Raw genomic sequence first — 69,010 nt, 5'->3', positions numbered from 1 at the left:
GGTCCTGCCAGGTAAGGAGAGCTTGTCCTGCACTGGTGTCCTGCTAGGGCACCAGCAGGCTGCCTCCTGCCCAGGAACACATTGTGCTCCACTTTGGGTCTCTGTGGACGGTGGGCTCTCTCTAGTCTGCCCAGCTGGTACTCAGCAAAGCACCAGTGGCCATATATGCAAAAGGGCAAGCAGTGGCCCTGCCATTGAAGTCTTCATAGGCCATGGGGAGGCAGAAAAGTAACCCAGGGTCAGAGGGGCACCCATGAGAGAGGAGCTTCCGGGCAGAGGAATCAGCCAGTGAGACACACAGTCACAAACGTGGTGCCTATCGGCAAAGTCAGGGACTCCTGTGGCCTGGTGGGCTGGAAGGGCGGATCTGTGCTTTCCACCTCCCTCCACCCCTTGGCTCCTCGGCCCTCTGCACAGGGGCCTGGGTCCTTCAGGAACAGACCCCAGCCTGGGGCAGTGAACTCCAATCTAATCCACACCTTGTCTCACTCTTGCTGTGTGACTTTGGGCAAGTGATCTAACCTTGCTGAGCCATGATAGGCCTATAGATGGTTCTAGAATATTCTCCTCCATCTCACCTGTGGTTGCCATTTCAATCCGGAAAGTGGGTACACACAGCCCTTTTTCTTTGTAGGCTCCAAACCCTGGGCCCATACACCTGGCCTCTTGGTCTGTCCTGGTTTCCAACCAGGCTTCACTGTGGACAGTGACAATCCCACATGGTCCCTTTCCCTGCAGGCCACTGTCCCTTTGGGTGGCAAGGCCCTCTCTCTCTCCCCTGGCATCTGGGCTGGCAGTGATACACATTTACCTCAAATGTGGTGAGTGGCTCTGTGTGACCAGGGACCTGGGTCCCTGCTGGACAGAGGTGTGTGGGGGACATGGAGTCACAACAGAGGAGCCAGGACAGTCGCTGGGACCTCTGGCCAGCCTGGCTCCTGGGCATGGAAGTCATGTGTAGGAGCCGGGCAGAAGGAGCAGACCCTCTGCTGGGTCCTTGGTTCCTGGACACAGAACGGTCAGCAGCCACTGCATTGGGAAGGTGTGTTGTGTACTTATCTGTTTTTATGTGGTTCTTCTCTGCAGGAGGGCAGGGGCTTGGTTTGGTGCCCTGCTGAGTCCCAGCCCTTGGAAGGTAGAGTGGAAATGGGGGAGCAGGTTGCAGTGTGCTTCGATCCTAGCGAACCTCAGGAAGACTGCCATCCAGACTCTGGGGGTCCTCAGGGCTCCTGCCGGTGTTAGCATGACAGGTTGTGGCTTCCTGATGGCAAGACAGGAGGCAGCCACCCCAGGACTGCTGACGGTGTGGGGACAGAGGCCACCACCTCTCATCTGTCCCTTCGGCTCACCTTCTGCTTCTCTGCCTCTCAAATGGTCCCTTAATTGGCCATTTGGCCCCTAAATTGGGGGTGATTAGGATCAGCCCCCAAGCAGCCTCTCAGATGGCGGCTGGGGGTCTGGAGCCCCTTGTCAGGGTCCAGAGGTCCTTTGGCTTGGTCACATAAAGGTCATCCCTTTAGCTGGGTATGGGTGCCTGGCTGACCTCCAACCCTGGAAATTCAGATCCGGAGGACTCTGCATAAGGAAGGGGCACGGTATGCAGATACCCTGCGTGTACCAGGTATACACCAGAGCTCCCACAGCCAGTGCCCCATTTCTGCAGTTTCCAGGCACAGGGATCCCCATGGATGCGGTACCTCAGCCAGAGGCTACTGGGGTCAGAATGCAGAGCGGGTGCCACTTCCTCCTGGCTGCCCAGGACAAGGCAAGTTTCAGTCCACATCTGCAGAAGGGAGCAGGTGGTGGCATTGTCCCAAGGGCTACATGGCACCACGACCGAACTCCTCTTTCTGCACACAGGGAAGAGTGAATCCCTGTTCTCAGGAGAGCTGCTGTCCCCCAAACTCGCAGGCCAGCCTGACATGCCAAACTGGAAAGGCCTTGGGGGGCTTCGCTGGCCAGGAAGCTTCTGGACACCCCTGTTCATGCATCCTTCCCCTGGACTTGCTTGTGAGAGCATGTGTATGCAGGGGTGCCCTCTTTCTGGGCACCTGTGCCCCTGTGTGCCCCTGTGTACAAGCTTCTGGGTGTCTGGGCGAGTGGGCTAGCACACAGTTACTCAGGCTGTAGCCTACACTGGAGCGCCTTCTGGCTGATGACCAGCCTTCTGGCTGCCTGCTCTGCTGCATGTCCAGAGCAAAGGGCACCTTTTCCTCTGCTGCACAAAGATTCTTCTGGTAGCAGCCAGGACCACAAGCACCGGGCTGCCCAGAGTTCCTTCCTTGCCTGCCCTTTAGACCAACGCCCACCACTCTCACAGGTTTGACCTTGCCTATCTCCTCCCACCGGTCACCACGGGCACGGAGCCCCCTTCTTGACCTCTCTCTCTGATTGGCAGGGTTGATGTTACCTTGAAGCAGGCAGGGCCACCCAGCATTGCCATGTCCCCATGTCCTGGCCTGGCCAACAAGGTTGGCCCAGTCCAAGATCCAGCTCAAAGCCAATAATCCCAGGTTTTCCTGCCATGAGAGCATTGGCGACACAGCAGAGGAAGTGAACCCTATGACCCCTGAGCTGGCATGGGGGTACATCTGTCTTGATGTCTGTACGCTAGACTGATACTATGGGGCAGAGTGTGTCCCAGGGCCATGTGACCTGGAGCCCCTGCCCAGTGCGTGTCCCCTTGAGGGAACAGTTAAGGGTCTCTGAATGAACCAGGGGCACCTGCTGCAGTGGGAGGAGGCAACTTGGGTCCCAGCCCTGTTTGGTCACATCACAGAAGCACCCTCCTGAGGGCTCGCTTTGCACTGGGCCTCAGTTTCCCTTCATAAACAGAGGGTCCTCCACCTCTGCTGGCAGGTGGTCCTGGGAGGCTTCCCCTGTTCCTGGATCACGGAAGTTGCACACAGTAGGTACTCAACCCCCGAAACCAGAGCTGGGGCTCCCTGCAGGTTGGGACGGCGTTGGGCGTCTGTGTAGCTGACAGGTGCAGCGGGCAGGTGTTACCCAGCACCCGCTCGGTCACCTCAGAATCTCACAGCTCTTGGCCCCCGCCTTGTGCTGACGTCCCCCAGTGGCTTCTAACACCTGGACGGTGTGCAGGCTTGATGTGGCCTCTCTGATGTGCACACTCTGAAATGCAAATCTCTTGGCTGTAGGCCTACAGGCCGGCCCAGCTCCACGGAGAGGCCCTGAAGGCCTGCTGGGCCTGGTCACCCTGCAGGCAGCGTGGCACCCGCTGCCCGGGTGGCTCTGCAAGGGGTCTCTCCCCAAAACCACCTTTAGATCAGGTCCTTCCCCGAAGCTGAGGGCTATGACCCTGTGGAATGCTGCACCTCTGAAAAGTCACAGCCCCCCATGAACTGGGCTCGGTGTCCTCCAGCTGCCTCCCACCTCTGGGCAGTTTATGGGGTCATTCCTTGTCCTGGTGCCAATTGGCCTCCGGAGTGCTTTACAACCTGCTTGGAGGGTGGAGGAGGGAGCAGGCCCCCGGGACAGCCCCAGAGCCCTGGTGGCCCTGCCATTTGGCACCCAGGTCGGGGCAGGCCAGGGAGCTGCGTGGAGCCCTCCTGGTCTCTGTGGTAGTGGGCTCCTCCCTGCTGCCCAGACACTCTGTGTGCTGTGGTCATTCTTAGAATAAAGCCGTCTACGCCCAGGACCCTCCAGACCCCACCTTCTAGGGCACCAGGCCCTGAGGTGTGAAAAGGGGCCAATAAAAGCTACTCTTCAACGTTGCCCCGAGGACATGAGATGACAGCTGCCTGGTGGTGGCATCTCAAGGCTTGATGTGGCTGCGACTGTCTTAACATCAAAGTGGAAATGGCCCGCGATCTCACCTTCCCATCATCCCTCCTGCGGACCCTCCCTTTGGCCCCCTTGGTGGTGGTCTCTGTACACCCTGCAAAATGTGTGTGGGGCTCATGCAGTTTCTTAAGTGGTTCTAAAGCAAACACCCACAGGACCACATCTACCTGGGGCACACACCTGGCAGGTCCCCAGGAGCCCCTCGAGCCTTTGCTGAGCCAGCCCAGCCTACCCTGCCTGGGGTGTTGCTTGTCTTCTGCGCAGTTTCACAACCTAGGGACAGCTCTCTGCAGCATGTCCTATGGGCCCCCCGGGGGTGTGCATCTCAGGACATTCATTAGATTTAGATGTGGATAGGGGAACTGGAGCCCCCATAGTATTTATCTGTGCTGTATAATATTCCGCGGTGTGAATAGGCTGCAGACTGTTCCCCTGTCAGGAGGCAGGGGAGGAGACACCGGCAGGCCCTTGGAAAGGGGGCTGCTTGTCTATCATTTCACGCTGTTTCTGTATACTGGTAGACGACACTTGGAAATCAGACACAGAGTCAAGGAAAAAAGGCCCGTAGCCACCTCCCAGACCTAGTTTGAGGTGCTGCATGAGTGCCAGGGCTGCGGCCAGGGTCTCGCGCTCTCCCAGCCACAGATGCCAGGCAGCTGTCTGACCTTTGACCTCCGCTCGCGCCTGCGCCCAAAGCTCACATCAGCCCATCTCGCCTCTCGCTCCTGCAGCACGCACACACTGTTTCATTGCACACTTACGAGGGGATGAGCGTTGCGGTAGGTGCTGGAGAGACCGCAGAATTGGGGGCAGCTGGAACTGCCTGAGAGGTAGCAGTTGAAACGAACGGTATGTGTGGCCAGTGAGCACACGTTAAAAAGGTCACGCTGTGCAGAGCTGGGCTAAAAGCCAGAACCCTGGCATCTGTTTTTTCCCCTCCAAACTCATCAGCTGAGTCCCTGGCTACCTATGCGGGGCCTCAGTTACACCATCCTCCACCTGTCCACTGACTGTGGAACTGTGCAGTGCACAGCTGTGTGGTGCGCCCAGGACCGTGCTGGGTATTTATGCGTCTCCATCCTTTGCCCTTCGGGGTAGCCCCCGATCAGGTGAGGAAACCGAGGCTCAGAGGGGAAAGGGGTGCCACAGAGCAGGTCAATGTCAGGCCCCGGAGGAACACAGCACACTGCAGACCCTGAGGACACCAGCCCTGAGCTGTAAAGTGTGTGTGTGTGTGTGGGGGGGTCCCCACCCCTCTGGTTGAATCACAGGTGGCAGTTCCCAATTTGTCCCCTGCCCATTAACAGCCCCCGACCTCTGAACCACACTGGGCGTTAAGGAATTAGAGCAGAGATATGCCACCTTTTGGGCGCTGACACCCCTATTCGTATTTAATTCCACCCCGCCCCCCTCGGTTCCTCCAAGTGTCAGCTGGCAAACATCTGTCCTGTAAATCAAAGCGCTGAGGGGCTCGCCAGGTTTGACGGGTCTCTGAGAATTTCAGGGAGCCCTTCAGTGTAGAAGACACCATTGTGAGCGGCGAAAACATCGCAAAAAGTTAAAAGCGTCCTCCTCCAGCACAAAGTGGCCAAGAAGAGCCCAGCTTGGTGGCGAGGTCACAGCCCTGGGCAGGCGAGGCAGCCAGCCGGGGAGCGTGGATTCCGTCCCGGAGGGCGGCGCCTCTGACCCTCTAAGGAAAACACCGCCTGGGTTCCGGCTGGAGGAGCCTGAGTAGAAGCCATTGTGTGCATGGGCCGATTTGTTTGGGAGGAAGGTGCCATTTGGGGACCTGCGAGCCCGTGCTGGCTGAGCGCCTTTGACCACTGGAGCTGCACCGACGTCCCCCCCATCCCATGCTGATGGATGAGAGGTCGCTGTTCCAGGCCCGGGCTCCTTTGTCTTTAAAAATATCTTTGCTGGTCTAATAGCTTCGCGTTGGAATGATAAAAGCGATCCGTTTTCACAGTGTAAGAGGCAGGAAAAGAGTCATGTGAAAGGGAGTAAAAGATGGGTGAATTCTCTGGTTTTGAAATGGACTTCTATTCAAATGTTTGTTCTTTTATAATTTTTGCCCTTGCATGTGTGTGTGTGCTGGGGCGGGGGGCGGTGACTGGGAGTTGAACGCAGGGCCTTCACTCTGAGCTACCATCTCCAGCCTTTTTTATTTCTTTATTTTGAGACGGGTTCTCACCAAGTCCCTCAGTTGCCCAGGTTGGGCTCAAATTTGGGATCTTCCTGCCTCAGCTTCCCAGAGTACCATGATTACAGACATGCACCACTACCCTTAGCTCCCAGTTTATACTATTCTTTTGAGACAAAGTCTCCTTTTGTATACCAGGATTGGCTTGAGCTTACTACATAGCCCAAACTGACCCAAACTCAATGATTCTCTGGTCTCAGCCTTCTGGGATTACAGGTGTGTGCCATCATGCCTGGCTCTAATTTATACTTCTACAAAATCGAAAAAAATTTTTACATTAAATTAAATAATATTCTATTTTATTTATTTATTTAATGCTATTTGAGACAGTCTTACTATATAGCACAGGCTAGCTTGGAACTGACTATGTAGCTTTAGCTGGCCTAAAACTCACTGCAATCCTCCTGCCTCAGGCTCCTGAGAGCTGACAGTATCAAAATTTTATTGAATAGCTGGGTGCTCTGCTTTCTTCATTCTTTCTCCCGTGTGACAATGTTCCCTCAGGGCACAGTTTAACCTACAGTTAAAGATTTAGGGGCTGGGGATTTAGCTCAGTGACATAAGCACCTGCCTTGCAAGGGCGTGGTCGTGAGTTCAATCCCTGGTACCGATAAAAAAAATAAAAATAAAAAATAAAGATTTAGATTTACCTGGTCCTTTGCTCTACTTGAAACCCAGGGTGGAAATCTGAGGCCTAGAGATGGAACCCAACCCACCACCTGTTTGGGTACAGCCCATGAGCTGAGGATGCTTTTGGTATTTGTAAATTTGTGTTTTACAAAAAAAGGTCAAAAGAGGAATAACATTTCGTGACATGTGAAATGTATGCAGTATAAATTTCAGTGCCACAAAAACAGTTTTGTGGACATGGAACACGCACACTGGTGCTTGTGCCCTCTGAGGCTGCGTTCAGAACTGCAAGCTTGAAGCAGGTGTAATCTAAACCCAACACTAGAGCCTATGTCAAAATAAAAAGGGCTGATGAGGCAAAGACCCTGGGTTCAGTCCCTTAGTATCACAAAATAGACAAACAAACAACAACAAAAAGCATAATTGCAAAGCTAACATGTTCTGAGGGAGACCTTGTGTTCCTCTGAGCTAAAAATATGTATCATCTGCCTGTTGAGAGCCAGTTGACCCACTGGGTCCTAAAAGGGCTTCTGGCCAGCACCCCTGCAAGTCCTTCGAAGAACTTCCCTTAAGATAGGTTCCTGGCCATGTACAGACAGTTCAAAGCTGAATCCATCTTTGAGTATGGCAACCAGCAGACCCTGTGGCAAGCGCCATGTCCCGGCAGGTGCAGCCGAGGGACCCACAAGCCAGGCCCTGCTCGCTGACATGCGCTCCTTCTGAGAAAGCCGAGCCCTGGATGTTGAGGTTCACGGGTTAGGCCTGGCCTCCTCTGTTCTCTCAAGGACTCCTTGTGCGACCCTAAGGACTCTGTGGCTTCGGCAGAAGCAGGATGCTGATGGGCATTGCTGGAGCCATCCCACGGTCATACCATCCCCTCGTTGTCCTAGGAGAGGCTGCTGCTCACACCTGACCTCTCAGCTAAAGTCTTCCAGTTTCATTTCCGTTCTGCTTCGACCTTCAGATGCTTATTGGCCATTTGCACATCTTCTGTGTAAACAGCTCCTGCATCTTCCCAGCCAAACTCAGGAAGGGACAGAATGGTGTAGTGAAAAACAGGAGCCAGCTTGATGGCCATGGGCCAGAGTGGCACTGGGGCAATGGCACGATGGCCATGCCAGGGAGTGGAGGGCCGTTTTTCAAGTCGGACAGGTTGGTGGAGACCAAGTCAAAAAGCCCATTGGCCCCTACGGAGCCTAGAGGGGAGCCCCTCAGTGAACCAACATCCAGGAGTACCCCTGGCTCTCTGCTGGGGTAGCCTGCCATCTCCCTCCAGACCACCTCTGTCCAGCCTGGGCCACATCTCATCACAGGTGTGCGTCCTTTGCTCTCTGCCCAAGGACACTCAAGAGACCCGCCAAGCTATTACCACTATTCCGGGCAAAGGACGATGTACCTGGGCTGAAATCAGCATGCTGGGGGTGGGTGCAAGCATTGAGGGATGGTGTCTGGAGGGGCTGCATGCGGCTCTGCAAGAGGCTGTGAAGGTAACCTCATTAGGGAAAAAGTTCTTTACACGCATGACTAAGCAAAGGATCTCAGAGTGAGAATGTCCTTGCTGGGGCGGGGGTTAAATCCAACATTCTACAAGAGAGATGAGAAGGTGCATCAGTGTTGCAGCTCGAGCAGCTAGAGAGGCAGGAAGTGTCCACCCCCAGCGCCCAGAAAGAGCCAAGCCTGCCATACCACACGAATTTCTGACCTCCTGCCCCCAGGATTGCGATAACATTGATTTCTAGTTGCCAGTCTGTGCTGAGTAGTCCCTCCCTGGCCCAGGGACTGGTATAGAGCCCAGGGCTCCACTTGGAACACCAGTCCTGTCATGTAGATATGGTCGGGCGGGAAACTGAACTGCTGGGGTCAGTGTGAGGTCCAGCAGATGCACAGCAGGTGTCATAAATGGCCATGGCTGTGCCCCGGGTGCTGCTGATCCTGGGTGGGGTGAGTCACAGCCAAAGAGAGCCGAAAGCTAGTGCTACCTCGCCACTTCTGGGGAGAATCCATTCACAGTGCCCGGCACATGGGCATGGAGTGGGTCCTCTGGGGTCTTCACACTGCAGGAGGGGCCTCAGCTGGCACCATTACCCACAGTGACCCAGTATCAGGAAGGGGACAGATGGACCAGCTGTGGTTCCAGGCAAATGTCCCCAGGGACAGCGGGTATCCAGTCATAAACACGCTCAGGGCCACCAGGTTGAGCGCAGGAGGAGTGGAGGCCATGAGGGGAAGCTCGTGGACGGGACCTTTAGCAGCAGGAGAAACTGTGGGACTGGGACGCTGAGGCCAGGAGAAGCAGTGCTCATCAGGACTGGGTTTTCCGCCCTGGTGACATCCTCCATCTTGCAGGTCTCCACCAGGCAGCATTTCCACGGGAGACACCTCTGCCCACATAATAATAAGCGGCCGCTGCTGGACTGCGTTAAATGAAGTCTGACTGTGTTTCTACCCTGGCTGCTGGACGCAAGATCAAGGCTTGAATCCCTGTCAAAGGGTCCAGCAGTGCCATTGCTGGGCAGTGACTGAGAGGAGACAGGAGGAGTGGGGAGGCTCCCGTCCTGCCTTCAGTCACCCCATCAGAGCAACAGGGCTGAGATAAGGCACCGCTCATAGCCTGACCGGGGTGCTTCTGCCACGCACGGTCCTGGAGACCCCGGCGAAGGGCTGGCAGCTACAACCGGGCGGAGAAGGGAGCCCCTAGCGGCGAGGCCGAGGATGGCAGGCCTTGGAGCCGGCGGCAAGTCCCCAGAGACTTGGGAATCAGTACCCTCTTGCAAAAGAGTAAGCAGAGCTAGAGGTCGGGGGTCGCGATACCTCTGCAGCCCCGGCTCTGCTCTTTCCTAGATGGGGAAGCGGGTCAGCGGGTGCCTCGGTAGGAATTCTCCAGCCCCTTGATCTGTGGAATGCGCGGTCAGAAACCCAAGCCGGAACTTTGCCTGCAGCATCTGTTTAAATGCCTCAAAGCAGAAATGCCTCTGGCCTGGCTGGCCTGCCAGAGTGCAGCGCTGGAGGTCCTGGGGCTGAAGACCTCCCTCTACCCTCCACCGTCTTGTCCTGCCTCGTTTCTCCTTCGTTTAACAGAGATTGGTCGCCCCTTCCATGCCTGGGCCGGGGCTATGGGAGGGACAGCCATGACCAGGACACACACCTGTGGACACACAACTCCACTCAGTTCACAGACGTGAAGCGGAGGCACACGGAGGGCAGTAACTGGTAGACTAATTTCTCGGCCATTACAGAGAGTGCTGCAAAGGAGATGGGGTCCCCTCTCAGGGCCGCCCCCTCGATCACCTGCAGCGGCAGAGGAAGAAGATGCAGCTCGGCTGCACCAACCACAGATCACACACGATGTGCTCGTGAGCACACACATCCATGCATGAGTACACACTCACGTGTATGTACACTCACATCATATGCATGTGCACATGACACACTTGCACACACACACTCCCACATATACACACTTACTCAAACGCTTGTCCACTTATATCCAAATGTATAAGCATATGTACACACACAATGTGACCCAGTACAAGACTTCAACTAAACAGTGATGATCATCAGTAACAAAACAGTGCCGAATGTTCTGGAACACTGGACGTGGGATTGATCTTCCCTAGATCTCTGTCCTAAAGGCTCTGTTCTTCATAGCCTGGCCATGAATGCCACCCTTTTAGAGAGAACACAGGCTCCCAGGACCTGAACAAGACACAACAACCAAAGTCTGTAAAAATTTCACATAGGAAAACTCCACACATTATATTACACCGGACCAGAAGGGATGTGGCCAAGCCAGAAGACTGAATGGCCATGCAACGTGGAGAGCAGGATGGGGGAGGGAGAGTGTTCTGAGGAGCAACAAGAGTTTAGTGTCCTTCCCAGGGAAGGTGGCCTTGGAAAGTGTGTTCCTGTGCATGACACCAGGGTGCAGCATTGCAACACCGCTCCATGTACTGAGGAGCTACGCCCCCAAAGAGACCCAAAATAGCCAGGCTTTTCCTCCCCACCCTTCTCGGGGCTGTGTCTTGCCACGATGTAGGTCCCTGTCACCTCCTCGGCCTCAGTTTCCTGCTCTGGAAGCTGGGTTGTTGACCATGATGAATGTATTTCCTGGCAGCTGGGACACTGTTCCCGGAGTAGCGTGGCCACTGCTCTGCTGGATAAGCCACAAGCTGGGGCCAGGAGATAGGCTGTGGTTTTTAAATTTTGGGACGCATCAAACCTATTGAGAAGCCTCAAATATAGTATGAGCAGCTCCTATATGCCCCTCACCTGTATGCACCAACATCTGACCATGTGTCACACTGCACACACACACACACACACACACACACACACAAAGGTTCTCATCCTAACCTCAAGGTTAGGATGCTTTCTCTAAAGCCTTTGGCATGTGTCCTAAGCCCTGGCTCACAGCCTACCTACCGCCCAATACAAGCATCAAACTTGAGAAAGTCACCCATTGCAAGGATGGGAACCAATGCACAGTCCATATGCAAATTCCCCAAGGTTCCCAGGCATGTCTGTTCTAATTGTGTCTTCCTTTTACATGACTTGTTTTGAGGTGAAGCTCACACCACAAAGTGAACTGTCAAAGTGTTCGATTCCCTGTGACACCTTGGTACGTTCACAGCCACCAGCTTTATCAAATTTCAAAACATGTTTTGTCCCCAAATGCAAACTCTTTCCTCTCTAAGGAGCCAGTCCTCAGGCTCCCCTCCCCCAGCGCAGCTGTGTCGGCAGGTGTTCACTGCAAGGAATCGTATCAGGTGGGCTTTTTCTTCAAAGATTTTATTATAAGTCAGACGTACAACCAGACCATTCATGTGTTTATTTGGGGGAGGTAGGGGATGCTACCCCCTGGCTGGGCATCTTTGGACAAATCCTTTCCCTCTCTGCTCTTACTTTGTTTATTTGGGGACAAGGAGCTTTGAGGAAACCTCCCTGGACCTACTCAACCCTCAAATTGTGAGTGGACCTTTGTCAAATGACCCGGACAGCACAGTGAGTACTCACTCAAGCCTGGCTTTTGGGGCATCTGTCCCACCTGACAGGTTCCACCCAGGCATGGGGCCGCTGGGCAAGTGGCGATATCCCTGACCAGGGGACCAAGATCCCTGGGGGGCAACAAGTGTTTCATGCAATTCTCATCCATCAACTGCTCCAGGCTTTGTGGCTCAGCCTCTCATCTGTGAAATGTGTGCCAGACACTGCCATGGAGACTCAGGCAACTGCAGGCCACTCCAGAGTGAGGGCTTAGAGAGGAGCAGTGGCCACCTCGTGCCAAGAGCAAGTCTGCCTTTGCATCCCAGTGCTGGCTTGCTCCCCCTTTGTTTCTCGCTGGGCTTGTGAGGCTGTATCTCAGCATCTGACAGCATCCCCTGGAATGGGGCTGGAACGGGGGCAGTCCTGGGGGATTGCACTGCTTTGTCTTTGAAGACAGGTCTTATTCAAGCTGCCTGTTGGCTGAGATCATCCTTCAGTAGCAATGCAAACATCAACCAGGGCAGGGCCTCCCTACCTGCATGGCTGGCTGCCCCAGACACAGCCCTCTGGCCCGGAGTTCCCTAAAGGCTAGAAAAAGGGAGGAGTGATCCATTAGTGCCCAGAAAGGGTTAGCAGATCAGATCAGACAAATGATTGTATAATCAATACAGCAATGGAAGACAAGGAAGAGAGGCAGGAACAGATGGAATGAACAAGAAGTATGGACAAACACAGAAAACAGTGGGTCCTGGTGACCACGATCACTTCCTGATTTATCCATTATTTCCAGACTACTGACTGTGCCCTGTCCTGGGCAAGCAGCGGGAATAGGGCTACACACTGTTGCATTTATCCTACCTCCAAAGAGTTGTATCTGGGAAGGTAACAACCGTGAGGGCAGCATCCACTCGGGAAGTAAAAGCTGGGGCTACTGAGCAGAATGGGCACTCACACGGTGGTGGGGCTCTGTCACTGGGAATTGACCTACGATCTGTGATGACCACTCTGGGACCTGGTCCTCCTGTGTGGGTCCTGGGGCTGAGCAATAGGAAGAAGTCAGGGTCCTGCAAAGAGCCAAGGCTGCTAACTTTCCAAAAAGGACTGATTTGGTAGGAACTTTGTGACTTCATTTTGGCCAGAACTGAGTTCAAACCCCAAGTGTATTGCTCCCAAGCTCTGTGCTTCTGGAAAAGCTGCATTTTCTTTCATCTTTGAAGTAGGTGCAGTGAAAACGTAAAGGGAGGAAGCTGGCCAGCACCATCACCATCAGGGGGGTCCACCTCGGTGACACTCTCCAGAGATCACGATGGACAAGCCCATCTCAGGACCTCACAGCGCCCTGGGAGAAGAAACAGGAAATGGTGGCAGGTGCCTTAGAGCGAAAACAAAATCACTTGGTGTGAAGTTTGAAGAAGAGAGAATTTGTGGACGCTGGGGAACCTTTTGTCTTCCCAGGAGGGTTGTGTAGCCCACAGAGTCCAGAGCTGGTGACTTTTCAAGGTCATTATTTGAATTGGATTTTTGACATGGTCACTATCAGTTTCTCATTAAGTTAGTCTCTGTTAATACAGACATGGGGGGCTGGGGATTTAGCTCAGCGGCATAAGCGCCTGCCTTGCAAGCAGGTGGTCGTGAGTTCGATCCCTGGTACCGATTTAAAAAAAGGAAAAGACAAAAAAATACAGACACGGAAGATGCTGCTTTAGGTTTCATGGTCATGTGAGATCTCTGCTCTGGTCAAACATTTCTCCAGGAACTCATTCTGTTTTGATGATGGAGTCACTGGGAATAGAGGCCAGATGCTGGAGGTTGGCTTTGCAGCCACTGACTCCTGTGGTCCTGAGGGTGACAGTGAGGCTCGAACCACATCCAGTTCCTACGCGGAGGACAAAGTGGGGCTCAGGCCTGCGTGTCTGAGCTGGCAGCAGATGAGACCATCCCAGCTTCTCTGGCCCCTGGGTGGCTGTCAGTGGCTGTTGCTAAGCACCGTCCCTTCCCTGCAGACATCTGGAGGGAGGTATGTTGCCCCGAGTGTCCATACATCATACAGCAAAAGCCTCATCCCATGGACACAGCATCTACACTGGGGGACAGGGCCTAGCTGGGGATAAAGACACCACGGGACACAGAAATTCCCCTTCCAAAAGCAGACACGCGTAAGACAGCTCCATCTCCCAGGATGTCCTTCCCTGCGTGGTCCGGAAAGGAAATTAGCAGACATGGCCAGATGGCACCCTCAAGGTGCCTGGCTGGGATCTGCTGCTGTGATGGATACCAGCAGATACCAGACAGGTGGTTAATGCTAAGGGAAATGTTTATGGGGGCACGGGGCAGGGATTACAATTCATGGGCTTTTTTTTTTTTCAAGACACACACATACTTTAAACAAAAATCTAAGGGAAAAAATTCTACTTACATAGAAACAGTAGTTGGGAATAATGCTCTAGGTTTTAAAATGGGCTGCACTGGGCCAGGGATTTTACTCAGTGGCTTAAGCTCCTGCCTGGCAAGCTCGAGGTCCTGAGTTTGATTCCTGGTACCAAAAAAACAAAACAAAAAAATAAAATAAAATGGGCTGCATTGCGCTTTTCTGGATTTTCCAAATTTTCAACCATAACCAACTGGTACATTTGCAATTAAAAAGTTTAAAGTCCACCTTGTTTTTTAAGATATAATTTAAAATAAAATGCTTCGTAGGTAGTGTTTCATTTTATGAGATTAAAGGGCCGTGGAGGTGGGGGGGGTGGTTACACACGAAGACAACATTAATCCCACTGAGTGGCACACTTGAAACCCTCAAGAGGGCAAATTCCATGTTGTGTGACTTTAATTCAACTTTACAAATGGAAAAAGCAAAAATATTCACCGTGCCTATATTCGTGCATGCCTGAAATTCAGATGGTTGCACTCTAACTGTAAAATTTAATAATAGAATTTATTTAGAAACCATGAAAATGCAACCTAATTCGAAGGGCACAATTTGATGAGTTTGGACAAACATCAGCCCTGGTTTGTTTACCACCAGTCACCCTAAAGAATATTTCTATCACCCCAGAACAGCCTTCTTCCACCCTGGAAGGCAGTTCATCTCCATCCCAGGCAATGACTGGTCAGCATTTTGTTAGCATGGATTTGTCGTTTCCTGGAGTAGACGTTAAATTTTAAAATTAATAATAAGTGTTGCAAGAATGGCCAGAGAATGGCATTTAAGTAAATACACTGCATGGGCCAGGCAATCTCCACATGGACATAGACCCATCCGTAGCTAGAGGGACACAGTATGATCAACATACACAGTAAATATTTTAAGAATGTATTACAGCAAAAGACACACCGCCCCTAATCCACCTCAAAATCTTCTCCCTTGACTCAAACACATTTATCCCATCATCCTTCCCACCTTCTGATGTAATTCTGGAAGTCCTCTCTCCAGAGTGTCTTTATGATCAAAAATATGATGATGGACGCTACCAAATGTCAGGCTTGTGTCCTCCTCATCCATCTTCTTCACCAGTTCTGACACCGTGCAACTTCCAGCCCTTCCCCAAAGTTGAAATGACCATGAAAGGTAAATATCTGAATCAGTTCAGGACATCAAGGCAGCCATGACAGTACAACTGAAGACGCTCACAAAAGATGCCCAGAACTGCTTCAGAAAGAGGCGAGATGATGGGAGAAATGTGTTTGAAATGAGGGTGAGTCTGTTGAGGGGGACTCATGGCAAAGTGTCTTTTACTGCCATAATTTTTCCAAACTTAAGTATTCAGCATATTTTTCAAATTATTTCCTAATTCCCCTATGAAATGAGGATTATTTCTTTTGCTGTCTCACAGACGAGGAGAGTGAACTGCAGAGAAGTCTTTCATTTTTTACTTGGCTATGACCAGGTCAATTTCCAGGCCAGCCGAATGAACCCTGTTTGGGACAACAGTCCCGATGGTGGGGAGTTTCCGTGAATTAGAAGGTCTTGGGGGGTGGGAACAATGCATTTCTAGAAGATTCTAAATTCTGACTTGGTGTGGCCGGTCTAGTTCAATGCTTAGGCTTTTTTTTTTTTTTTTTTGTCCCAAACCCTACTGTTTTCTAATAAAGACTTTTTAAGCCAATGCTCAGACCTCTTCAGTTATGAAATGATTTTCAGTTACAAGGGGCAGGGGGCTTGGAAAGGATGGGTGGTGTGTATGTAGGGGGGACTCTTAGATACTTAGAAAAAACCAGAAAAAAACCCAGGTTCCTAACTGCAAACTAAAAGAAAAACAATTGCCTTCATAACAAAGGCTGTGCGTAGAGCTGAGCAGGCTTACAAATGATGACAACCTCACATTTGCCTCCCCAAGCTCAGTGGAAGGAGGGGAATCCCAGAAAAAGAATTAAAAAAAAAATTTTTTTTTAACCTTTTTATCAGTACTGGGGATCGAACTCATGACCGCCTGCTTGCAAGGCAGGTGCTTATGCCACTGAGCTAAATCCCCAGCCCTCCAGAAAAAGAATTTAAGGTTCAATGTGACACCTAAAAAATTCTCAGGTGGGGTTAAAGACTTACGTAGCTCAGTGGCTGAGAGCTTGCCTAGCCTGGGCGAGACTGTGGGTTCTGTCTCCAGCACTGCAAAGAACAAGACAAAAAACCAAAAACAACAACAAAGACAGAAAACAGAAAACAAAACAAAAAGCCCTTTGAAGCCATTCATGGTGGCACAAGTCTGTAATTCCAGCATTCTAGGAGGTTGAGGCAGGAGGACAAGTTGGAGACCAGCCTGGGCAACTAAATCTAGCAAAACCTTGACTCAAAATTAAAAAACAAAAAAACCAAACAACAACAACAAAATCCAGGCTGAGGCCGTTGCTAGGTGTGAAGGCGCTGGGTTCAATCTCTAGTTTCGTAAAAAAAAAAAAGAAGAAGAAGAAAAAAAAAAAAAAAGTCCAAAAAACACTTCTCTAGGCTAACATGAGACCTAGAGCAAAGGCACCAAACCAAGCCCTTCTGGCCCCGTGGGCCTTGGACCTCGCTAGGAGCGGGGGCAGTGACCAGGATGCATGGACCGCTAGCTGCACGGCTCAGTGAATGAAATGCACTCACGCGGAGAATCAGCCCACTGAGCTATGTGGAGTAAATGCAACCCGAAAAATCAGCGCCAGGAGACACCACTGTTGGGGCTCTGAAAACCCTCTCAGTCCTCACCTGATGCATGGCCCAACTCAGCTAGAGAGCTGATGGGTGACCACAGCGCCCCCTGCTGGCCAATGTGATATTCCCGCTGTGACCCACGCAGGAAGGCACCGACAGATGCTCCAGCCTGGGCACTGCCACCAGCCATCCCTGCATGCAGCATCCCTCACTGTCCATCTCTGCAAGCCTCACTTTGCGCACACGTGGCAGGATTCACCGCCACAAGGCACATAGCACTGCTGGGACTATGGCACACCAGGTACCCAGCTGGTCCTCAGGACTGCAGGCATCGCCTTCATCAATTACTCCCGGGCACTTCCGTCCACTCATCTCCGTGACCCGCAGGACTGCACGCAGGCCGCGGTCACAGCCCCACAGGTTCCCAGCCTGCCCAGGGAGTGGTCAGGTGAGGAACCCCATCATGCAGCATGTCTGACCCGGGAGCCCCAAGACAAGGCCATGTTCACTGCCCGGGAAGCAGGACAGCCGGGTTTACGAGCAGACTGTCCCGGCTCAAAGTCCAACTCCACTACATGCAGATTGTACGGACTTGGGTCACTCTCCTACTGTTCTGGGGCCCCTATTTTCCACCCATTCAATGCAGGCAATGGAATACTGGGGGGATCGAGTGGAGATGTATACTGAAAGCATAGCCCCGGGGCTTAGACCACCCTTGCGGCATTGCCCGGGGCTCCCTGGACGCCACTCTCAATCCTTTTCCGGCGCTCCACCAGAAGGGGGAGAGGGCTGGGTGCGGAAAGGGGGGACCTGGATGCTCCCGTCTCGCCTCCCCCAGCCCGATTTGGGGAGCGTCCGCCAGTGCAGCCGCTGCCATCCTCCTCGGCACCCCTCATTTATCACGGACTTTAAAACGAAAGCTGCAGGGGAGGGTAATTAAGTTTAATAGGAGCCGCCGTCGATTGAAAGCCACAGGGGGGAAGTAATTAGATTTAACAGAAGCCACGGCTTTCTGAACCAAGACGCACAGCGTGGGAGTCCCCGGTCCAGAAAGCCTAGGGGATGATGTCTTTTTCTAAAGGCTTTCCCGGTGACATTTTCTGCGCGCTCCGTCATTAACGCCAGTCACCGACGGGGTATGAATGTGGCCTTTGCTCATTGAAATTCATTAGGCCTGGCATCTCCGCGGCGTCTCCGCTTTGCCCTCCCCACCGCCTGTGCGCGGGCCCGTGCGCTCTCCCCCCACACCCAGGAGCCCGGGGTTGAAGGCACAATGGGCAAGGCCCCGAGTTAAGCCCAAGCCCCCTTTTTGCCCCGCCAGGGCATTCTCCTTCTCTGCAGGCGCCGCTTCCCCCAGGCCCCCCTCTCCCCGCCCGCCGGGGCAGGCGCGCCCGACCTCCCAGACCGCGCCGCTCACGGACCCCGCGCACAGGGCCTCCAGGGCCGAGCCTCCGACGCACTGCACCTCGAAAACAAAGGAGCTGCGGCCGGAGTTGGGAAACGGAGTTCACCGACGCCGCAGCTGGGCCAGCCCACCCAGCCCGAGAGCCGCTCTCTCAAGCCACCGCCCCTCCACCCTCCATCCACTGGGGAAGGCGCGCGGGACGCCGAGGGCGCGCGTTGCGCCGGCGCCGAAACAGAGGCTAAAGCGCCACCTCGCGGCCGCCCCGCGCGCTGCGCGCTCATTGTGTGTGCGCGTCTGGCGAGCAAATGTGCGTGTGCGCGTGTGTGTTGGGGGGTTTAGCAGGATAAAGGGGCGCGGGTTGGGGGGCGGTAATATTGGGATCGCCAGAAGATAAAACTCAGAGAACGTGAGAAAGTCTGAGCTGCAGGAGGAAATGGTAACAGACAACAGGAGATAGAACTCAGGCTGGGACCCTTGGAGGAGGCAGGGAATGTGGTCTTTAAGAAAGGCACCAAAGCCCGGCCCAGGATGAAGGAGGCCAAGCTGCACATCCCCTAGTCTCTGGGTTCCCGTCATTCGCCCCAGCTAAGGCCGCACACCAAGCGCATCCTCAGGGGAACCAGGGAGGAGCTTCCGTTGTCTACTGCTTTGTGGAATTAAACTCACACAACCCAGAGCCCCCGGTTGCCGTGCCTTGGGGAGCTGTTCTCCGGGGCGGGTCGTACATCGGGGCAGCCCCTTCCCCCCCAACAGGACAGCGTGGGCGGTGTCAAAAGGGCGGGGACTAGGAGCCACCGCCCACCTGCCGGGGCCAGGTCAGGAGGCGGGATGAGAGAGGGTGTGTGCGGGGGGCGGAGGCTTGATGCAATTCTGATCAGAAATGCTCGGGGATCCCAGGCACCTACCCGCGGGGCTGGCCGGGCAAGCTATATAAGGCTGTAGCCCTGCGCTACGGCGCCGTCGGAGTGTGCGTGCAGTGCGCCCAGGCGCTCTTAGCTCACGGTCAGCTCGAGGGCATCGCGCACAGGTGCCACAGCCCTGCCGCGCATCGCAGTCGCCGTGAGCCCCCGGAGGTGCCATGTGGAGTGCGCCGAGCGGATGTGTGGTGATCCGCGCCCTGGTCCTGGCTGGCCTGTGGCTGGCGGTGGCGGGGCGCCCCCTGGCCCGGCGGTCTCTCGCGCTATCTGACCAGGGGCCGCACTTGTACTACGGCTGGGACCAGCCGATCCGCCTTCGGCACCTGTACGCCGCGGGCCCCTACGGCCGCTCGCGCTGCTTCCTGCGCATTCACACGGACGGCGCGGTGGACTGCGTCGAGGAACAGAGCGAGCACTGTGAGTGCCCGCAGGTCCCGGCACGCTCCCCGCCGCACCCCCCCCCTTTATCCTTCCTCGGCACCCGCGGAACCCCGGGATCTCCTAAGAACCCCAGCTTTTGGCACCCTCACTTTACCATCCCCGCCTCGGTGCCCAGACGGGGCGGGGGTGGGGTGGGGCACAGGTGTGCAAGGTGCGCGCCCACGTGTTAGGAGTCCCTATCCAGGCCGCGGCTTCTTGCTTCCCTTGTACTTAGGTTTGCTGGAGATCAGAGCAGTCGCTCTGGAGACCGTGGCCATCAAGGACATAAACAGCGTCCGGTACCTGTGCATGGGCCCCGACGGCAGGATGCGGGGCCTGGTAAGTGTCCGCACCGGGCAAGGGGACATCCACGGGCAAGGATGCACCCAACGTGAGTTTTCTCTCACCTCCCTGGAATGCAGCTTCCAGGGAAAGCTTTCAAGGCCCAATTAATCAATCCAATGTTCGGGTGCCTCCCCCAACACGGAAATTTGCGGTCCGAGAATGGGTGAAGGCAGCCATGCATTCGAAATTGAGCTAAAGGCTGCGGGCGGGCGGAGAAGACCCACTGTGAGGCTCCCTTTGATATTAAACAGGAAAACTCGGGTCACCCTTCTCAGCCTGGGCTTCGCGTGTGGTCCTCTCTGACTCTCAAGTCTAAGAAGGAAAAGCTATAAATTGTATCTTCTAAGAAAATTGGCAGATTTGAAGGCAAAAAAACCCACTGAGATTGGCTAGATTCCTTTTCTTTTTTTTTCTTTTGTTGGTTTGGGTTTGGGTACTGGGAATAGAACCCAGGGTCTTTGCACTGAGCTACATCTCCAGTCCCGATTTTAAATTTTGAGGCAGGTATCTCTATCAGTACCCAGGCTGGACTTGAACTGTCTTTCCATCTTCCTGGCTCAGCCTCTTTTTATATATCAGGTAATCAGTGTGGGGTAAGATGCAGATGTATCAGAATAATACTTCATTGCTGTGCAACCCCCAGCTCACCTGCACGGAAAATACCTTGGTTTGTGGGTTGGTGGGGCTGGGGGATGGGCTGGGAAGGCCCAGGTAACCGCAGAAGGCTCAGGCTGGACGCAAATGGATGCTGGGGTTGGTGAACAAAGGCTGTGAGCTCAAAGCAACTGTGCTTGGAGGAGCCTGTGTGAGGTCCGCAGAGGCCAGGCCTCCCACACAGCCTGGGGCTCCTGGGAGGAAGGGGGGAAGGGCTGGGGCGTATGTGTGGGCACCTGCAGGGACCCCCACCCCCATTTGCAGATGGCCCCAGAGCACTGCCTCTTAGTCTCAAATTGTTCAGTGCCTGTGCCATCCACTTACTCCGCTTATCTGCTTAAAAAGATGGTCCAAAAATGCTGACCCTCCAAAGTGCTCCAAACCTGCCATTGTCACTTTTGTTATGTTGACATTTACTAGGACGTTCTCGGTGGGAGGGCCCTGCAGGGGCTTTGGGTGTAAATCCACCCCCATGCAGATCTAACCCAAACTGGGGAGCCTGGAGGAAGAGCTTTTCACTAAAGTCCTTTTCTGCCTCTTGGTATCTTGGCCATAGCCTAGCACAATTTGAGACCTTTATGCTTTTTAATTTTTAAAATAGAAGTGATACTTTTGTTTCTAGAAATTCAAAATTGATTGCATTTTCTGTAGGGAGAAATGATGATACTAATTTCTCTGCCCCCCCCTTCCAAAAAAACACTATAGCATTGAAATATTTCACAATTTGCATTTTTCAGAAATTCAAAAGAAACTGCCCCTGATGGCCTGGTGTGCCATTGGCCTGGGCCGCAGCAGTGGGTTCTTGCAGTTAGACTTATCAGTCCCTTATCAGCACACAACTCACCCACCTGCAGTTCAGTGACCTTTGTAGACTCGGGCAGACATGGGGCCTGTGTTTACTGAGCAGCTTCCCAGCTCCCCGCTTAGGCTTTCCCCTTGTCCCTGCCGGGTAATAACACCAGTGTGAGGCAGGACTCACCCATGGTCACCTCTCAAGCCTGGGGACTAGGAATGTTCTGGGGGAGAAGGGAGATTTCCCGCCCCACACATTTCTGGCCCCCCGCTGGTGCAGGCGCTGCCTTGGGTTGGGGGGAGGAGGCTCTGGATTAGCTCTGTTCCTGCTGAGCTGCCCTTCGAGCGGGGAGGTGGGGGGGAGAGTTCCTCCAGTGAATGAAGGGGGCCCATGCTTAGAAAGCCTCTCAATTACTGCCGGTCTAGATGCTGGCAAATAGACGCCCTCATCTGGACCCCAGATGGGGAGGGGTGTGATTCTGAATCAAAAGACGGATCCTAAAATGATCCTGTGTTTGGTCAGTTTCCCAGAGCGTCAGTGGGATGCGATGAACTTTTTAAATGTAAATAGTGAAAGAGTTTTATGCTGTGCCTATGGCTTTTATTGCTGAGGCCAGGGCGAAGTTGAAAAAGGGAGACAATGGATTTAGGGGGAAATATGAAGGAGCGGTATTAAGGGTATACAGGTATTAAGTAGCTATGCAAAAGGAATATATGGATGTAAAAACTAGAAAACATTTATAAAGACAAAATACACTTACTATATTCATATACTATTGGGCTTTAATATGATTATGGATTCTACATATAATAAAGCTTGCAAGCTATGTACTTACATTATTTGCATATTTATAAAGCGAGTGCAAGTGGTGGAAATCACCAGTGGTGGCCTCCACGGATGCTTGGTGGCTCAGAGGGTGCAGCGATTTCTGCTGTCTGGGCTGTCACCAAGGGTGCTCACGTCCCCTGTCCCCCACAGCCCTGGTATTCGGAGGAGGACTGTGCCTTCAAGGAAGAGATCAGCTACCCGGGCTACAGCGTGTACCGCTCCCAGAAGCACCACCTCCCCATCGTGCTGAGCAGTGTCAAGCAGAGGCAGCAGTACCAGAGCAAGGGGGTGGTGCCCCTGTCCTACTTCCTGCCCATGCTGCCCAAGGCCTCTGTGGAGCCCAGCGACGAGGAGGAATCCAGCGTGTTCTCGTTGCCCCTGAAGACGGACAGCATGGACCCCTTTGGGATGGCCAGTGAGATCGGGCTGGTGAAGAGTCCCAGCTTTCAGAAGTAACCGAGGCTTTTCGGATGCTTCCTCGGGAATGGTCCCGAGACCCCATTGGGTGTAGCTTTAGAAGGAAACCTTAGAAGTTGTATATATTGCAGGTTTTATATTGGCTGTGCCAGTCTCTAGCAGATAGCCTTGTCTGATCATAAAATTGTAAGCCTCCACCTGCCTGGCTGCTATCCAAACCCCCCCACACACACCCGTACCTTGATTGCTGGACACACTGCTGTGCTACTGTGGTTCTGCTTGAATACCTCCATTGGTGGGGAACTCATTCCCTTTGGGAAAATTCCTAATGCTGAACCAAACCTCTGTAATTCTTTCCGTCATTTGCAGCACAGGCCGCTAGATGGTAAGCAGTTGTTTTTACATTCCCGTTCAGCTGATTAGGTCTGTGAAACCTTAGGTATTTTGACCACATGAAGACCTGATGCAAGTCGCAACTCCGAACAGGACTGTGAACCTCCAAATGCTCCTGACCAGAGGGACAGCCAGGCTTTGGGAGCAAGGGAAGCCTGGAGCTCTGCTCCAGCTGGGGACCTCTTGAATTGTCCCTGGGGCTGGCTCTGAGTGGGTATGTTCAGGAGGACACCTGTGTGGCCATCTGCCCCGAGGAGATAAGAGGGTCACCTGCTTCCATCCTTCTAGATGGCCATGGCCAGGCTTGAGTCTAGTGACCTTGGGCTGATGACACTAAGAGGGATGGGCGGCGAGGACAGTCAGTTTCAGGAGTGCAACCTGGCCATGTGACCCGGGTTCCCAAAGAGTCAGGCCTGCCTGGGTCATGCTAATAGCACATGTGAGCCCCTCGCTCCTTCCTGATCCAGCCACGTCAAAGTGCTGTCCTCAAAGAAAGCTGTGGCTCGCTAATTAGCAACTCAAGAAGGACAAGTCACCAGCCACCTGCTCTTTGTCCAGCCTTCACCCATCCCAGTCACCACAAGCTGGGACTCCCCATGTACCATACCGCATTTTATCAGCCCCAGCCCTGCCCCGCCTCACCCCCATTTGAAGCCAGAAAAGAAAAATAATACTCCAGAGCCCCAAGTCTTGCCAACAACTTGTGGACGCGGCAGGGGAAGAAGGGTCAGAATTCTTTCCCCAGCACTTAAGTTTCCAACAGGATATTTATGAGTAATTTATTTTGATATGTACATCTCTTTTTATTTTCTTACTTTATTTATACCCCGAAATTGTATTTATGTACATGAGGTTTGTTTTCTACATTAAAATGGAGTTGGTTTGTATCAAAGTTTGTGCATTTGGGTATCGTGGTAAAAGGCTCCTGACCAATGGAGCCGCAGGAGGGGCGGGGCTGGCATTGCTGTCCGGGGCAGGGGTCCCTGTGCTCTCAACAGCCCTGTTACATCTCATTCCTTAGCCTCACTCTGCTTCTGTGCAGGGGGTCTCCTGTGGTGGCACATGCCTGGCCTGTAATCCCAGCATTTAGGAGGCTGAGGCAAGACAGTCTCCCCCGACCCCGAGAAAGAGAGAATTCAAAGCCAGCCTGGATTACATAGTTGTAGTTAGCTAGAACCTGTCTCCAAACACGAACAATACCACTGGTATAAGCGAGGATGGCTCGCCTTTAGCAGGTCTGGGACCGACTTCATAATGCTGTGCAAGTCCCCTCCCTCCACATGTGCCGGGCATTGGCAACATCCCCAGTGGATACCCACAAGATGACAGCAGCCACCCGCTGACAGTCAGAAATACCTCCACACCTGAGTGGTGGTGGTCCCTGTATACAATCCCAGCGCTCCGGAAGGCAGAGGCAGAAGGATGGCAGGTTTGAGCCCAGCCTGGGCAGTTTAATGCCTCTATAAAACATTAAAAGGACTGGGACTGCAGCTCAATGAGAAGACTCTGGGTTCAATCTACTAATGCAGGAAAAAAAATCTAAAATCAAAAGTTTGCAGTTCTGCTGCATGAGCCCTCCCTGAGTAACTGATTTCTTTTTGTTCATTAACAAATCCTGAGAGATCCAGGTCATCCCAGCCTGTGTTGCCCATCTGTGCTGTGCTCCAATGCCTTGGTGGGGGGAGGGGCCTCTCTCACTCCTGGCTTCTGTCAGGCCCAATCTAGAGGGGGATCCCATCAGGAAAGTCAGCTCTTCCTTAAACCTGACAAGTTCCGCCAGGGCTGGGACTGAATCCTGGGGCCACTGGCCAGCTGCACGGCAGGCTGGGGAAGCAAAATGAAGCAGGCCATGTGGCTTTCCTGAGCAGAGAGGGCTCTGCTGGCCAGGAAGGAACAGGAGTGACAGTGAGAGGTGAAGTGTGACCCCACAACCTTGCTGCAAGCACAGGTCAGTCCTGAAGTCCAGGTCCAGGACGGTGCCCCAGAGATCACGGATCACAGAGGTCTCTGCCAGATCTTTGTGCTGGGGTTGATTCTTTCTGCCTGTGACCACAGTGACAATCACCACTGGTGATGAGAGCCACGCCCATCATAAGGTGTTGCCATTGTGGGGGTCCAGGAGAAGGGGACCAGGACAGTCTGGACTGCCTTGGGTTTTTGTTTTTGCTGTTTTTGCGATGGGGTCTCAATATGTGGTCCAGGCTGGCTTGGAAAACTATGTAACCCCAGCTGGCCTCCAACCTCTGGTAACCTCCTGCCTCTGCCTTCCAAATGCGGGGATTACAGGGATGAGCCTTCAACTGCCTAGGAATCTAGCATTATTTCAAATAATAGGATGTGGCCTGGATACAGGGACCTTTATAGGCCCGCTGGGGTTCTGACAAGCAGTCCAAAGTGACATTAACTAGTTCGAGAGAAGGAACTCGGGAGGAGGGTTAGTTATCAGGGCCTCCTCTGGGACCTCTGCCTCCAGAGTGGCTGACAGAAATAAATGAATGAATATGTGACTGTAAACTAATTCATGCTGCAGTGTTGATGTCTGATATATCTTCTCTCCAGACCACATTTGGACTGGACCTTAGAGTGACCACTTGTTCAGTGGATGGTGTGGGACTTCAGACAGGTCTATGCTGCAGGATTTGCATCTGAACACCACTTCCTCTGCCCACTGCCCACCCCAGCTTCCGCATGGACTGCCTCTGATATGTGCCAAATTTCATGAATCAAAATGCAGCAAGGGGGGGCTGGGGATTTAGCTCAGCAGCATAAGCACCTGCCTTGCAAGCAGGCGGTCATGAGCTCTATCCCTGTTACCAATAAAAGAAAAAAAAAAATGCAGCACCCCCACTACATTTGAATTTGAAATAAATAATGCTTTCTTTTCCTAAACTCCTAAGTATGTTCCATATGCTATTTGGGATATACGCCTGCTAAAAAATGATTTATGATCTAAAATTCAGATGTAGCCAAGTGTCCTGTTTTGCTAGTCCCTCTAACCTTAGGTATGCGTCACTGACACGGTGGTCAGTCATGAGGTCTGGGCTCAAAGCAGAGTCCAGCTGGGCGGGGAGGGGACAGGGGGGAGGCAGAGGGGCACAGGTCTAGGAAGGGCTTGCTTTCCTCTTCCCCAGTGGTGAAGAGAGGGGCTCCAGCTGGGCAACTTGCCCTGTGACGGCCCTGCCAAGGAGAGCTGGACCCTGAGACCCCAGTATTAGGACTCCCGCAGCTCCAAGTGGCAGAAAACGCTGCTCAAACTGGCTTAAAGGAAAAAAGCACAAAGGGAAGTATGGCTCACCTCAGGAAGCGGCTCATCCCAGCACTCTGGAAGGCTGAGACAGGAGGATCCAGAATCCAAGCCCCGCCTGGGCCAGTGTGGTGAATTAGTGAGACCTGTGTCAAAGCAAAAAAGAAAAAGGCCTGGGGAGGTCACTCAGTGTAGAGGCCCTGGGTTCAACCCCCAGGGCCAAAGGAAGAATGGAGAGGAAAGAGAAGGGAAGGGGAGGGGAGGGGAGGGGAGGAAGGGGAGGGGAGGGGAGGGAAGAGAGGGGAGGGGAGGGAAGAGGGGAGGGGAGGAGGCACAGGCGAGGCCGGGCCCCGGAAGTACCCTACCGGTCTCTGTTTTTAGGCACTGGCTCCTCTGGTGACAAGATGGCCCCAGCAGCTGCCAGTTAATCTTGTACCTTCTGGCAGCTCTGTCCAGGTAACAGGCACCCTGGCCCTCTCACCCCCAGCTTCGGGCAGGACGCGGGGTGGGGTGTCCTTTCTCATCCCAGCAGAGGTCAGGATGCCATCACTTCCTTCAGCCTGGAGGAAATCCCAGGGCAATGGTGGTCCCCCTGAGTCACCTCACCATTGTGGGATCAACTCACCTCTGCAGTCTGGGAAGCGACAGCCAGAAAGTTCTGAAGGACCGAAGAGCAGTTCTGAAGGGAGGGTGGGAAGGAGCACTGTCTGGCATTCTGCAAAGTGTAATCCCTATTTCCTGGCACGCAGCTCCCAAAGTCCCTGAAGTTGGGATTCCTTTGGTATGCTAATGAGTTGACCCTTGGCTGGCAGCCCCGGGGGACTTCTGGGTGGGTTGGTTACCCAGAAGAAAGCCTGGAATTAGCCCCACCCACCTCCACCCCGGAGGGTGGAGATGGGACTGAAGGTTGAGCTGATTTCTGGAGGCCGAGGCAGTGCAGTCTTTGGGAACTCAAACTTCCCATTTTGCTAAAGAGTGAGGGGTCCGGAAGGGGAGGTGCAGAGCGAGGGCTCCCCTACACCGTGCACCTCCCCATCAGCATCCTTGGTGCTGAACAATTCAGGAAGTGCATCCTGGTGCTGTGAGCCACTGGACCTCGCAAGGAATGGAGTTCAAGTGGGGGCCTGTGGGAGCTTCAGAGTACAGCAGCTCAGGCAGAAGCCCTCGGGCTGTGACAGGCATCCTAGGGGGAGGGGCAGTCATGGGGGCAGGCACCCTCTGAGGGAGGCAGCACAGAAATAAATCCGGTTAGAGGGCGCCCCACCAACGCCCCTAGGGGTGATCTTCCTTGTGAGTGGACACCAGGAGAAACTGAGGCTGTTTGTGTTTTTCTGTCACAGATTTGCCCCCCAGTCCTGTGTCTTTTGGTGGGGGGAAGAGTGGGCCTTTTGCCCCCAAAGGTTGGGAGGGAGGAATTGTTGTATTTTTCAATTCCATCTTTTCTACCTGGTTCTTTTTCATAACTTCCTTTAATGGCAAAGAAGTTTCCGTGGGTTCATTTCAGTTCAAGAGAATTCCTTACCCAGCACGGCAGCCCATGTCTGTAAACCCAGCACCCTGGGAGGCTGAGGCAGGAGGAGTCCGACATTTGAGCGCTGCCTGGACAACCTGGTGACTTGGCCAAAACCTTGTCTCACAAATAAAACATAAGAAAAGGGATGGAAAGTAGCTCAGTGCAAAGGCCCTGGGCTCGGTCCCGCAGAGGAGGGCGTGGGACGGAGAAAGGGACAAGCGCCCCTTCTTATGCTTGGTGAAGCGTTTAATGGTGGCCGCCTTCAAATCTGTGTCAGACGCTGCGGCCCCACGGTGATTCGGTGATTCGTCCTGGCGGGAATTGTTCTTACTCACTGAGGCCGCACGCTGGCCCCCGCCCCCGCCGGCACCCCGCTTTCCTCGGTGTGGTGTCTCTTTCGCTGCTCGCCCTCCCTTCCCGGTTCTTCTTTCCCTCCCTGCCTTCCTCCCCTTCCTTCTTTGCTTATTTCTCCTTCCTCCCCCCAGCCCCCCCCCCCAGCTGCCCAGCCTCCCCCGCCCTGCCCGCCCCCCCAGCTGCCCAGCCCCCCCCCCCGCCCTGCCCGCTCCCCCCCAGCCCCCCCCCAGCTGCCCAGCCTCCCCCGCCCTGCCCGCCCCCCCAGCTGCCCAGCCCCCCCCCCCGCCCTGCCCGCTCCCCCCCAGCCCCCCCCCAGCTGCCCAGCCCCCCACTTGGTCCCGGCCCCCTCCCTGCCTGTTTTCTCTTCTCATCTCTAGCTCAGGGGACTTCATGGTCACTAATTCTTCCCATCCCTGCAGCCCCCGAACGCAGCCCTCTTCCTGTTCTCACCCATGAGGCTGGAAAACCAGGAGCTCAGAGACACTGCAAACATGGCCAGGCATGGGTGCCTTCCAGGGGCCACCCTGCTGCTGGGCACTGGGTCCTATTAGCCATTTTCATGTTTATTTCTTTTTACCCTTTTGTTTTTTGGGACAGGGTCTTGCTATGTAGTTCAGGCCGGCCTTGAAATCATTATGTAGCCCAGGCTGGCTTCCTGCCTCAGCCTCCTGAGTGTTGGGATAACAGACATGCACCATCACACCCGGAAGTATTGTTAATTTTAAAGCATAATATTTAGCTATGCTTGAAAGGAAAATCTAAAGTTGGTGTGGTGGTGCATACCTATAATCCCAGGACTGCAGGAGGCCGAGGTAGGAGGATCTCAAGTTTAGTCTGATTTGGACAACTTAGTGATTTATTCTCAAATAAAAAATAAAGAGGCCTGAGAATAGTTTCAATGTAAAAAGCCGTGGATTTAGTTCCCTGTATCACTGAATTAGTAAGTAGAAATATAACAAAGTCTCTATCTAGCTGACCATGCTAGTACATGACTATGATCTCAGCACATTGGAGGCCGAGCCAGGAAGACTGGACGTTTGAGCCCAGCCTGGGTTTCGAGTTCAGAGTCAGCCTGGACTGCACAAGGAGAGCCTGTCTCCAAATACCCAAATGAAATAAAAGTCCGTATCTGTTCGAAATGCACAGCCAAGTAGTCACAGGTGAAGTAATTGGGCAAAAAGAAGGATGGCTGCCAGCCACAGAAAGCTGACGGGGTGGAAGCTGGGTGAGGGCTCTGCGGTCGCTTATATCATCTGCCCTGGTGCATGTTTGGAGTGGACCGTGCTGTCTGTCTGGGAACAAGCAGCTGGGTCCCTGTGTGACTACAAGAAGCAGAGGAACAGAAACCCAGGACAGTTTGGGCCCAGGGAACAGGGAAGATGAAGAGGAGGAGACTTTCATTCACAAGAGTCTCAGAGGTCTCAGGTTGCTCTGTGGCTGCAGTTGCCCCTGCCTGGAATACAGTCTCCACTGGGAGGAGGATGTGAATCAGGAACCGCCCACAGCATGGCAGGTGTGAAGCAGGTTGAATTGTGTACTCCAGGAACATTCCTGGAAGGACTCAAAGCAGGTAACCAGCTGCCTTGGGGAAGAAGGGGGACGAGGGAGGATGAGGAGGTGACACAGGGAGGCCTTTTGCCATAATCCTTTACTGTAGTTTGAGTTTCTATTTTCTGAAATCCATGTCCAGGGGCTGAGGGAAAAGGTGCAGGCTCTGGAGTCCACCCTCAGCACCCTCCAAAAAACTCCCGTACATACGATGGGCTGGATTGAGTTCCCCCAGGACAGCGTTGCTGCCCTCACCCCCACAGCTCAGCATGGCTCTACCAGGGGACAGGGCTCTCCAGTTAGGTAAAGCCGCGCACAGGCATGTGGCAGGCAGAAATTCAGCATGACTGGTGTCCCTGTGTGAAGACACAGAGATGACACTGGCTGCAAGCCCAGGAGAGGCTCAGGGGGCCCAGCCCTGCCCACACTGACCTCAGACTCCAGGCCACTGTGGGAGCATCACTTTCTGATTCTCAGCCACCTGCCCTGGGCTTTAGCGATGGCAGCTCCAGCACACACAGGTACGTGGTCAAATCCAGTCTCCTGTCAGCCAGGCGGGATGGCAGTGGCCAGGGCTTGGAACAGAACGGGCCGGAAGTCCAAGGCTGGTGGGTTGCAAGGGAGGGAAGCAGGGCAACCTGGGTGGCCAGTGTGGGCCAGCTTGGACTCCTGCTCTTAGGAGGCCTGCAGGTCCGTAGTCTTGCCCTGATGGAGGCCAATAAGGCCCATCACCAGGGTGTGGTTTTAGGAGTCACATTGCAAACTGGGCACGGTGGTGCACACCAGTAATCCCAGCAGCCTGGGAAGCTGAGGCAGGAGAATCACATGTTTACTTTTAGTGGGGCATAGAGACCTTAGTAAGATCCTGTTCAAAATAGAAATAAATATATAGGTAAGCAAATAAATAGACAAAGACAAGGGGAGAGAAAGAAAGGAGAAGGGTAAGGACAAGCAGGCAAGCGGGTTCATAGCTTAGTGCAAAGGACCTGGGTTCATTCCCGGTACCTGAAAAGGTAATTACAGTATGAAAGTGCGTCTAACACATCATAGGTCCATATAATCCTTTTTAGGGTCGGGCTGGGGGAAACAGAGGCTTGTAAGTCCCAGCAGCAGAAGCCAACATCACAGCCTGTCTTGGGGTAGCTCCGTCGGCGGCGCACGGGCGCCCTCCAGCGGCGGTGCTCAGAACAGATCGCGCGAAGCCTAAGGTGCGGGCCGGGGCTCGCATCCAACAGGTGCAGAGCCTCGCTCCTTGGGCTCCCTCCGGTCTCCGGGCTGGGAAGCTTGGTGCTGTCCGCAGGGATTCTAGGAGCTGCGCCCTCACACGTGACGCTTTGAGCGCTCTGATTGGTGGTAGCCAATGGCCCCAGTCTGCCTAGGCTGCAAATAAGACCCCAGGAAGCAAAAGCGGAACGGTGCACCGGGTGCTATCTGGTATCCGCTGCTGTTCACACTTGCACCTTAAATCCTCGAAAGTCACGGTGTTGGAGGAATTGTGTTTTGTTATTCTAGGGAGAACATGGTTATGATGCCTCTCAGTGTGGGTGACGTCTTCCTTTCTTTCAGTCCTGGATATTGAATCCAGGGCCTTTGTGCTGCACTACAAAGGCCCCCAGCCAGTCCTGGGTTAATTTTTTATTTTCAGACAGTGTCAAGTTGCCTAGGCTGGGTAAAAGCTTGCAACCCTCCTGCCTCAGCCTCCCAGAGTGCAAGGGAGTCTGGGAAACAGAGAAGCAGGTGTGACACTGGGCCAGTTGTCTGCACCATGTTTCCCAGATTCCCTTGCGTTTGAGGAGAGCCATGTGACCAGGTTTGCTGATGGGGTGTAAGCAGGGTGTTCTGGGGAGGACAGATAGGAGCGAGAGTGTCCCTACCTCACTAGTCCCCTACTCAGTTCCTGCACAGCAAGGAGAGCTACCCACCCCATATGGGGTTTGCCTGATGGGGAAAGGCTTTCCTGACTCCCGAGGATGCCAGGGTTTTGGTTCTATAGCACGCCAACCTCACCTGACTAATTCAAGGCTGTGGTGACCTGAGGGTCTCCCCTAAGACTCCTGTCTTCCCAACTCCCCCTGCTTCTATGAGAGCTTGCAAAGTATCCACTTAATTCCTGGGACAGCTGGGCTGAGGGAATCCTGGTGGCCTTGCTGTCCAGATCTTCCATGAAGGAAAGAAAGTGGAAGTTGTCCTGGTTTATTCTTCCCGTAGTTGGAAGCCACGGCTCTGTCCCTGCTCGTCAGAGCAGAGACAAGAAAACAGAGTGATCCGGGTACCAGGGTCACACAGCTGGCCCAATCTCAGCTCTTGGCTCCAGGCCCCTGGCTCTCAGGCTGGGCAAGGTGTAGCTGAGGCCTGCCAGCCAGGGCCCTCTGGGCTGGGCAGCTGCTCAAGGAGCCTGGCTTTCACTCACTGGTCACAGTGACAGCGTCCAGCCCCCATCCCAGGCCTCCTGCGCTGTGGCAAGCAGGGTTCCCCAGCAGACAGGTAGAAAATGGTACTGTGCTTCCTTCCTGGCAGGCTTCTTTAGGGAGAGAACAGGAAAGAAAGCAAGCTGGAAAGTGTGTGGGGGGTCACCCTTTGGATTCTCCTCCCCACCAAACTTGGATTTAAAGCATCCCCAAATTGACTGTTTTTTTCCAGCTGTGTTGTCCTTTACTTTTGATGAATATAGAAACGTGAAGATTTTCCTTAAAGTGAATTTTTACCTAATGAGGTCCTTTTATGAGTTACAAATAGCTTATCCCCATTACATAAGTTACATGTGCTTCTTACAAAAACATGAAACACACACACAACCCAAATCACAAGATATAGAAAAAAATAAAAGTTGTCTCGTAATCCTGTCACTCAAACATGAGCGCTGGGACCCGCATCTCAGCAGACTGCTTTTGTACATGTATAAAACATGTTGATGTGTTTGAGTCTTATCTTGGAGACAGATAAGGACAAATGAAATAGTCTGATGTTAGCTTGCTTTTCTTTCAAAAGAAAACAACATAACCTACTATACTGGATATGTTTCTAGGTTAACAACCATAGACCTCCATAATCAGATTTGGCTTGGTTTGATTTGATTTCGTTAATTTTGGAAATCACCCAGTACGGTGATAGAGATATTTAAAAAATTATAAAAATCAATTCCTGTGAGTGAACACTTTTCCACATTAAATCTTGATCTTTTTCCATTTTAGTTATATTGAACTTGAACAAAGGATACATGAAAATAAGTACTTTATTTCTTAGTGTGATGGGCTTCCAACAATTGGTTATCTCTTAGTCTTTGTATCTTTTTTTAAAAAAAATTGTTTGATAATCTCTCTCTCTCTTTCTTTTTTTCCAGAACCGGGGATTGAACCCAGACCACACACATGCTAGACAAAAGGCTTTGCCACTAGGCTATAGCCTCAACTTAGCAGTTTCTTGAAACCACAAGAATAAAAACAGTCACAGCAACTTTCAGGAAAATTAAAAACGGAAGCTTAGAGAGGTCTGCATCTTTATTTTATTTTTTTTGAGAGGACTGCATCTTTAATAACTGTCTTCCTGTTGTTTTCATTGTACAGGCAAGTTTGTCATTTGTACTGTGAATTTGTCACACTCAACCAGCGAGAAAATTTCAGTTTGTAAAAGACACACAAGCAAAGATTATCAACGTTTTCTCAAATACTGACATAACAAGGGGAGGGGTTCGGATTTTTCCTGTTTGTAATGTGTTAAGTTGCTAAAATATCAAAACTTAAATTTACGGGAGGATTTTGAAATAAATAATATTTACCTTTTTTCTTTCAAAGAGCTGAGGATTGAACCCAGGCCTCCAATATGCAAGGCAAACAGCTATACCCCTGAGCCACATCTCCAGGTTCCCCTTTATCCTTCAGAGCTCAATTCTTAAATTCTGCTCCTCATTTGAAAAATCAACTGTAAGTGTAATATTGAAAACCCAAGATAACATAATTAGTCGTTTCTCTTTTAATATTTAAGACACATTTGGGTTCAAAAACATATTTTAGTGACAAAACCACTTAGGGTTGCAGGAATGTCTCCAAATCTGTATTCCTAGGTAAATATTGTTGATTGTAGGTGTATAATCTTTCCAAACTTTGCAGAAGTTTTAAAAAATTTGACATTAAGACTTGTAGTCATTTTTTTCCAAATCCATTTTATTTCAAGGATAAAAAGGAAAAAGAAGAAAAAAAACTACAACAAAATTTCCAAGCACATCAACTGGGGGGACTTGTACTCTTCTATGTAAGTTTCTATGATCATAAGCTTTATAAGTGGCCCCCCTTATCTGTTATTTTATTTCAACTAACAAACTTCATGCAGAAAAAATGTATTTTAAATAGGTAATAAGAAGAGGACAGTTCCTTTTGTTAGGAAATGTTTGAAATGTAATCTTGTCTACGGCCCATACCATCCTGAACATGCCTGATCTGGTCTGAAATATAATGTTAAGTGGGCAGGAGAAGATATACAGTTGTACAAACAGAAAGCTTATGTGCAAATTCAAGGGAAGAAATTAACAAAATTAACAAAAATCAACTGGTCAGAGTTGTAGGAATTTTTTTTCCCCGCTTGCTTGTTTTTTCCATGTTTGTATATTTCAAGTCTTTTGTGATTTCATTTGCTTAGGAAAAGAAGTAAAAAGTAAAATTTTAAAACAAAATAATGTAAATTCTATTTAATTTTATGTTCTGAAAGATATTGTACTGAATTGTTCATGCTTATGAAACTACCTTACATTGATTGTACAAACACAGAATGCTCTAAAAATATATAAACAAGGTAAAAGTACTATAATTTCAAAATCTAGATACAGCCATCAGTAATACTTTATTGTACTGTCTTTGAATAACTGTCTGACATAATGGGAACATGAGTATCTGCAGAGTTTTCTTTTTCTTCAAATTTTGTGAGCATTTTCCGCACACTTTTCAGTGTAGTTGCTTAAGAATGTTCAGTGTGAATTATCCGGCCACAGGAGTCACCATCAGTCTGCCATTTGGTCACTTTAAGCTGCTTTTCTAGTTGATTTTACAAAGCCCACTGCCCTGTACATCATTGTGCATAAAATTCACACATTTCTCTGATGGTTTCCTTGAGTTGAAAACACTAGAAATAAAATGACCAGGTCAAAGTGTATAATATAAAGTATCTTTCCTGACTTTTTGAACCACGCGATCGAAAGTTAGCTTGAATGTATGCACCTTTTAATGAAAACCTCTTTTAATCCTAAGAGAAAGAAAAAAATAATTTTGACATATTTTAAAGATAAAAGAAAAGCATTTCATTGCCTGTTTGGGGGTCCCTGTGGCTGCCAATGAGGGTGCCTGCATGTCCTTGGTCAGCCCCCTGTTGCTCTCCTGAATTATGTTTGTTCCCATCTTTGGTCCTTTCCATGTCACTGTTAAGATACACATACTTATTTATCCACTTTAATAAATTCTTTATAGGCAAAAAATACGACTCCTTCATAATGTTTATGACAAGCATTTCTCCATATTGCTCTTTGGTTTTTAATTTTATTTGTCTTTTGTTCCCACTTGTGGCATGCAGAAATTTGTATTTTCATATGTTCAAATCAATTTTTTCAGTTGTGATTTCCTCCATGTCTTGTGTTCAAAAGCACACCTCTTATGCACCTGAGTGTTCCATCTAGATTTTAATGTCTTTTTTTTTTTTTTACAATTGACTCTTTAATTCACCTGGATTTTTTTTTTGAGACAGGATCTCACTGTGTAATCCAAAATGGTTTTGAACTTGAGGTGATCCTCCTGCCTCAGTTGACCCACTGCTGGGATCACAGACATCGGCTACCACACCTGGCATCTGGAATTATTTTTGATGAACGGTGTAAGCTATAAACGGAATTTGACCTTTGTTATTGTTAACAGCTTAGTCGTGCCAATGAAACTTAGAGTTTAGGCAAAATTTTCCCAGATCGCCGGATTATTGCATGGTGCTGACTTGTACAATCTTCTCACCCAGGATCCTGGTGTATTTATCTCTAGCTTGTTTCACATGAGTCCTGTTAGAAATCGTTACTTCTAAGGAATTTCTGACTACTGTAAAGCAATACCCCATCACCTTCCTGCACAGGGAACTGCTAATCATTGTTGGAACAGCAGAAAGCAAGCAGTTTTATCTTAGTACACATGTGTGTTGCTATTTGCTGGACTCTTAGGAATTCTGAGGCTTCAAATAATTTTTTGTGGGTGGCATGACACTTGGAAATAGTGATACTTTTTCTCTTTCTAATGCTTACACTTCTTGTGTGTCATGTTACTGCATGATCTGGGTCTAGCAGAAAAATATCCGGTTAGCATATATGTGATAAAGGCATTTTTGTTTTATTCTTCATTTGAAAGGAAGTATTTCTAGTGTTTCACATGTATGTTTTGTGGTTGGTAGTTTCAAATAGCTTGTTAAAAATCTTGTTCAGAAATTATCTCTCATGAAGATGACCTAGGAGAGCTAAAACCCAATCCTGTGGAATTTTTGTTGTTGTTTTCATAGGAACGGAGGCCTCCAGTTGGAATACCTGGGAAGGGGGAGGGGGTCAAACTTCTCTAAAGTTTCTTATGCAACATGAATCATCTTGTATTGGCTTTAAATTCACAGAGCAACAGCCAACATTCGGGGTTGGGGATTTGGCTCAGTGGTAGAACGCTTGCCTAGCAAGCTGGAAACCCTGGGTTCGGTCCTCAGCTCCAAACCTGAAAAACAAAAAATCCCTATAAAAAAACACAAAATATAAAAAAGACCAAAAACAAACAAGGTAACTGCGCACACAAACAACCTTTTGTATTTTACCTTCCAAAGAACTTCTAACATACCAAGAGCAGATGGCCACATTTAATATTTATTATGTTTTGGATGTCCCTGTGCTAATCGGCCCTTCCTCCTTGGTCACATCCAGCCGCTTGCTGCAGTCCGGCGGTGTGGCCGCGGACCCTCACGCTGCTTGCACCGCGCCCAGCCCTCTGCACCCCGCCGCGGGCTCTCCAGGACTGCGCGACCCGACCCGCAGCCCCAAATCCCACGGGCAGAGCTTCCGGGCCCGGAGCATCCTGAGCAGCCGGTTCTTTGATAACTTTTTCATTTCAATTCACTCACATCGGCCTGTCTTTTCAAAAACTAAAATCGGGGTCGGCAGCCCCCAACCTCAGACAACTGGAAAGTCTGGGCGGTGACAGACCCACCAGTGGTGGAGCAGAGGGGGAGGAGAAGCGGAAAATGGGCGGGGCTGCATTGAAGCCCTGACCCGCCCACTGCCGCAGTTGTGCTTGGATCCTGGATTCTTTCTGGACCATCTTGCGTACCGTCCTTTCCCGGCGGGCCCCGCGCGGCTGCTTCCGGAAGTAGACTTCACCCCCTCGGAGGCGAGACGTTTGTTCTCACGCTCACGAGCTGGGGACTGTACCCCTACGAGCTAGGACACTCGAAAGGTAGCGGGGAGGACCTGGATCCGCAATGGCCGAGAGCCAGGACATATTTGACGCCATCGTGATGGCGGATGAGAGGTGGGTGGCGCGGCTGAGCTGCGGCCGCCGGGAGTTCCAGCCTTGGTCTTCTGAGTTGATGGGCTGCGGGCTAGAGTACTCGCTTGAGTCTGGCGCCCTGCGGGCTTGTGCGTTGAGTACGCGCTGTATGGTCCTGAAAACAAGTGTGGGGCCGAGATGCTAATGATTTTGGCTTGCTCCTCGCACTCCCAGACCCGCCACGCGCCCAGCTGCTCGGGACCCGCCTCTCTCGTCACTCGCTGCCTCCAGCATCTGCTCGGCCCGAGGACTGCGTTCCTCCAGGAACGCCCCTTCCTCTAGTGGCACAGGCCTTTGCCATCTGGGAGCTGCTACTTTTCTTGTCTCTTAATTGCCAGGCATACGGCAGTATTCATGGACCTGTTGATCAATATGGCAGGCGGCATCGCTTTGTCTCCAGAGCCTCTGGGGAGCTCCCAGGGATGCAACAGGGTGGAGCTGTGAGTTTTGGCCTTTTGGCTGTCTTCAGGCCCGGTCCACTGGTGACATCGGTAGTATGTCAGTTAACGCAGCCAGTGAACATTGAACACTCTGTCCCTGACATTTGTTCGGGATTTAATTTGAAAGAAAACCCAGCTGAGTAGTTTTTCTCAGCTGTTTTAGCCCAGTCTAGACAATGGATCTTGTTTTTGTTTTGCAGATGAGAGGGCAAGGTCACTCCAGGGCCGTATGATGAGTAAGCGCGGAACTGTACACTCTGTCCCACGGTTGCCCCAAAACACCATATTTCTGACTGTTAGTTAAAGCAGTATCAGTGCCACTATTGAACGATTAAAGTCAATCCCTTTGTTACATTCCAGTTATCTCATTTTGTGATGATGTAATGGCATTCCTCCCTGTTATTCTACTGCGTTTTGATGAAAAGACCAGAATGTATTTCAGAGATTTTTGGAGACAACTGGTGCAAGTTAGGAGATTTGAAAAGTTGATTCTCGAACTTTACTCCAGATTTCTCCCTCTCTCTCTCTCCCTCTCTCTCTCTCCCTCTCTCTCTCTCCCTCTCTGTCTCTCCCTCTTTCTCTCTCCCTCTCTCTCTCTATCTCTCTCGCTCTCTCTCTGAGGGTACTAGGGAACTAATTCACGTCTTTGCACTTAATCAGACAAGCATTGAGGCACGGATCTAAATCCCCGGCCCTACTCCAGATTTCTGTGCTATTAGGTTTTGGTGTTTTTTTTCCTCTTTTTCCTTTTTATCGGTACCAGGGATGGAACTCACGACTGCCTGCTTGCAAGGCAGGCGCTTATGCCGCTGAGCTAAATCCCCAGCCCCGGCTTTGGTGTTTATAACTTAAAATTTCCACTGTGTATTTCTGACTCCTTACCAGTTTGGAAAATCACTCATTTAGCTCATCTTCCTCCTGCAGATGAAGGAAAAAAAACAAAAAAGCTGGTCTCATACAGCACTATAACTGGCCAGAAAAGACACTCAGAGCAAGAGAGAGCTGACCAGAGCTGACCCCAGAACCCGCACCAATGGACCTTCATTTTAGACTTTTTCTGCTCTATTTTGTCTTATTCTGGGTGTGTGTGTGTGGGGGGGGTCTAGATAATACAAGACAGGAAAGTTACCTTCAGAAAAAGCTGTTTCCTGTTTGATAAAGTGTGCTTCTCCATCTCAGGTTCCATGGGGAAGGTTACCAGGAAGGCTATGAAGAAGGCAGTAGTTTGGGTATAATTGAAGGAAGACAATATGGTACCTTACATGGAGCCAAAATTGGATCTGAGGTATGTGATAACCCTCATTCATAAACACTCTGTTCCTTTACAGTTTGTGGTTTACTTTGAGGTTCAGTGAGCTCAATCCAGAGCATCAGGCCTAGGAGCATAGCAAGGCTTTTTGTTGGAATTACTGGACTGGACAGAATGCTGATGGAGAAGTATTAGTACAGAACTGATTGCACCTTGCTGTGTGGAGATAATTAAATTACACAGCTGGGGGATGAAAGAACAAGTCCTTGATCACCTCAACTTACACTGGTGTGTCATGGTACTTTCTAGTATCTTCAACCTCAGAGTGGGTGCCTGGGTTTACAGAGAAATTCTACTCGAGAGGCTAAGGCAGGAGGATTGTTATGAGTCCAAGGACAGCCTGGGCTACATAGTGAGTTTAAAGCCAACCTGAACGGCATAACAAGGCCCTATCGCACAAAACAAGCAAAAACAGAAATTCCATACAATTCCTACTTCTTTTTCTCTTGTCCTTTGTCCTAGATTGGCCCTCTCTTACAGCTAGATACCTGGCCCTAAATGACAGAGCCCGAGGTGAGGCAGTCAGGGCAACATCAGATATTTCATGGCACAAAGCAGGTACCCACAGCACAGGGGCTTAGAGCACACACCTGTGTTTCCCCTGTAGCGTTTCTGATGAGGAGAGGGAATTCAGCAGCCTCCTGGCTGAGGGGTTCTGGTTCAGGGTCTCAGGAAGCTGCAGCCAGGGTGTCAGCCAGAGCTATGATCTGCTCCAAAGGCCCAGGGGCTGGAGGCTCTGGCCCCGCATTCCTCACTCAGGTGACAGAGGGCCTGGACCTTCCTTTTGTGTGCTCAGTGGTCCTGACACAAGAGTGTGATCCCCAAGAGCAAGCAGAAGTGACATTGGTCTTTTAAGTGAGGCCTCAGAAGTCAGCACTCCTTTCTCTGGGTTCTGTTGGTGACCCAGGCCACCTCCATGGCAGCCAAGGGGATAGCTCAGGGCATGGAGACAGGAGTAAGCATTGTGGAGGCCATCTCGGTCGCTGATGCCTTAACCATATAACTTCCGTTGTCCAAAGTTCAGTATGTCCTTCCAGAACAGTAACAGAAAAGAAGGTTGGCTGTTGGGGCTGGGGATTTAGCTCAGCGGCATAAGCGCCTGCCTTGTAAGCAGGCAGTCGTGAGTTCGATCCCTGGTATCAATAAAAAGGAAAAAGACAAAAAAAAAGCTTGGCTGTCCTTGCTTGTGCCTTGCATTTTGTTATTAGAAAGTGTAACTAGTTGCTTGCTAACCTCACTGTTCAATCTTTTTTAATTGGCAGATCGGGTGCTATCAAGGTTTTGCTCTCGTGTGGAAGTGCCTGCTGCATAGTTGTGCCAGTGAGAAAGACAGGTGACCTTGGAGCTGTCCTTTTTCCTTCTCCTCAATGCATGGGCCAAGGGGAGCTCTGGCTTTCCAGCTTCTCCCAGTGACCTTACTCATTATTCTGTTTCAGTTTCCTCATCTATAAAATGCAGAAAATAATGATGTCTAATTTGGATATTGTTAGGAAAGTTAAAGGAAATACCAGACAGTGCTGGCACATTTTGGACATCTGGTCAGCACTGGTCACTGTTACTTCTCAAGGAGTTCTTGTTTTCCCTGCCTTGTCCCTAGAATTATTTATTACAGCACCGAGGGGCTTTTGGACACTGTGGCAGTAAAGTGATACTGAGTGACTTCTGGCTTACTCATCCCTCCCCTGAGCTGCTGATGAACAGATTGCAGGGGTCTGTGAGGTTTAGGAAGTGCTGACCCGATTGTCGGCAGCTTTTTGCTGACCAGCCAGGAAGCCTTCCAGTGTGCGTGACTCATTTTTGAGTCCTTGGAAGCTCTACGCAATGTTAGCTGCCGTTTGAATTATTTTTCTGCCTTCATGAAACATCCTGCCATGTTCTGCCTGCCCGCCTGCCTTCAGTCCATAGGAGCCTGTCTCACTGGTTTTCATCCTTAGGCTGGAAACAAACCCTTAAGTAGCCGGTGTGTGCAGTTGGGCAACTCTGCTGGTCACAGGAGAAGCTGGATTTAAGGCTGGCCCTGTGTAGCATTCTGGTACCTGGTGCCTGGCGCAGCATGGCAGGGGAGATGGCATGATTTGCTCTTTTATTTGAGATATTTTGAATTTCTACAGTCCGAGTCGCACCCATATTCAAAAGTAAGGATGAGGATACTCGTGACAGTGTGATGCTGCCAGTGTTACCTGCAGTCTGGCTTGTCCATGTGACCTGCCTGCTCTGTCTATCTGCTTAGGTTAACCTAGGGTGTACTGTAAAGGGTTTTCCTGGGGCCTGGGCAGGGACTGGGCTGCTGGTGGTGAGGTACCTGTGCTGCCACCGGGGGGCAGTCATAGCTGAGCTTGGCTCTCCAGTGGGTCCAGAAAGGATAGAAGCCTGAAGGGCACTGTTGGGGAACTCTCCAGTAGTCTCCCCTTCTCCCCACTATCAGTCTGTGGTGCAGGGCAGGCAGTGACCAGCCCTACCCCAGAGCAAGGGTCTCCTAATATCTTCAAGTGGCACATGCAGTCTGTCAGAAAGAGAAGGAGCCCCTTCAAGATGGCCCACTTCTGTGCCACCTGCCACCTGGCAGGGCCCAGAGGTGTCTGGAATCTAAAGCCTCCATGTTTGTAGATGTTTGGATTTTCTAAGTCAGTACAGTTTTTTTTTTAGATCAAACCCAGGACCTCACGTATGCTAAGCATGTACCCTGCCACTGAGCTCTGCCCCTAACCTAGTAGGATTAGTTGTGAAAGGTGAAGGGTGAAGAATTTTTAGATAAGGGTATTAAAGGGAAAACAGCTGCCACATATGTGGTCTGCCCAAACGGAGTGGGCATTTCGGCACCTAAGGAGCCACAAAGAGCTGTCACCAAGCAAAGGTGGCACTTTCAGCCGAGTACTGGGCTTCTTGGTAAACTCTTGACATGCTGCTACTGCTTCTCAGCAGTGATGGTGCTGTTTGCACACAATGCAGCCCTCACCTCGGCATCTGCTAGGAGCTGGGCACTTGCACGACTTCCTTAGACGGTTTCCGAAGAGAGGACAGGGAGAGCATGGAGGCCTGACAGCCCATCTTGCCATAGGCAAATTTACTCATCTGTGTGTTTAACTATACCCTGTGGGGAGCGCTCGGGAGATCATGGTTGCTTTGAATTGCCATCAATCAAATACCTACCATACCTCTTTGATGTGCCTTTGAGGGACAGGTGGTCCAGGGCAAGTGTGCTCCCTTAGTCACCTGTACCTTGAAAAGCCCCAGGCCACACAAATAGGATATTTTTAAGGCTCCTAGGTGAGATCCCTATCACCAGGATCCATGGTAGCAAGGAGAATCGCAGTTTTTTTTTTTTTTTTTGTCTTTTTCGTTTTTATCGGTACCAGGGATTGAACTCACGACCGCCTGCTTGCAAGGCAGGTGCTTATGCCGCTGAGCTAAATCCCCAGCCCCAGAATCGCAGTTTTGAGTGGCTGCTTGCTCCTAGAGTTTAGATTTCCCGTGGATCGAAGTACGCAGAGTCTCTGCTTCCTGGTTTTGCAGATGAGGACATTGAGGTTCAGAGGAGTGAAGTGACTGAGTGTCCTGGATACATGCCCAGAGCCACCCACATCCTAAGCGGGCACCTTTCTTCAGCCTCCCTCAAGCCCCTGGGCTTCCTGGCAAGGGGAATGGAGCTGTGACACCAGGGAGTGGTGCTACCCTCACAGGGAGGGGCCAGGTTACCTGCAGCTGAACCCCTAAAGGCTGTGAGTCCATGCTGCCCTCCTGGAAAATTCCCAGAGCAGAGCAGGCTTGTTCGTGCCCCAGCTGCTGGCTTTCTCGCCTGGTTCTGTCTGTTTCGGTGTCTGTGACCAAGAGAGCCTTGCAGGTCGCCCCAGCCACTTGCTCCGCACATCTGGGTGCCACGTGTCTATCTGCTGTGAAGCTCGAGGTGTGGGCAAAAGCCTGTTGCTAGGAAAATAAATATTATGTAGCTTAATGAGAACATTAATCCTCGGGCTCCAAACTGGGGCATTCTTAGCACACCCATTGCTTTTAAGTGATCATCACGGTTATTGCATAAGCCAAGCTCGTTGTGTACAAAGGACTAAGGGCCTTTATTCTGTGCTTTGCAGCAGGAAGATGAAGGTCTTGGAGTCACTGATTGGAATGATTCAGAGGTTCCCCTATGATGACCCTACTTACGACAAGCTCCACGAAGACTTAGACAGAATTAGAGGAAAGTTTAGACAGGTTTGTTCTCTGCGTGTCTCTTTCTGCCTTCCACGGGGCGGCTGCGCAGGTCCTGGGAGTGTGCTTTGTGCCTGTGAATAGTCCTAGGAGCAAATCGTTTCTGTCTCTGCAGGACAACCGAGGATGGTTGGGGGACAGGTGTTGGGACTTAACTAAGGTCTGGTGACAAGAAAAGCTGCAGTCACAAGAGGGTTATGTTCTCATTAGTGAGCAGAAATGAGCAAGATTTTAAAACGCTGTGTTTTTCCTTTTGTGTTTTCAGTTTTGTTCGTTACTCAATGTTCAGCCGGACTTTAAAATTAGTGCGGAAGGTCCTGGACTTTCATTCTGAGGATGACAGATGAACAAAGACGAAACATTAAGGAACAGATGTCTGCATATTAAGTGTTCAAAAATGTCATTAAAGGCAAAACAATGACAGGGTATTCATTGTTCCGGAGGGAGGGTCCCGTTTGGCCTCCTTCCCCGAGGTTTTCTGCCTGGGTTGCTCCAGTGCGCTGGGCCCTGTCTGCTGTGCTGTCTGAGGGAGCCTGCAGATCCCTCGAGAGGCTGCCCACTGCTTGCAGTTCTAGAGTTGGCAGCTTCACGGATGCTTTAGCCAAGCAGGCCAGTTAGGTGCTGCCCTGGGTAGGACTGACCCAGGCCTGGGCACACAAAAGTTGTTTTTGTTGTTGTTTAATAGGGTTGAGCCAGGTGTGGACCTGCAGTCTCAGCACGGGGGAGGCAGAAGCAAGAGGATTGCTGTGAGCTCGGGGCCAGCCTGAACTACACAGTGAGACCCTGTCTTAAGAAAAAGAAAAAAGAGTGTTCAGTGGATATAGTGATGCACACCTGTGATCCTAGCATTCTTCAGGGGGGAGGCAGGAGGATTGGAAATTTGCCTGGACAATTTAGCAACTTAGCAAAAATTCAAGAAGGCTTAGAGAGGAAGATAGCTCAGTGCAAAGGCCCCATGTTCAGTCCCAAGTAGCGCAGGGGAGAAGAGACAGGGTTGATGTGAAGTAGGTCAGTGGGAAGACTTGACTGGTACTTTGACATTTGTTGAGCCTTCTGTGCACCATGTAGAACGTCAGTCCTTCCTAGGTTTTGTTCATTGCTTTGGTGGCCCAGGTGGTAGATGGTTTTCCCTTTAGAGATGAGCAGACAGACTGGACAGGGATTGCATGGTCTGAGAGCCCAGCAACCGAGCAAGGGCTTCCACAGCACCACAGAGCACCAGGAACTCTGCCTTCAGCACTGCTGCTGCAGGTGGCACAGGGCCTACTGCCCCTGCGGAGCTCTGGGGCTTCCTGGGCCCCCTTTGCCTGGACATCTGAGGGAGAGGAAGAGATGCCAGTGCCAGCCCAGAGGAGCCTGATATGCCCTTCCCACCATCCCCAGAGGCGGGATGAACTTGGCAGCATTAGGAGTGCTGGGCCAGAGGGCCTTGGCTGTTTCCCTCACGGGAGTTTTATATTTTCTAAGTTACCTGTTTTCATAATGTATTGTTTCTCTTAATTGGAAAAATAAATAAATGGCATATATTGTCTGGCACCATTTCTGCTGGTCTGCAGTCCTCTGCTCTCCTAGCTGAGCTGTGGAAGGGGGCAGGGTCTGGTGCCGTGTCCAATACCCTGCCAGCCACTGGGTGCCTCGTGTGGAGTGTTGGGGTCCAGGTTCGGAGAAGCAGTGGTCTGGCTGACCAAGGTCGGCTGCCGTCACATCCTGGCCACGTGTCTAGTAACCAAGGAGAAGTAGTCACTGTGAGAGGGGAAATGTCCACCCTGCTGGCCACCTCACCTCTCCCACTCCAGGGGTCTGAGCAGCAGGATGCTTCTTCCTTCCTCTTCTGTCAGACAGAGCCACGACAACTTCTAATCATCTTCCTCAGGTTTCTGTGTGCTGACCAGGATCTTTGTCCTCCTGGTTCTTGTTTTTTTTTTTAGTCAGTACTGGGGATCAAACAGCCACCTGCTTGCAAGGCAGGTACTTATGCCACTGAGCTAAATCCCAGCCCCTGTCTGCCTGGTTCTTCCTAGAGCACTGACCCAGGTCCCAGGATCCCTTTGGAACTTGTGGACCTGGGATCCATACACACAGCTGCTGAACTGTCCCTTGGCCCTGGTGGCACCACTTCCAGTGCTTGGGTCAGGAACTGGTGCCCATCCTCTTGTGCCTGATGAGACAGGAGTGGCATCTGCTGGGAAAGGACCTCATTCCTGAGAGCTGCTGCCTCTTGCACGTCATCCCACCGGGATGCAATCCCATCAGGATGTGACAAACTGCCAGGGGCAACTTACAGGCAGATCCTACATAAGCCAACCTGAGTGCACAGCAGGACACTGGGAGGAACTGGGGAGGTTCCAGGGTCCTTGCTGTCACCACTGAGCTGCTGAGTGGACCAGCCATGCTGCAGACCTTGTGTGTCCCAGCTGTCCAAGGCTGTTGAGTTCGTTATCATTGTCTGCAGACAGAAGTATTCTGCCTGCTCTCTCCTTATCCCGCCCAAACCCATCCCACCCAGCTGGTTCCTTGGACAAAGACCTTTGTCCGCCCTGCCAGGATTTGTGAGCCTCTGGTGGGATTTCATCCCTCCTTGCAGGTTCCTAAGGTGTGACCTATTCCTTCCTCTCAGAGCTTTGGCAGCTTTTGTGCACTGTTAGTTTCCTGGGGCCACCATGGCAGAGTCCGCAGGTGGGCAGCTTAGATATCAGACATTCATAGCTCACATCCTGGGGGCTGGAAGTTGAAGATTTAGGTGTCCCCTCTTGAGGTCTCTCCCCTTGGCTTACACATGGTGTTTCCCTGTGTCCTTGTGGGGTCATCCCTGATGTGTCTATGAACCCAGCTCTTCCCATAAGGGCCCTAGTCAGATTGGATCAGGGTCCACCCTAAAGGCCTCTAATGTAAACACCTCTACAAGGCCCCACTATGGTTGCATTCTAAGGTGCTAGGATTTAGGGCTTCAGCATATAAATTTGGGGGGACAGCCTGTTAGCCTGGGACTTCATAAGAACAAAAAGCATAGGGGCTGGGGATTTAGCTCAGCGGCATAAGCGCCTGCCTTGCAAACAGGCAGTCGTGAGTTCGATCCCTGGTACCGATAAAAACGAAAAAGACAAAAACAAAAAAAAACAAAAAGCATTTTGTGTAGACAGTGAAATCAGTTCATTTGGATTTTCTGGTCTATTAGCAGTTAGATGGAAGCATGATGGATCAAACCTGCACGAAAGCTTCCCCTCAGAACTACTCTCCAGTCACCATCTAGTATTAATGACCAAATTGCCATCCTAAATCAAGGCCACATTACATTGCACTTTTTCTTTATTTCACATTCACACCTTAACACTTTTCTTTCACCCAGTGGTCAGATGTGGCTACTGATGGCTTAGGCTTCCTCCCATCGCTGGACCATCCACTGATGCCATGGAGTAGGGCCACTTTCTTCACAGGTGGTGGTGGGGGACATAAGCCCAGAGGTCGAAGCAAGTGGCTAAGCTCCGGCTGGAGCAGTATGTTGGGAGGTATGTTGGGACTTGGGCAGTTTGCTTAAACTAGGTATGTCTTCTCTGCAAGGGTGGTGCCTCTTTTTTTTTTTGGTCTCTTTGAGACAGGGTCTCGCCATGTAGTTCCGGCTGGCTTTGAGCTCACTTTGTAGCCCAGGCTGGTCTTGAACTTGCAAACAGCTCTCCTGCCTCAGCCTCCCAAGTGCTGGGATTATGGGAGTGTACCACCACGCCCGGCTGGTGATGCCTGTTTTTCATGCTAATTCTCATCCTGCACTGAGAGCAAAAACAGATGCATTTATGGAAAAGATCTGGCCAAGCAGCAACTAAATGGGCCCGTAGCTGCCCAGACCCCGTGAGCAGGTCTTTCGCAGGGATGTGTGGCACTCTGGAGCCCAGGGGTGAGGTGGGTGGTCAGCTCAGTCCAGGGATTGAAGAAATGTGTGGAGGTGGATGACTGTCACACTAAGCCTTGGAGAATTCTCTCCTTACCCGGAAACACCTGTGTGACCTGAAGAAGACAAAAACTGTAACAAACACGTGAGTTCACCCCAATGCCCACAGTCCATTCTGACCTTCACAGGCGAAGTGAAGAGCAGGCCTGGTTTGGAACTCAGGAAACTGAGGTCACTGAGCCTTGGTGGTTTATGAGACGAAAGAGGTGCTATATGTCACCAGACACGGGAGTTGTAGTGATGGGGAGCCTGCCCCCAGAGGCTCGGTGACTCCTGGCTCATCTGGGAAAGTCACTCTTTCCTGTAGACTTCCCTATGACTTTCTTTTTTTTTTTTTTTTTTTAATTTAAGGAGAAAAGAAAAAAAAAGTGAAAGGGTACAAGTTATACAGATTTACAGAAGAAAAAAATGAACAGTAGGAAATCACTAGTTAATGGATTACATATTGCCATCTTAAAAATAATTGTTCAAGTCACAAAATTAAAGCTTGTAGAGTGGACATTCCAACAATGATACTGCAAACAGTTCTGTTCAATGATCCAATAAAACTCTGTGATATCATCTTCTATCTTATACACTTAAATATACATGCAGTTATATAGTTTAGAGCACTTTCTTTTCCTCTCTTTTGTACAATGACTATTACACATTTTGGGTTTCATTCCTTCCCTATGACTTTCCACAGGGCTAGTGACTCCCACAGCCATCCCAGCCCTTGCTTCCTGTCCTGGCCCCATCAGGACATTGTCCTGGCTGTCCCTTGTGCTATCACTGGGCCAGCTGGCCATAGGGTCACAGGGGCCAGGGTCTCTATCCTCTGTCCTTTTCGCCCACTGGAAAGATTGCACCAGGGAACCAAAGCGTCCTGCATGTGCTTGGTCAACTAAAGACCTGGTGAGGAGCTGACTCGCTCTGAGCAGGGATGTATGGAATGTAGTTGTTTCCTGTGGGAGTCTGTCCCTGAGCCAGCAGGGGCTCATGAGCCTGCCAACTGGCATCCAGAGCTCGGGCATATCTGTTACTTATTGAATCTTATCCCCCAGAGACAAATGCACTGAAGTCTGAGCCCTGTGCTTGTAAAGGCGACCCTATTTGGAAATGGAATCTTTGCAGATTCTGTGAAGCTGTGAGTTAAGAAGAGGTAGTAGGGGAGGACAGAACCTCAGTCCTGTGTGCCTGGGTCCTTTTAAGGAGGAGGAGACACAAGAAACAGATGGTCCTGTGAAGATGGAGGCAGAGACCCTACAGCTAGCTGCACTGAGGCGGAAGGGAGCTACCAAGAAGCTGGGAGAGACAAAAGCCATCCCTCCAGACTCCAGAACTGTAAAAGAATAAATTCTTATTGTTTCCAGCCACATCGTTTGTCATATGTTATGGCCGCCCCCGGGATCTGACACAAGTGGCCTCTCCTGCTGGGTGAGGGAGCTGGACACACACAGTCCTGACCACTCCCTGCCTGGCATTGCGGGGCCTCCTCAGGGACTGTATTCAGCTCCTAGTCTCTGCCACCTCTGAGGGCCCGCTGTCACCCGCCCCAGGAACTCCTCTCTTCCCACCATGGGACACAGGCATGATGCCCAAGGGCTCCAGCTCACCTTGCTCTCAGCCAGTTAAGGCCATCGAGCTGTCCTAGGTGGGAGGAGATGGATCCCTAGGACACTTTCAAATCTGTTCGTCCCAAGTGAGCTCCAGGACACACAGTGCACCCAGAAGAGTGAGCTGGCCCAGGACTATCAGGTAAGGTGGTTCCCCACATGTCTCCTGAGCTTGCTCTGGGCCAGCCAGCTGGTCAGGATGTCATTCCCTGACCCCAAGGGGCTCCCAGCCAACAATACAGAACTTGGCCAGTGGCTCCCACTGCTCATACGTGTTACATCTCAGCAAGGCAGAAAGCACATGTAAGCTGTAAGAGTTAATAAGGGTCTCTGAAAACCAAGTGGCCCAGAGCCCAAGCAAACTGACCTCACTTAAAAAAATGAGGAGCTCCTGTGGCAAAAGGAGTATAACTTCAGGAGCCGCTCAGTCCAGCAGCTTGTCTGGAGCCCTGTTCCCCCTCTCTGCTCTTATAGGGCAGACTCCATGCCAGGCTGCCTTCTAGGTGGCAGACATGTCTGCCAGAGTCCAGAGGATGAGGGATACTCTTTGCAAGTTTCTCCCCATGTCCCTTAGTGCTGTTGGCTTTAATGTCACTACACCCTTGAATGCACAGCTCTGCTTTTGTGTTCTTCTCTGGGTGTAAACAGGCTGTTGAGTTTGAGCCTATCAAGGCTTGACCCAGAGCTGAGGATGGGGTTGGTTCCAAATGAGCCACAGAGCTGGCAATGGGTGGGTCCCCAGAGCATGATCTGGGTGCGGTTCTTATCAGGAGGGGGAATTGGGGTGTGAGAAGACCAAGGTCTTTCCACCTGAGGAGCCAAAGGAGGACTCTGGACTCCTGACTTTCTTTTGCCTCCCACGTAAAATGTGGTTGGTGCCTTACTACAGGCTGGGAGCAGCAGGACCATGTGACCAAGGCCCGGAAACTCCAAAACTATGAGGCGGTATCTGTCATAGTGATGGGGAGCCAGCTGACCAACTGAGCATCGAGAGGATCTCTCATGAGCTCATGTTCCTGCAGGTTATTCTCACTGTATAGAGAGGGAAACTGAGGCTCAAGAGGCCAAGCTGCACAGCCCAGATGTCACAAAGCTGAGGTCCAAACTTCATGTCCTCCACTGGGAAATGATGGTTAGTGTGTGTATATTGGTATGTGACCTTCCTTTTTAACAGCTGGTCACCTTCAGACATCCACTGGGTGGCTGTCCTACTCCAAGCCAGGGGATCAAGACAACACTGACCATAGGGCTTGGAGCTTGAAGCCTAGGACACAGGGTCACCTGGAAAAACTAGGTCTATATATGCACCAGCCTTTCGGGGGGAACCATCACATGGAGGGCATGTGCGTCCTGAGTTTCCTAGGAACAGGAGTGTTGGCCCTGAACCCTAGGCCTGGCATGTGTGATCCCAGCACTGTCACTACACCTTCCTGGGCCTCAGTTTCCTTACCTACCACAAGGAGCAGCAAATGCCCCTCTAATCTCAAACTCAGCCTGTTGCCTATTTTTGTATAGCAAGTTTCCCCAGCACGCAGGGCACGCCCGCATTTCCCAAGCTGCCTGGCTGTTACGGCAGAGATGACCAGTGCGGCGGCTGCAAATCCTCCCACATTCCTGTCTGGTGCTAGCAAACAGTCTGATAACCTTGGGATCCTCGCGCTTGTTCCATACCTGAGGACAGGGCCAGATCTGCAGCCCTCACCAGTGTGTGTGTCTCCTCCCTTTCCCCAGCCCAGAGGGTTGTTTTGGGACCTGGGAAGCAACTGCTTAGTGTTCAGTTCTATAGTGGCACACAGCATACACTGTGACCTTCAGCTGCCCCGGCCTCTGGAATCACAAGGGGAGGAGATGCCCAGACAATCAGCCTGGAGGGCCTGGGCCTGGAACAGGAGCGATCTGCACCCCTCCTTCCTCTGCTGCTAGGTGCAAACCCAAAGGATTAATGGAGGTCGCAGCCTTTGATAGGCTGGAGCTCACAGTGGCCCCTTCTGCACAGCCTTCCCCATCCTCCCCATGTGCCCTGGGAGTCGTGGTGACAATGCCCCCGGATGTGGGGCCCAAGGCCGGCAGCCCTGGACCTGCCCGCCCACCCGTCCATGGGCTATTGTCTGCCCCAGGCCTGCGGTGTGGCGCTGGGTTGCTGGGGCCCCAGCGGGCAGGGGGACTGTGGGAACGGATTAGAGGTCCTGGGCTTTCTTTCCCTCTCTGCATAAACTCTTGATCAAAGGCATTCCTGGGATGACAGAGCCCTGCAAGAGGCAGGCGAGGGGCCTGTCCAGCATGTGGTCCCCCATGAGGGAAGGACACACACTCCACCCCACGCTGCCATCGCCATCACTGCCCTCCCATGGGCCCCGCCACATGCCCAGTTCCTGGCATCAACCTCTCTCGAGGCGCAGTGGCAATGCAGTGGCGGAAGGCTGAACACTCACGTCCTGGGCCCAGAAGCTGTGGGACCTGGGCTCTGGTCCTGCTGCTGCAAGGAGGTCCACAGAGCAGGCGGCCGGTCCACAGCAGGTCAGAGAACCCTTCCTCTAGAAGCCCATGACCCCTGCCCATCTTGTCACAGCCTGTCCACCCATTCTCCCTCCAGAAATGAGTGCACATGTCCACCCTGCCTAGCCTCTCACCCCAAGCCTTTATCCTGACAGTTGGGGGTGGCCCCTGTGTTTCCGCCATCCTTCTACTGTGGAGTCTGCTGGCTTGGGGACAACACTGCCTTCCACTCATCTGCAGGGTGCAGAAGAGGTCTGAGGGGTCCCCAGGATTTCTGTCTTCCCTCAAGAGGGTGCTGATCAGAGCAGGAAGACACAGGCCACCTGTGGAGGCACAGGGCTGCAAAGGCATTATGGAGACTAGTTTTCTTTCAGGCCATGAGGGGTAAGCAGATGGGATAGCTGGGGTGTGGTGATGGTGGTGGTGAAGGGACAGAGCCTGGTGCAGTCTGGTGAGTCACCAGCCAAGGGCAGAACCCAGGTTCAGAGAGGAGACCAAAGGGATGGGCCAGTCCCCACAGACGGGGATGAGCTGAAGAAGCAGGCCCGGTGGGCATGGATGGATGGTTGGATGCTGATCAGGATGCAGGCAGGGCACCCCCCCCCCCGAGTGGGTGGGCCAGGGGCCACGAGAGCACAGGCAATGAGCTTCTGGAAAGGAGCAGCAGGGTGTGGACCACTCAGAGGTTTGGTCCCTGAAGCTCCTGTTTTTATTGTCACCCTGTCACCAAGAGCAGCCAGACAACCCCCAAAGGGACCAGCCATCACGACATCGAAGAGGGGTCAAGGTTCCTGTCTGCTGAGTTTGACGGGGGATGTCCCACGTCCTGCTGCCCAGCCAAGGAGAGTATTGGGGGTTGATTATCAATGGGGCTCAGCCAGGTGCACTCTGAACCTCACTGTGGGTCTGGAGGTGAAGCTCATGCCATCCCTCTAGGCTTCTGCCTACCTCCCTTTCTGTGCCTGTACCCCAAGGTTCCCTGCCCTGGCACCTTGTCCTCAGTCTCCTGATCAGGACATTGCTCCGCCCAACATGATCCTGCTGTGGGTCTCCATCCCTTTGTCATCCTGCCATCCCACTGCCACCCCACTTGGCCTGAAACACAGTGGCCCTATGCTCCCTCTTGCAGTCATCCTGTGGGCTGAGGTTGGGGATGTCGATTCTCAGGGTTCCCAGTCTGACACACACCTGGTTCTTGCGTGGAGCTGGCCCTTGGGAACCACTTGAGTGGCCATGAGCTTCCTTAGACTCAGTGAGCCCTGGGGTTCTTGCTGTGAGACCACCTGTCAGCCACTTTTGGGGCACCCTGCAGGCTGCCGGACCTGCCCAGCATAAGACCATCTTGGGGGAGGCTCCTGGTGTCCCCTTTTCCCTTTCTCCCAGAATGTAGGTCGCCATGCAGATTCAGTTTGGTCAAGCCTAAGCCCTCAAGATCACTCTGCACAAGTGTATGGGCACACAATAGGTGCTGCATAGAGGCCTTGGTGGCTGACAAGTGACAAAACTGTTCTTGGCTTGAGAACTGGTGAAGACAATTGGGCCATGCTGCAGACTGAATCCCAGAACACAAAACTGCAGCAGGTCCCATCCCACTCTTTGCCCAGGATTTGGAAGCCTGGCAAGTGAAGCCCTAGAGGCGGGTGACAGAGTTCAAGAAGGTCCCCCATGCGCCTGGGGAGCTATATGAAAGGCCACCCTGGACCACAGCCCCAGCACTGTGCTTTGCTCCTGGATCTTGGCTGTGCGTAAGGCCTGTGATTCACCCAGAGCAAACAGCATGTGCGCCAGAAGAGGGGGAACAAATGCTGGCTTTTATTTATTTTTCTATCTACAAATAACAGGGAGGGCAAATAGGCCACACGAGGGTTGGGAGATGCTTTTGATCAAGGGGCACCGCTTCGGTCCCTGACGCCAGAAGCTGTTTACGCATCAGAGGTGCCACCTGCCAATTCTCCATGAACCCTCCACCCCGGATCATTTGGCAGTGTCGGGAGACATTCTAGGCTGTCACCCAGGGGAGGGGCTGCTGTCATCTAGTGGCTGTCAGGATGACCTAGCCCCATAGGGCACCCCTGTGTACCTGGTGAACCCAGCCTGCCCCCGCCAAACCCTGGCCAGGTCCAGACCTCTTTCTGACCTCCTGCCAGCCCAGAAAACACACAGGCAAGGACCACACTGGGATTTTACCGATTTTATTTCTAGACTTTTCACGTTTGTCTTTTGTTTTCTGCTGGAAACGTGCCGGTTACATGTCCATGCTGGGAGGCGCTGCGGTGTCAACTAAAGCACGGACCCAAACTGCCCACTGACCAGAGACGCTCGCAGACTTTTACATCGCAGGACAGACTCTGCTGTGCTCCGTGGACCTGCCACCAGCCTTTGGCCTTTTGGCACACAGTATTGGAGATGTCTGCCCTCACCCACCACCGCGGACACACCGTCCCCCAAGGACCCCGCTCAGTTCAGACACAGAGACGCCGCAGCCAGAATGGTTGAGGTAAGCAAAAGCAGTGATCCGGAGGGGTGGAGGGCTGGCCCTGCGCCTGCCGATGGCCTCCAAGCACAGACCACCCCTCGGGGGCACAAATCCTTTTGGTTCGGCAGCTTGCTAGGGGACTCAGGCACACAGCATTGTGAGCTGGCTCCATTGAGATTTGGAGTCTCTTTTAAATTAGCATTATGCTGTAATTAACAAAACAACAGACAGAACACTAGTACAATAACAGATTAACACACCCAAAACTTGAACAAATTCCAGAAAGCAATTTCAATCATCCCGAATGACAAGAGTCCTACGGGCCCAGCACCACAGTGGCACGTAAGACAGACTGGTTATAATAATAATAATAATAATAATGTAATGTTCATAACTACACATACAGAATGATACAGCGGTCAAAACTACTACGATGGTACATCCTGGATCAGGTGAACAGCCCCATACAACGGGCGCAGGGGAAAGATCTCAGACCCAAGTCTGGTCTCCAGAGGCCCAGCGGGGGGCTCACGGAGCAGGCCATCACTGGCCCCTACCAGGCCCCGTCTTGGGATCCTGTCTGTGTGTCTGTCTGCTGAGGCAGACAGAGCCCAACTGTTGGGTCTGCACATGGCTAAGTGAAGCATGAGGTATTGTGAACAGGGACCTTTTTTGGAATAGAGCAGTAATCACATTAAGTCAAAATTGATCACATAAAAAAAAGAAAAGAAAAAAACCAACTACAAAACAAGGGAATCTGTAATACAATTTTCTATGAGGCGATTCAAACTGGAACATGGCAGTATATGACATTGTAAAACAAAACAAAACAAAACAAAACAAAACAAAACAAAAATCTGATCCTCCGATAGCAGCAAAACAATGTGAAAGAGATACAGAGAAGCGATGTGAGTTTGTTTCCGAACCGTGCCGGGAAGTCATGGGTAGCAGCGCATTAAGAAACGGAGCCGCAGCCTGTCCCTCACGCGGTCACTGCCCCGTCCCCTCTTCCCGTCCACACTTCCTTCCTCCCGTCCTCTCTCCAGCCTCAGCCTCACGCTCTCGCCACCTCCCTTCAACACTTCCTAAATAAAAAGCTACAGAGCCAAGATGTGCAAATTGTCTACCTGTCACTAACTCTTCTTTTTTCAAGGAGGGGGCAGGGGATAAGAGTGCGTTGGAATCGAACTCATCCAAGTACCCTAACTTTCCTGGATGATTCGCAGATCAGACCACTTTGGAAGATGCCAAACAGGCTGAATCCGTGTCTTGTGTGGTTTTGCTTGAGATTTTCCCCCTTGTCTACAAAGGGACCAATCTTCCGTAAACTGTATTAAGCCTGTGACACCAAAGGCAGAAAGGTTTGTGTGTTTAAACCAAGGGGAGATTGCATTACTTTATAGCTCATACTGGCCTTGTGAGCACCCTCTGCAATAAATACTCTTTTTAGCCTTAACTATAAATTATATATTTTAGTGTTTAAAAACCTTCCATCATGAAACACCTAAAAGTAACCCTTAAACTACTTGCTCTCTAGGCAAACCTTTGAGGTCCTTAATTTCAAACACCAGCTGGCACCAAAGGATTCCTAAGAACTTTAATTTCTCTACAGGACAGGAACTTCTCTATCATCCTGGCAATGCTGAGAATGCAGATCTGTTTCTTCTTGACTGGAACAAAACCTTCAAAAAACATCCCCCTCTCGCTAACCCCGCAGTGACATGCACTTGCTTAGCAATCCTGTTTGCGTACAAGTACGTGAATATTCCTAAACCATTCCATTAAAATTTGCCCCGCCCCCGCCCCCCTGCATGTACAACATCAACAACAATATTGCCTCTAACTACTGGACCCAAAGTGCTTTGAAATGGAATGGTTTCAGAATACCGAGAAGGAAAATCAAAACAACAATTAAAAAAAAAAAAGAGAGAGAAAGTTGCTGTGAATTTGACCTGGCTGTGAGCAGGCTGCAGGGCCATTGGGTAAAAACCAAAACCAAAACCAAAAACAACAACAACAACAAAAAAAACAAAAACAAAAAAATCAAAAAACCCAAAAAAACCAGCATCTCATAAACAGTTAACTACAAAAATAGGAAGATTATAAAAATAGAATATATTATGTTGCTATTTCGTTTTCTCTCTATGGTAATGGGTCACAGGAGGGGGACAGCTGGCCTTTCCCACTCCCTTGAGACTGGCTGGTAGCCGCAGGCCTGGCCCTGGATGCGGATCCTCCGGCGCAGGCTGAGCACACTGGGGCTGCCACAGTCTATGACTTGAGAGATTGCATCAACCATCCATAAGGTGAAGAGGTTACATATCTACCTAGTTACGAGATAAATGAACATACATGTGGCTTATCAAGTGACTACATGGCTGAACAAGCGGGGCACAGGCGCACCCAGGAGAGCACAAGAATACATATTTCTAGCTAAAATCCTCTTCTACTTTAAAAAATGGTCTGTTGGGATTTTTCTCTTTTAAAATGCTTTTATGTCTTAAAGAAAAAAAAGGAAAAGAAAAAAAAAAATAAGAAAAAAAACCAAAACAGAACATGAAGAATCAAATCTAGTCCCCCCTGGAGACTTCTTGTGTGTTAATGTCTATTCTTACCAGAGACACAAGCACATTAATACATAAACTAGTTGATTATGCCGGTATAAAAGCCTCTATTTTGTAGTACAACTCACCTCCCCCACTCAGGTTATGCAAATTCTATCCTCTCTCTTTTGCTCTTTTTTTTTTTTTTAAAGGTTTTCAGATAATTTTTTTCCGTTTGCTTAAGTCAGAGATGGGAGGGAGAAACAGCAAAGGAACAAAAACCAACAAGGAGAATGAAACTTTCCCTTCTGGTAACAAAATGTCCCGAAGAAGAGGGACCTGGTTAGAGGAGCAGTTAGGACTGGCTCTTCCCTTGCGGGCGCTGCCAACCACTGCTCCGTGCCCTGGTGGCAGCGGCACCTCAGATGTCCACGTCCCGCACGTCAGTGGGCGTGCAGGCCAGGTCTGCTTCTTCCTCCTCTTCTTCTTCCTCCTCTGCGGCCTTGGGGTCCAAGTTCTGCTGGGCCTGACGAAGGCTGGACTCCAGCAGAGCCTCGATCTGCTCCTGGCAGGCACGCAGGCAGTCCTGGAAAGGGGGTGTTGTGGGGGTCTTCAGAAACAGGTGCAAAGCCAGTGCCCTGTTTTAATGCTGGATTTGAAAGATCTTGGCTCAGAGTACCCCTCACAATGGCCACCACAGGCCTGGGAAGGAGAATTATGTGCTACTTTGGCCCCCAGCTTTCTTCTGGCCTGGTGAGCCGACTCAGAACCAGATACTGCTGCCCCTTGCACTGCCCCTATACAGACCCCAGATGCTTGCTGCTCGCCCAGAGCAGAGCCTGGCTTCTTGGAATTCCTTCATGGGCCCTAATCTCCAGCTTCCTGGACTCCATTCCTCCAATCCAGGTGGGGAGGCCCCCAGGGCCCTACCCTTTTGGATGTTACGTCTGCCCAGTGGCAGCCCTGAAGGTGAAGCCCACACTCTGATCAATTGAGGATGGACGCCAGGGGCCCACAGGGTGCTCGCACCCATTTGTGCTGCAGCCCTGCGCCTCCATCCATGCTGGGCTGGACTCCCCTCGGGGGTGACCATCTGCACTGCCAAGGGGAACCCGGGACTCCATCCATGCTGGGCTGGACTCCCCTCGGGGGTGACCATCTACACTGCCAAGGGGAACCCGGGACTCCATCCATGCTGGGCTGGACTCCCCTCGGGGGTGACCATCTACACAGCCAAGGGGAAGCCGGGACTGCCCCACGCCAGGGTCAGTGTCCCAGCAGCTCATGCTGTTCTTGCCTCTGGGAGGCCTGGGTAAAGCAGCTGCTTCCTGGTGCCAATGCTGGGACTTCGCCAGAGGGAGGGCTTCTCACACTGACACTGTCTCCAGTCTGCCCTCCAAGGGGCTTAGCCATCACCCCACAAGGGGTTATAGGAGGGCATGGCCAACGTTCCCAGGGCAGCAGGGCTTCCCAGGGACCCACATTTATGAAGTGTGTCTCCTGCCCTTTCGGGTTGAGATCCAAGATGAACGAAGGTATTAGGGCTGGTACAAAAGGTACCATTTTGTAGATGAGGAAGCCAAGGGCCCAGAGGCCTGGTGTGAACACACAACTCAACTCCAGATCTCCTCAGATGTCTTTGAGGCCAGAAGCTCCCACCCACAAGCCCCTCAGGTACTTGTCAGTTCTTGAGGGGGCTGCATGCTGGAAGGAAGCCAAGCAGTGCAGGAATGGGGTCTTCTGGGCTGTCATCACCCCGAGCAGCTCCCCACCCAGCTCATGGTCCAGCTCCCTGGCCATCTGTTCCCTTGTCTCAGAAGCTTCACACTGACCAGCAGCTCGGGCCCATGACCCACTCAAGTCCCATGGCTGAGGTTGGAGCATGAGTTGAATTCAGGCTTTTGGCCCCTTTCTACCTTGTCCCTGCTCTAGCCTGAAGGCCTTCCCAGTAGATGGTGCCCTTTACCCCTGGCCAGAAGGCCCCAGAAGAATCAACTATGCTTTTTGGTGAAAAGGGACACATAATTACTGATACACGGCCACACAGCACGCCTGAGGCACACCTCAGAAATTTCTAGAACACACCCTCGTCCATATCAGAGTCCTTGGCAAAGGCATCCCCCTGAGGAAACTCCATCTAAGAAGATGGGCTGTAGTCTGGCCATGAACTTCGCCCATGTGGCCTGGAGGCAACGGAAGAGTGAAGGTGACATCTGAGGCCCTGCTCATCTCAGAAAAGAATAGGAGGACTTTGCTGTCAAGGGTCTTTCTGAGTCTGAGCTCAGCTACCTTTACCACTGGAAAGCCAAAGTCATTCTGGTCTCGATTCCCTGTCAGCTGGGAGGCATTTTCCTAACATCTAATTAGAACAGTCTCTGATTAAGGAAGGGACAAGATGGCCACTGCTTGGCAGTTGCCTGCAGACAGTCATGGTGTGGCACTGCCCCCAGAAATCCATCAACACGGCTGACCAGGTCAAACAGTGCAGGATGTGGGGCTGGGGACTTTAAAAAGTGCAGATACAAAGCATCTTTCTTTTGCAGCGGTCTGCCGCTTGCTCCCACTGAGCCCAATGCCAGCCACTCTGCTGGAGGGGCTTTTTTTTCTAGGCCATGTCTTTGGCGGCTAAGGAAGTGCTGGACTTTGAGGCCCCAGAGCGTCTCCCTCTGAGAGACTGCTGCCCCAACAGCCCGGGGAGGACACCCCTCCCCCACCCAGGGTGAGCCTGGCCAGGGCTCTTGTGAGCCAACACAGAACTCCCTAGGCAGGGGACAGGCAGGTGAAGATGGGCATCAGGGCAGAACTCTTCAGAAGCTCTGGGGCGGGCCCACCTGCCCTGGGAAGGGGTGTCAAGGCAATCAGTCATTCCCACACACACAGCAGGTAACAGCTGACCTGCCAACCTCTGTCTAATTTGGTAAAGGCCATAAACCCTTGTAATTGTCATTTAAGTTCTCTCTTCACAAAAAAGAAAAGAAGTGGGTATAAAACAGTGGCACTATTAAGAATGAAGTCACGGTCAACTCAAGTCGTGTTTCCCAGAACCCCACCCCCTTAGCCCATAAAAAACAAGTTTGTTTCCATTGGTCTCGGTGACCAGGGTCTCAGACCTCCCAGGAGCTCTTTAAAGCTGGTATTCACTGCCTGCGAACCCTGTGGTCAGTGGAGCCTCACTGTGGCAGGCTTGGGCCCCTTTCTGTCGGGAGGGTTGTGGCTCTTACCTGTTCATGGGTGCCCCAGAGACAAGAGAATCTACTGGGACCCATAGCAGGGGACCATAGGAGGTGGGTGCAGGACCCTGCCCAGCCTCTTAGAGCCTACTTAGCCTGTCACCCATGAGGACCCAGGTGCCAGATGTCCCCTGTGGCCACCACTTACCGGGTCACACTTGATCACTCTGGAGAGGAAGTGTGTCAGGCGGTAGCAGGTCAGGAAGTTGTTGGGGCTCCCCAGGTGCAGGCCTTGTACTGCGGCCACCACACTTCCAGCCGCCACCATGGAGGGTGGGTTGGAAATGAACTTCACATCTGCAGCAGAGACAAAGAGGGGACGTGAGCAGGGTCCTGTGATTCAGGGGCACCTGGGGAACTGCCACCCGTGAACGCCGGCTGATCAAGATCAACCAGGTGCACAGTGAAGGTGGCCACACTGAAGGGACTGGCTACCACCACCATCCTGCCCTTGCAGCAGGCCGAGTCTCATCAGTGTCACTTAGTCATAAATGAAGGACGCAAAGACAGGAATCTTGTATGTGTCTCTGCAACAGTGATGCTAGGTACCTGCCACTGCCTGGTGGAAGGGAACAGAGGCAACGAGCCACACTTCCAGAATTCACAAGACCACAGGGAGGTGGTCACTGCCCAAGTCCCTTGGCAGTTACCTGCCTTTCTCCCTGATGTGACTTTTCAGGGTGACGTTCAGCAAAGCCCAACTCCATGCCAGCCCTGTGCCCTGCTGTTTCTCTGGTCAGACAATTCTTTTCCTTGTCCTTTGTCCTGGCCAGATGAGTTTCTCTAAGTCACTGATTGGCAAATTTAAAGAGGTGCGTGGTTCCCACCATGATCATCCATGACACCCAGAGCCAGTGTAGCCAGCCAAGGGTGGGGGGAGGGAGCAGGGTCAGTCCCCTGCACAACAGCTCTCCTTACCTAGTGCCACTTCCCCCAGGGCCCCCCAAATCCTAGCCCAAGTAGGGCCCCAAACCAAGAAGGCTACTCCCCTTCTACAGTTGAGGTTCTTGGGAGGACCCTTTGGTATTCTCGGGCTCCTCCAAATAAACAGACCAAGGACAGTGCCAACCAAGAACAGCCCCCAGCCTGTAGCCTGCACTGTCAGCTGGGAGGACACATTGTCCCCCAACACATGGCAGGGGGTGTCACTCCAGGGTCATCAGCATTCTCCTCCTCAAGCCACAGGCCAATTCCTGACTGGGGGGGGGCCCACTTGTTGGGAGCCCCCCATCTTCCTGGCTCCTCCATCTGGCCACTACTCCAGCAGAGCTCACTGCTTGCCTTCCTATCGTGCCCAATGGGGACTCAGGGGCAGGGACAGCCACCAAATCAACCTATGGCTGTGGGCCCCAGGCCAGAGGCCGATGTGGGAAGGGCAGCGTGGCACCTTGTCAGTCTCCATCGCCTCATCTTTCGACACGGAGTGCCCGGGAACAAGGGGGCTCGGTGAGCTGAATGGTTACAAAGGGAGAGGGGCCCTGAGAGCTACTGGGGGTGTCACACTCCTGCAAGGCTTCATCCCAAGAGAATAAACAACTTTGGTCTCATTAAGGGAGGGGGTGCCGGTGAGGGGCTGGGAAGAAAAGCAGCCACCCTGAAGGGAGACAAAAGGCGGCTTCTGGGCGCCACTGCAGGAACTTAAAAAAGAACCCAGCAATAGAGGGAGGCCACCACTTTGATTCTACCCAATCTGAGGCAGGAGCCCTGAATGGAGACCTTTGCATTGAGGCAAGTCTAGCCACACACAGAAGTCACTTCTGTAAGTGATAAACCACCCTGGTGATGTCCTTGCTAAAGATGTGGACTCTGGGGCAACTGTGTTAAAAAGCCCACCTTTCTGTAATCAGGGGCCCATCTGCCTCAGGGAGGCTGAGGCAGGAGGATGCCAAGTTCAACCCCAGCCGAGGTAGCCGTCTCAAGATACAAAATACAAAAGCTGGGGATGCAGCTCTGTGTGAAGGTCCTGGGGTTCAGTACTGACTACCACACACACCCCACAGCCCTATGCATCCATGCTAAGGAACCTGGGTCTGGGGGTCCCCGAGTAGGGGGAACAGGGCAAACACAGCTTCCTGGACTTGTGCTTATGCCTCCCCGCCTCCAACCCAATTCAGGCACTGGGCTATAGCCCTTGATTCTCTTCTGTCTCTGTGCCTGACACAGGCTACACCTCAGTTGAGCCCACTGGGGCAGGTAGGCATCAGGCCTGGAAGCTCTGGCCTTATAGGCACCCTTGCTTAGGTGCCACTGATTCCCGCTGACCCCTCCTGAAGTGATGTCACGGCCCCCAGAAGCCTGGGAAACCCCAATCATTGGGCAGTCCATCCGCCTTCACCTTCTGATTAGGGCATCCCCAGCCCCACCTTAGAGCCCGCAGCAGCTTAGCACTTATGGCTCCCTGCCGGCAGGCGCCCTGGGGTCCCAGACGGGAGTTCTGGCTGCTCCAGTTGTCCCCAAGAGAGGCTGTGCAACCAGGGTTCTTCTAGTTATCTTCAAGAAACCCCACTGTTTCTCTCAAACCACTTTCAGCTCCATAAAAGGCTGTGTGGAGCCTCTCTCTGAAGGAGCCCCAGCCAGAGAACTCCTCCCTGCTGCCTGAGCGCTGCCCCCACCCTCAACTCCATGCAGACAACCTTCCTGCCACAGGGAGGCCTGGGGGAGGGGTACCGCAGGTACAAGAGGGTGCTGCATTCTGGGCATCCTCACCCCAGGAGAGTTCGTTGTGTAGTGGCGCTACATTCACAGCAAGGGACACAATGGAGGAGCCAGGACTGGGGGGCTCTGCCCCTGGGCAGGTAGGAGAAGATACACGGCCTCTTTAATGCCAGGTTGGCTTGTGGCTCTCAGGCCACCCAAAGTGAGTCCACATGCAGATGTAACAGCTGAAGCCTGGGGGACCACTGAGAGAACAGAGCAGAGTGGGATGGGGTGAGTGGGTTTGAAGCACCCCCATTGGGGGAACCAGGCTTCCTGGACGTAGCTCCCAGTTGGGTGGAGAAGCACAAGGTTACAGCAACAGAGGCTGCATGGGAGCAGTAGGTGACGTGGGATGTGTGTGTGGGAGTGTGTACAAGGGTTTGTCCACACTGGTCCCTAGGTCAGACTCAGACTGCCCACTGGGGTCTAGGGTGAGTGTTGTGCTAGGGGGCTTCTGGGAGCTGTGCCATGGAGGACAGAGGGTGGGTTCCTCTGCTGCCCGCTGGGTGGCCCAAGCCCAGGCTGCTCTGGAGTCCCTCCCAGGACACAGCTGAGCAGAGCTGGCCTGTGGCGCCCCTGGCTGGGCCTCAGGCAGCAAGCAGAGCTCCTCCACTGGCCGCCCCCGCACTGGGGCTGCTGCTGGCCGCGGAACACGTGGTACAGCCACTGCTGGCTGCTCTCCTCGCCCCTGAAGGCGCCCCTGGCAGGTGGCCCAGCTTAGGAGAGGCCAGGAGCGCCCCCCCTCCCGCAACCCAGGCTCCTTGAGGACAGACAGGGGAAGGGCCAGAGGTGGTTGGGACCCCAGGCAAGGTAAACCCTCTCACAGCGTGGACTGGCCATGGGTCAGGTGTGGGGAGCAGAGGCACCAGCAGTGGGCACTGTGGGATATCTGTGGTAGGGAGAGGGCCACTTCTGTGGGCAGGAGGAGGCCTCGGGACCATCTTCCTGGACAGGTCTGGGTAGCAGGCCCCCTACCTGTGGCACACAAGGCGACAAAAGTCTGTGCGTGTTTTCGGATGATCTGTTTGTTCTCCTCAGCCTCCGGCATTTTGGAGAGGAAGTGTTCGATGAAATCATGGGGGGTCATGGCAGCCAGATTCCATTTCAGTTTGTTTACCAGGAGCAGCTCCATTTGCTGTGGAAAACGGGGAAGAGGCATCAAGAGAGGGGGCAGGTTGGCCCCTGGGGCTTCTCCTGCAAGCCCAGCTCACTGGCCTTCACACTTGGTTTTTAGTCTTGAGGTAGGAGAGAGGGTGGAGAATGTTGGGGGCTTCCAAACAGTGGGGGTAATACGCGATCCCAGATCAAAATGGAAAAGGTGAGTGTAAAAAAGGCTCCATTCTCCTTATTAAGCCGACCGCACTGGGAGACAAAAAGACCTCCCACTGCCAGTACTGAGTGCCTTCGTGATCAGCATTGCGGCTTGCGCGCCGCAAGAGGGCGCGCGCCACTCACGTTTGACCCTACTGGAGAGCAAAAAAAAAAAAAAAGTGGTGAGTGGAATCCCAGGACAGGGTGCGGGGGAGGGGAAAGAGGGGGGCGCCTGGGGTGCTGCTGTTGCTGCAGCCGGGCTGGAACCGAGCGGTGTGGGCACCCCTCTCTGGGGCAGGAGCTCTGTTCGTGACAGGCGGTCCCTCCTGCCATCTACACCTCCCCCCAGCAAGGTTTCACTGCTAACGGGGCGTCTGCACGCGGAGGTCCGCGGTTACCAGCAGCTCTTCGGGCCGGATGGAGTTGTCAGTGTAGATGCACAACTTCTCGGCCGTCAGGGGGATGGTCTCCTTCATCTTGGAGGCCACGAACATGCAGGTGGCCCCCAGCAGCTGCAGGCGGCTCTTCTTCAGGGGCTCCAACGACAGGAAGCGGTCCAGGTAGTTCATGGCCAGCGGGAAGACCTCCTCCTCGCACTTCTGCTCTTCGCAAACCTGCAGGAAACCGGGCTGTGACCGCCGCCGCCGCCGGGACCCCTCCAGGCACAGGGTGGCCAGTCCTCGAGGGCGCGGAGGGGTTGGCGAGAGGTGGGGGTGGGGGCACCGGCACTTCTCAGGATGCGCACGAGTCCCCTGAGCCCACACACCCCGAAACTGAAAGGGAAAGTCTGTGCAAGGCGGGCACGATGGACGAGGGTGGGCACGCGGGGCACTGGCGGCGTGAAGACCCTGGCTAGCGCGGGACCTGGGGGCCATCGGTTGGGGGGACACCCACCGCGCAGCGGGGCCGCCGGGGGTTGGGCGCCGAGCTCGCCGCCCTTCGAGACACAAAGGTGGCGTCCCAGGCCGCCGCACCGCATTTCCCCAGACGTCATCTTTTCAAAAAATATTTAAAAATATTTAAAAAATAACTGGGTGTCTAAAAAACGCCTGAAAATGACCCTTGGGCGGCCCTTGATCCATGTCGGGGGTCGACAGCTGGTTGCGGGCTGCGGGAAGAACCCCAGGAGCTCAAACTCCGGGGCCCCCCTTCCCCTTGGCGCGGGCGCTGTTTCCCTCTCGCAAGGGCACCACGCCGCACTTTCAGAAATTATTTAAAAATACTTTTGAGCCCCTGAGGCGCCCACAAAAAGCCTGGAAATGTGGTCCGGGCCCCTGACTTGCTCTAGGAAAGGACCCTGAGCGGAGACCCGCACAGACGGGGGTCAACCCTGGCGTCTTGGGGGCCACGCGACCTTGCAGCCCGGCGTGCTCTATGGGCCAGGCTGCCCGTGTGGGGCGCCCCGGGGCCCGGAGCTTAAACAAAAGGCCCCCCTTCCCCAGCGGAGGGTCCCCCCAAATTAGCTCAGGCCGCGTCTCCGCGTCCCTCCGGGTAGCTCCCGGCGGCCCCTCGCTTCTCTCCCAGCGTCCCGCCGGCCGCTCCCCACCCCCACCCTATCCCCAATTATTAATAAACACTTTTGCTTTGCAATAAAAGCAAAGATGGCGCATAATACTGGCACGAACGGCCCTTGCATACGTGTCCATGGATATTAATTTAAAAATCAAATCTGTGCCCCCTCCCCCCAGAGCTGGCGGCTCCCGTCAGCCGCAGCCAGAGAGGAGGCGCAGAGACGCAGGCGGGGGCCACAAAGGGCGCCCAGACTGCCAGCCTGCACCCTCGTACTCATTGGGGTATTCCTGGCACCAGCTTCCCTCGAAGGCAACCCTTCCTGACCGCCCCCTACCAGGAAAGAGAATTTCTAACGTCCCAACCCCCACACCTTCCTCGTCCAAAAAAAAAAAAAAAATAGCCGGAATAGCTATTTATTTTGAAAATACTGATTGATTCCTAGCAACACCTCGGCAAACTTCAAAGTGGGAGGGAGACGAGAAGGGAGAGAAATGAGGGCAAAGAAATATGGATTTGGGCAACAAGTTGCAGAAAGTCTAAGCCTCCCGAAGCCGCGCACCTCTAGCATCCAGGTGGCCACGATCTTCCGCATGGACGGCAGAATTTCCTTCTGCACACACTTGAAGTAGGACACGGAGGGTGCGCAGGTCTCCTCCGCCTTCAGCATGGCCCGCAGCACCCGGTCGTTGAGGAGGTTGGTGTCCGGGTACGCGCGGCGGATGGTCTCCACTTCGCAGCACAGGAGCTGGTGTTCCATAGCTGGGGCTCTGCCTGGGCTGCCTGGAAAGGGCTACGCGTCCGGACTCTGTCCGCGTTCCCTTGCGCTCTTCTGGCCCTCGCCGGAGCTCGCCGACTCTGCTGCTTGCTGCTACTGCGCCGACAGCCCTCTGGAGGCTCCCGGACTTTGCAACTTCAACAAAACTCCCCTGTAGCCCGTGTGACGTTACTGTTGTTAAGCAGAGATCAAAGCGGGGCAGAGAATGAGGGGGGGGGGAGGGACGGGGCGGGCGCAGGGGGAGGGGGACGCGGGCGCAGCGCTGGGAGCAGCGAGGGGCTGAGCCCAAAAGCCATCCCCGAGGCGCTGCGCTTGCCCCGCGGTGGAGCTGTCCCCGAAGTTCGGTTTTTATAGAAATGCAAATCGTCCCGACTGCCTTTCTCCCCACGAGACAAGAGAGGGTGCAGGGGCCCCGGCTTTCCTGGATGGGTCCCCCAAGACTTGGGATAGGGTGGAGGTGGCTCCGGAGAGGAGCCTTACGAGGAGGGCGGGAGACCACACACAGCCTGGGAGACAGCATAGATAGGGAACAGGGGCCCAGCGACACCCTATATCCGAGCCGGGAGAATGGGTGCATTTCCGAGAACGACACGAGGGCACCCACGGGCAGCGAGACGGCCAAGGAATCTCAGCGTCTGCATTTTCTTTCATTTTCATTAACACGTGGAAATTGCAGGAACTATTTAATATGCAGGGACACGGGGCAGGGCACACAACTCGGGCGCAGGATTCACTCTGGTGCACGGGGGTCGTTGCAAATGTCCGAGAGGATATCTTTAAGCACTAAAGTGATTTGAGCTAGCATGCATTCACTCAAAAAATAAAATAAAATAAAATAAATGCCCGAAAATTCCAGCAGCAGCCCAAGATGGTGGCTTCCACTTCCTTCATCCTGCCCTCGCCCGAGGGATCTGCGGGCTGTCTTTCTATCTTAACCAGCCCATTGTTAGGGTGTCCTCTATTAGCCCCCTCCCCGTGCCGGCAATTTGGAGAAACACAATTTTGGGTGGCAGGCTGAGAAATAGTGATCTCTATATTGACTCATTTTTTTTAAATTAAAAAGTTAAATCGCTAGAAATATTAGTTGCCTCTGCCCGGGACGAGACCCTCGGAGGATTCCCAACTAGTTTTTTGGGGGGCGTGGAAGCCCCCCACCTTTTGAATTTATCCCGGGGCTGCTTTCAGCAGCTTGAATATGGAAGGCACTGGCAAAGTGAAAAGAATTTGAAGTTAAACAAATGGGTATATTGATATGTTCTTAACATCTGTAGACGTTCGTCATTACGCGAGAGGGTCCCCATTATTCTCGCAAATTTAAAGACACATAAATAAAACACATTATTTTTTATTAGAGATTTTGCTCCCTGGGTGCTTTTTGATTAAAGGACATTTTACTCAGTTTTATTTTATTTTTCACAATACCTGCCCCGAATTAAGAAAAAGGTTCATTTACTTCCCAGTGGATGTGTTTTCACGTTGTCAACCCACGGTTGCCCCCCAAAATAAAGATTTAATGGAAACGGATGCAAAAACCCTCTCTCTCTCCCCAGGGTGCACATTGCAAGATGCGACCACCCCTTCGAAGTGTCTTCCTCTTCGTCCCCTCCCCCGCGGAGAATGAGTAGGGTTACTAATATTCCGGGTCCTTGGAGAGCAATGACCCCCACTCACACCTGGGAGGCTATGGTGGCCCAGGCAGGTCGCGCCCACGCTTATGCCGGCCGTGGGCATCGGGAAGCCTCAGAGCATCAGCTCGCGCACGAGGGCGGCCCGGCTACTTTTTCATTCATAAAATCTCGACCGGGCGGTTGCCCGGATGATTTATGAGGCCCCGCGCTATCACAGGCGGCGCCCGTCCCCGGAGGCGAGGGGTCCGAGGCCCGCGTGCGACAGGCCCAGGCCGATGCACACCGGTGAGGGGCGGCGGGGCATAAAGGGGTTCGACCTCCCAGGCGACAGGGGCTCCGGGTCCCGAGGAGAGCGTCCCCCACCGCGGGAAAGACACAGGGAACTGGAATTAGCATGAGCCAATGGGGGCGCGGCGCTGTTACTAGGCGGACCCGGCAGATCTCGATGAGGAACTTCGTTGATTTCCCGGCCCAGGGGCGGGCGCAAAAGTGCAAGCCCAGCCGGCTGGCGTGAAGAGCTGTCCAGGAACCCGCGGGGGAGGCGCTGGAATTTGGGGCCCGGCGGGGAGCGTTCGCGCCCAGCCCCCACCCCGGGGAAGCCTGCTTGGCGAGCCCTGGAGTCCCCGAGGGGGCCAGAAGATTCAGGTCTTTAAGTTCCTTTGGTTCAAGAGACCCAAAGGACGCACTTTGATTTTGATATTTTTAAGAGAAAAAGCAAGTTTTAAAAACTTTTGTATTGCATTAAAAAAACATTCTCCTTGTCTTTTAAAAACCCACTATCAAGCAGGAACTGCACATTTTGGGCTCATTTAGAGTTCTTTCTGAGCTTATTTCTCGGTGACCATTTGGAGACAAAGAGCCAGGGGTCCAGTCGAAAAGGGGTCGCAATGATTGGAAAGAAAAATCCCAAGTAATTTCAACCCACCTTTCCACTGTCTTTCCTTGGCCCCCGCCCCGGTGACCGAGGTCTGGCGGACGGTCGCCGAGAGAGGGCGAATTCCGCCGCAGGCGCGTTTGCAACCGTCCCTGGCTGTGGGAACCTTCATTCAACAGGCAAAGGGAGCGCGCTCATTCAAGAACCCGCGCGCCGCGGCGCAGACCCCAGGACGCAGCGCGGCTGCGCGCCGCCCCCGCTGGGGGCTTTGGGGAAGAGCGCGGGCTCAGAGCCAACCTGGAGCGGGTGTGGACCTTCTGCAGCCCACCTCCGGAGCGGACTCAGGCGGCAGGCGGGCGCACCCAGGTGGGGTCACCTGCTGCCGCATACCTGGCGGTGACTTGAAAGGGCTTGGCTCAGGCTTTGCGAGTTTGCCATTGTTAAGCCCTTAAATCGCCCTGGAAAAGGCTTCCGAAAGCGGCTCCAGTGTTTCGGGGGCGCTCGGGCTTCCCTTCCCCCACAGCGCATGCTTTGGGGGCGCGCATGGCGGCCCACGTGCTGCCGCAGCTCCGCCCGGGCCACGCGGCGTGGATCTTAGGTGCTCCAAAGCTGGGGGCGGGGTGCATTGCAGCCCCGAAATCCACACGCCACGGTCACGCGTGGCCGCAGCCCTCGCCCCAGATGTCTTGTCACCATAATACTACCTCGCTCCTCAGTCGAGGGTCGGGGTATCTTTACCAACTCGGCTGCAGGCAGGAGTGCACGCGAGTTTAAAAGTAAACCTAACAGGTGGGAAGCCCTGGCTCCATCAATAGTTGAGATTCCGAGGGGGAAAAGCACAACTTTAAAACTGCCTCAGCCTGC

The 69,010-nt window shown here is 52.5% G+C and overlaps 3 protein-coding genes and 1 long non-coding RNA gene across 6 annotated transcripts; 2 read left to right on the top strand and 2 right to left on the bottom strand.

Moving 5' to 3' along the window:
- Positions 1-11,403: 11,403 nt before the first annotated feature.
- LOC134470912 (uncharacterized) lies at positions 11,404-18,338 on the bottom strand. 2 transcript variants are annotated; one of them, XR_010040125.1, is made up of 4 exons: positions 18,164-18,338; positions 16,161-16,220; positions 14,034-14,150; positions 11,404-13,493 (listed from the first exon to the last, which is right to left on the bottom strand). It is a non-coding gene; the product is annotated as an uncharacterized LOC134470912 (long non-coding RNA). The 2 variants fall into 2 exon arrangements; XR_010040124.1 differs by having other exon boundaries at positions 11,404-12,956.
- Positions 17,745-23,861, top strand: Fgf19 (fibroblast growth factor 19). Its single transcript, XM_063227669.1, has 3 exons — positions 17,745-19,481; positions 19,720-19,823; positions 22,255-23,861. Exons 1-3 carry the CDS (start codon positions 19,226-19,228, stop codon positions 22,558-22,560), a joined length of 666 nt encoding a protein of 221 aa, XP_063083739.1. The 5' UTR covers positions 17,745-19,225; the 3' UTR covers positions 22,561-23,861.
- A 13,028-nt stretch (positions 23,862-36,889) lies between these two features.
- Positions 36,890-44,605, top strand: Lto1 (LTO1 maturation factor of ABCE1). Of its 2 annotated transcripts, none has more exons than XM_013150850.3 (5): positions 36,890-37,096; positions 38,734-38,839; positions 40,126-40,196; positions 42,955-43,069; positions 43,332-44,605. In XM_013150850.3, exons 1-5 carry the CDS (start codon positions 37,047-37,049, stop codon positions 43,398-43,400), a joined length of 411 nt encoding a protein of 136 aa, XP_013006304.1. In that variant the 5' UTR covers positions 36,890-37,046; the 3' UTR covers positions 43,401-44,605. The 2 variants fall into 2 exon arrangements, with proteins under 2 accessions (XP_013006304.1, XP_003468370.1); XM_003468322.5 differs by having other exon boundaries at positions 42,952-43,069.
- An 8,671-nt stretch (positions 44,606-53,276) lies between these two features.
- Ccnd1 (cyclin D1) lies at positions 53,277-65,809 on the bottom strand. The gene is made up of 5 exons (XM_003468321.5): positions 65,429-65,809; positions 63,756-63,971; positions 63,022-63,181; positions 59,498-59,646; positions 53,277-56,705 (listed from the first exon to the last, which is right to left on the bottom strand). The coding sequence occupies exons 1-5, from the start codon at positions 65,624-65,626 to the stop codon at positions 56,541-56,543; spliced, it is 888 nt and encodes a 295-aa protein (XP_003468369.1). The 5' UTR covers positions 65,627-65,809; the 3' UTR covers positions 53,277-56,540.
- Positions 65,810-69,010: the final 3,201 nt, after the last annotated feature.

This window comes from Cavia porcellus, unplaced genomic scaffold (assembly GCF_034190915.1).
Source record: "Cavia porcellus strain 051 isolate PalLab524CR breed Dunkin Hartley unplaced genomic scaffold, mCavPor4.1 scaffold_17, whole genome shotgun sequence".
NCBI lineage: Eukaryota > Metazoa > Chordata > Mammalia > Rodentia > Caviidae > Cavia > Cavia porcellus.
This window is presented reverse-complemented; position numbering and strand designations above follow the sequence as displayed.

Coding starts and splice junctions, on each gene's coding strand:
- Fgf19 (XM_063227669.1), top strand. CDS start 19,226: ATGTGGAGTGCGCCGAGCGGATGTGTGGTGATCCGCGCCCTGGTCCTG. Junction 19,482..19,719: donor CGAGGAACAGAGCGAGCACT/GTGAGTGCCCGC, acceptor CCTTGTACTTAG/GTTTGCTGGAGATCAGAGCA. Junction 19,824..22,254: donor ACGGCAGGATGCGGGGCCTG/GTAAGTGTCCGC, acceptor TGTCCCCCACAG/CCCTGGTATTCGGAGGAGGA.
- Lto1 (XM_003468322.5), top strand. CDS start 37,047: ATGGCCGAGAGCCAGGACATATTTGACGCCATCGTGATGGCGGATGAG. Junction 37,097..38,733: donor ATCGTGATGGCGGATGAGAG/GTGGGTGGCGCG, acceptor TCTCCATCTCAG/GTTCCATGGGGAAGGTTACC. Junction 38,840..40,125: donor GAGCCAAAATTGGATCTGAG/GTATGTGATAAC, acceptor TTTAATTGGCAG/ATCGGGTGCTATCAAGGTTT.
- Ccnd1 (XM_003468321.5), bottom strand. CDS start 65,626: ATGGAACACCAGCTCCTGTGCTGCGAAGTGGAGACCATCCGCCGCGCG. Junction 63,972..65,428: donor TGGCCACCTGGATGCTAGAG/GTGCGCGGCTTC, acceptor GGTTTCCTGCAG/GTTTGCGAAGAGCAGAAGTG. Junction 56,706..59,497: donor GAGTGATCAAGTGTGACCCG/GTAAGTGGTGGC, acceptor CCCCCTTTCCAG/GACTGCCTGCGTGCCTGCCA.